Source organism: Mobula birostris, chromosome 11, assembly GCF_030028105.1.
Source record: "Mobula birostris isolate sMobBir1 chromosome 11, sMobBir1.hap1, whole genome shotgun sequence".
Lineage (NCBI taxonomy): Eukaryota > Metazoa > Chordata > Chondrichthyes > Myliobatiformes > Myliobatidae > Mobula > Mobula birostris.
This window is the reverse complement of record NC_092380.1, coordinates 49370983-49443071: the sequence shown is the minus strand read 5'-3', so window position 1 is coordinate 49443071 and position 72089 is coordinate 49370983. Positions and strand designations below refer to the sequence as shown.

General features: G+C 41.6%; 1 protein-coding gene across 1 annotated transcript; it reads left to right on the top strand.

Moving 5' to 3' along the window:
• The first annotated feature begins 23494 nt into the window (after positions 1-23494).
• cat (catalase) lies at positions 23495-62234 on the top strand. The gene is made up of 13 exons (XM_072272211.1): positions 23495-23629; positions 28105-28276; positions 31792-31902; positions 46760-46890; positions 47806-47910; positions 49689-49814; positions 51453-51644; positions 52335-52487; positions 53232-53370; positions 55520-55650; positions 56375-56482; positions 58057-58143; positions 61325-62234. Exons 1-13 carry the CDS (start codon positions 23564-23566, stop codon positions 61391-61393), a joined length of 1590 nt encoding a protein of 529 aa, XP_072128312.1. The 5' UTR covers positions 23495-23563; the 3' UTR covers positions 61394-62234.
• Positions 62235-72089: the final 9855 nt, after the last annotated feature.

Below are 72089 nucleotides of genomic sequence, written 5' to 3'. Positions count from 1 at the left end.
CTAGTCTTCTGGAACCATTCCAGAATCTAGTGATTCTTGAAAGATCATTACTAATGCCTCAACAATCTCTTCAGCCACTTCTTTCAGATCTCTGGGGTGTACACCATCTGGTCCAGGTGACTTACCTACCTTCAGACCTTTCAGTTTCCCAAGCACCTTCTCTCTAGTTATGGTAACTTTTCACACTTCATGCCCTGATACCTGGAACTTTCACCATACTGCTAGTGTCTTCCACAATGAAGACTGAAGCAAAATACTTACTCAGTTCATCCGCCAGTTCGTTGTCTCCCATTACTAACTCTTGAGCATTGATATCCACTCTCGCCTCACTTTTACACGTCATGTGTCTGAACAAACTTTTGGTATCCTCATTAATATTATTGGCTAGCTTACGTTCGTATTCCATCTTTTCCTTTTTAATGACTTTTTCAGTTGCCTTCTGTTGGTTTTTAAAAGCTTCCCAATCCTCTAACGTTCCACTAATTTTTGCTCTATTATATACCCTCTCTTGACTTTTATGTAGGCTTTTACTACCCTTGTTAACCACAGTTGTGTCATCATTCCGTTAGAATACTTCTTCCGTTTAGGGATGTATATATATTGTGCCTTCCGAATTGCTTCCAGAAATTCCAGCCATTGCTGCTCTGCCTTCATCCCTGCCAGTGTTCTTTTCCAATTAGTCCTGGCCAGCTCCTCTCTCATGACTCTGTAATTCCCTTTACTCCAGTTTAATACTGACACATCTGATTTTAGCTTCTCCTTCTTGAATTTCAGGGTGAATTCGACCATATTATGATCACTTGCCCCTAAGGGTTCTTTTACTTTCAGCTCTCTAATCAATTCTGGGTTCATTGCACAACACCCAATCCAGAATAGTTGACCCCTAGTCGGGTCAACCACAAGCTGCTCTTAAAAAGCCCTAAGACCATAAGACATAGGAGCAGAATTAGGCCATTAGATTGTTTTGTTTGTGAAATCTTACAAGAAGGTATTCAAAAGTGGTTCCTTACTGAAGCATAACTCACATTTAAAAGAGTAGTTGAAATCACTTTATCAATGGAAACAACAGCCAAAGACGCAGTTGAGTTATAGTCAGGAATGAAAGTGAGTGTGAACAAAATTGCAGCGTCTAAACAGAAGCTGGCCTGGCCCAACAAATTGTGTCACCATGTGGCATGGGCTCACATACACCTGACCAATGCAGACCTAAAAGCAAAACTTGCAGAAAATCCAACAAAGTAGTACACATAAAAAGAGTATGTCAGGCAGACAAAAATAATTAGATTGCACAGGGAAGAGAAAAAGATAAAAAGTCAAGTTGCAGTTTCAAGAAGAGCACTAATCTGCATGCTGTTGATGAAAAAATCTGATAATGATGAGAGTGACTCAGGACTGGTAGCTTTGAGATTTACAGTGAGGAAACTAACATGAGACAACTAATATGGCTTACAGCAGAAGTGAACGGCAAATTAATTAAAATGGAATTGCACAATAGCTCGGCTAATTCAGTCATTCCATTAAATGAATTTGAATGGTATTTCAAAGATACTGAACTGCAGCCTGCAAATATCCAACTAGAAACTTAAACTGGAGAGAAGGTAATTCCTGTGGGAATAACATTCGTAACAGTGAAATACAACAACCAACAAGCCACATTGGGCTTGTATGTGGTAAAAACAGGAGGGCCAGCATTGTGGGGCTGTGATTAGCTGAGACAACTACAATTTGACTGGAGATCCATTCACAATTTGCATGCCACATCCCTTGCTATAGAGTCAACTGAAAGTGAACTAAGAAAGGTACTGGATAATGCCACAGCAGTGTTCAAGGATGGCATTAGAAAACTCAAACATATTAAGGATAAAACAGTGTTAAATGAAAATGCCACAACCATGCCTTACACAGCACATAGCCAAGAAGGATGGGTCTGTCAGGATATGTAGTGATTTTAATGTCACCATCTACTTATTACTGAAAGTAGATCAATAACCTCTGCCCAGGATAGAAGATACCTTTGCAAATCTTTATGGAGAGACGCACTTCAGCAAAGTAGATTTAGCTGAGGCTTACCTATGGATGGAGATGGAGGAAGAATCCAAAGTGTTTCTCACCATAAACAATCATAAAAGATTTCATTGCTATTAAAGGCTTATTTTTGCAGGATCATCTGCACCTGCACTCTGTCAGAAAGCTATGGACCAGGTGCTGCAAGGGTGCCCGGGCACTCAGTGTTACGCGGATGGCATCATTGTTACTGGTGACAATGACAAGGAATATCTCCAAAGTCTCAAGACAGTGTTAAAAAGATTAGACGATAATGGGCTCAGACCATAATGCCAGTGTGAATTCTTTAACCAAGCATCACTTATTGTGGTCACATTTATTGACGCATAAGAATGACACAAGTGTGCTGAGATAATTCAAACAGTGATGGATGCCCCAAGGCCAAAGGACGTGTCACAGATGTGGTCCTTTTTAGGATTTGACAATTACTAAAACAAGTTTCTGCCAAACCTGGCTCCTGTACTCCACCCCTTGAACTCATTACTATAGATCAGGAAGAAATGGCAATGGACAAAGCAGTATGAGGTGGCGTTCCTAAAGGTAAAGGAAATGGTGACATCAAACACTGTACTCACACATTATGATCCACATCATCCAGTGAGGCTTGCTTGTGATGCCTCACCTTATCGTAGAGTTGCAGTCACATCACGTTATGAGTGATGGAAATGAACACCCCATGGCCTTTCCAGGTAACACTGAGTGCCTGGGCACCCTTACAGCACCTGGTCCATAGCTTTCTGACAGAGTGCAGGTGCAGACGATCCTGCAAAAATAAGCCTTTAATAGCAATAAAACTCTTTATGGTTGTTTATGGTGAGAAACACTTTGGTGTCATAAGGTGGGTGTTGATGGCTGACCCAAATGCAAGACACAGACACTGAAGTACTAGGAACAGGACTCGGAGTGTCAAGAAAGCAAGGGAAATGGGGAAGAAAGGACGCTGGACATTGACTAGGAGCTAGGACAGGAACACAGACCTGGGCTAGGACTTTGGCTGGGAAAGCGGGGCCAGGACAAGGAACTGGGAACTAGGAACCTAGGTTTGGACTCCGAGCCAGAGACTGGACAAGGACCCAGAACCTGGTTCTTGACTCGGGCTCAGACCCCGGAACCAGGCGAGGACATGACGTGGCTACAGGACTGGACATGGCTTGGATTCTCTGAGGTTTGGCTACAGAACTAGATGTGAGACTCCTGGACAGGACGAGGAAACTCCAGCACCAGACGAGGGATCTCCAGCGCAGGGCTGGGCGAGGTACTCCTGGGCTGGGTGAGGCATACGGACAGGACAAGACACATGGACAGGACGAGAACACTAAGCCATGACTTGGACTTGGAACTCATGAACCTCGGAGCCTTGGGTATGGAACTCAGGAACCTCAGAGCCTTGGACTTGAGCATGGGAAACACGGAGCCTTGGACTTGAGCACGGGAAACATGGAGCCTTTGACCTGAGCACGGGAAACACGGATCCTTGGTCTTGAGCACAGGAACATGGAACACAGAGCCGGGACCCCTCCTTGGGAGCAGGACGTAGGGCTGGGACTCGTACACAGTACACAGATCCAGGACCCCCTCCTTGAGAACAGGACTGAGGGCCAGGGCTCTTTCTATACACAGTACACTGAACACAAAGAGACAGTTCTCCACTCAGGGTAGCAGTAAACGGCCGGACCTACCCAGCGGAGGCAAGAACACAAAGAGATGGTTCAGAACACAAGGTAGCGGCAAACGGCCGGACCTACCTAGCGAAGGTGAGGACACAGAGACAGTTCCTAACTCAAGGTAGCGGCAAACCGCCGGACCTACCTAGCAAAGGCGAGGGCATATAGAGACAATTCCAAACAACGACAGACTGTTCCTTATCTTGACACAGCAAGGTCCTGGTCTTGCTCCAGCGGTTGAACTTGACAGCATTACAGGCAAGGTTGCAAGTGAAGGCTACAGACGAGGCTTCAGGCGAGACTTCAGAAGGAAGTGGAAGAGAAGGGAACAGTCTGGCAAATGAAGCTGAACCCAGAAGCTATTTGTGTAGCCAGCCCAAAATGAGAATGAGGTGCTCCTACAGAACAAGGGAAAACCGGAAAACCTGGAATAAGGATCGATGGGCCGGACCATGAACCAGGATGCGGTCTTCACAGACTGGACCAGGACATTTGGATTCTTCCTCCATCTCCATCCATAGGTAAGCCTCAGGTAAATCCACTTTGCTGAAGTGTGTCTCTCCATAAAGATTTGCAAAGATATCTTCTATCCTCGGCAGAGGTTATTTAATGTTCTCTTATCAGTATAGAGAAAAAAAATTACACACAGATTGACAAAGGGGCCTTGAGTCTGGTTTGAGGTGTAAAATGTTCCAACCAGTATTTGTATGGTTGAGAGTTTGCCTTCACTGCAGATCATCAACCACTAGTGTCCATTTTTAATCCACAGAAGGGTATTCCACTAACAGCAGCAGCACGAATGCAGAGAGCTGTCAGAACCAATTCCCACAGTCCCTAAGTCAACTCCTACAACCACCACAGTGAAGACCACAAGTCTCACCTGCCAAGCAGAGTGACACCCCCCCACCCCACAACCTTGTCATGAAAGATGTTATTCCACTAGAATATCTGTACGTGTGTGTGTGTGTGTGTGTGTGTGTGTGTGAGATGAGATGCATTCTATATTGAGTTAGATAGCTAAGCAGAGAAGAGTGTTGTGTATTCAATTTTTTAAGCAATATTGTAAATATATTGTTTAATTGAGTATTCTTAATTTGTTTAAATAATTCATTACGGGTTATATGTAAAAGTAAGTGATTAGCGTATATCATTACACCACCATGTCATAAGTGTGCATCTCACTAAAGTAAAAACTAAGTAGACACATTTATCCCCAGATCCGTGTTTTTCTTTCAATCAGCTTTATGTTTTTGGAGTTACAAAACTTAACAAATTGGGATTGGCATCTGGTTGAGGATTAAATTCAAAGATAGGGTGGGGGTGGAGGAAATGAAGATTAGGATGGGGCGGGTGTGTTTGAAAAAGCTCATACCACCAGGCTCCATGACAGTTTCTATTCTGCTGTTGGAAAATGATTGAAGAGACCCCCAGTATAATAAGCCTGGGGCTTGACCTCACAATCATCTTTATTAAGGTCTTAAAAGCAGTGGTGGTGTATGCCTCATGATCAACTCCTCTTGGTGCACAAATGTATCAGTGATGTCCCAATTCTGGAATATCTCGCAATTAAGTGCCATCCATTTTATCCGCCATAGGAGATTTTGGTGATCTTTTTGGTAGTGGTGTACATTCCATCTCAGACAAATGTCAAACAGGCTCTGGATGATCTGAACAATGTGATCAACATGCACAAAACAGCACACTCTGACGCCTTCACCATCACTTTGGGGGATTTTAACCAGGTCAGCTTGAAAACGTCACTAAATAATGACCATCACAAATCATTTGTAGAGCCAGAGGAAACAACATACTCAACCACTGCTACACTGAGGTCAAGAGTGCTTACCATGCTATTTCAAGCCCCTAGTTTAGAAAGTCTGATCACCTGGCTGTACTTCTACTCGCTGAATATAGCAGAGATTGAAGACTGCAGCGCCAGTAGTGAGAACCAAGAAGGTATGGACAAGGGAAGCACAGGAATGCTTACAGGACTGCTTTGAATCGGTGGACTGGACCGTATTCAGGGATTCATCTTTGAATCTGGACGAGTATGCTGCGGTTGTTACCGACTTCATTAAAACCTGTGTGGATGAGTACGTGCCTACAAAAACTTGCTGTACATTCCCAAACCAAAGCCATGGATGAACCAGGAGGTTCATTGTCTGCTGACGGCTAGATCTGTAGCATTTATGTCTGGCAACCCAAGCCTGTACAAGAAAACCAGGTATGACTTGTAGATGGCTATTTCAAGGGTGAAGAAACAATTCAAAGTGAGATTGGAGGCGACATTGGATGCACATCGACTTTGGCAGGGTTTGCAGGACATTCCTACAAAATGAAACCAAATAACATGAATGGCAGCGATGCTTCACTACCAGACAAGCTCAATGCCTTTTATGCCCACTTTGAAAGGGAGAATATAACTACAGCTGTGAAGATCCTTGCTGCACCCAGTGACCCTGTGATCTCTGTCTCGGAGACCAATGTCAGGCTGGAGAGAGTAATCAATTTCAAGTTCCTGGGTGTCAAGATCTCTGAGGATCTAACCAGCTCCCAACCTATTGATGCAGCTATAAAGAAGGCAAGAGAGTGGCTATATTTCATTAGGAGTTTGAGGAGATTTGTTTGTCACATAAGATGCTCAAAACCTTCTACAGATGTACCGTGGAGAGCACTCTGACAGGCGACATCACTGTCTGATATGGGGGTGGGGGCTACTGCAGAGGATTGAAAGCTACAGGAAGTTGTAAAATTAGTCTGCCCTATCTTGGGTACTAACCTCCATAGTATCCAAGACATCTTCAAGGAGTGGTGTCTTAGAAAGCTGGCGTCCATCATTAAGGACCCCCATCATCCAGGACATGCTCTCTTCCTATAGTTACCATCAGGAAGAGGGTACAGAAGCCTGAAGGCACACACTCAGTGATTCAGAACAGTTTCTTCCCCTCTGCCATCAGATTCCTAAATGCACATTGAGCCCATGAATACTACCTCACTTTCATTACTTTTGTTTTCGCACTATTTTTAATTTAACTACAGTATTTAATATAAATATACATACTTATTGTAATTGATTTACTTACTTGTTTTTTCCTCTATATTATCATGTATTGCATTGAACTGTTGCCACTAAATTAATAAACTTCACGATATATGCCAGTGATATTAAACCTGATTCTGATTCACATTACTGGCTGTACACACTTTCCCTGTAATTGATGTGATGAAATGATCTGTAGGAATGACATGAAAAACAAAAATTTTCACTGTACATCGGTACATGGGACAATAATAAACAAATTTACCAATGTACTGCTTGTGATAATCTAGTTGTTAAAATGTCCAAGTTCCCATACAATGTCTCAAATGGAGCAATACACAGTGAATGACACCATTTTACAAAAATTGTGTCAGAACTGAAGTGTGACACGCAACAGCAAGTGTCTGGAGTAAGACAACATGACCTGAGCACAATTTTCACTGCAGAAAATAAATTGCTTTTTGATTGCACAAAGCTGCAAGAAAGAGTCAGGTGATTGAGTTTCTAGGCAAAAGTACTGTAGAGAATACAAAATCAGATACAGAAAGAAATACTGGATTGTAAGTTATAGAAGGAACATAAAAACTGTAAAATTTTTGAAATGAATAACAATCTCTTTGAAGAGCTCAGCACGTCAAACAACTACCTGTGAAAAGAAAGGAATCGTCGATGTCTTCGGCTGAAACCCTGAACCATGGTACCTTGGTTCCTCCAGCATATTGATCTTGCTCCAGATTCCAGTATTTGTAGTCCCTTGAGTAAAAGTTCGAAGAAAATTTATTATCAAAGTACCTATACATCATAATACACTACTGTGAGATTCATTTTCTTGCAGGCATTCACAGTAGCACAAAGAAATAGAGTGGAGTCAATGAGAAGATCACACAAAGACTGATAATCAACCAATGTGCAAAAGAAGACTGTGCAAATACAAAAAAAAACAAAAAAACCCCAAACAAATAAATGAGAAAAAATACTGAGCATATGTGTTGTAGAGTCCTTGAAAGTGAGTTCATAGTTGTCGAATCAGTTCAGTGTTGAGGTGAGTGAAGTTGATATAGTGGAATGGTAATAACTATTCCTGAACCTGCCCCTGAATTAAGATTCCTGACCTAAGACTCTTGTACCTCCTTTCCAATGGCAGCATTGAGAAGAGAGCATGGCCACATCTCCAAAATATTTAGATTATTTGATTTATCAAAATGTCTAACTATAACTAAAATCTAAAGGAATGAGATTCCATGTTCATCAATTTTCAATAGGACTGAGTTTCTTTTTCTGTAATTAAGGCTTTCGTCCTGTTGAAGTGTAGTTTTGTGCAAACCTTTCATGTTTTACAACAGCCTCTCACTATTCTGTATTCCTTAGCCAAAACAAAAACATTTATTGAGCTGTTTTTAAAAGATCAGAGGATGTTGGACACAATCACATTTTCTTTCTCTGGGGTGATGCAATTCATCCCAAAATCTGATCTCTAATTGGCTGAAAACCAATTGCAAAAGATAAAAATTAACCTCTCCTGCTACAAACATTGATTCTTGACCTGAAGGCCAGAAGGACAAATCCTTGATGATCATAAGGCATTTTGCCAAATGACACTGGGCAAATAGATATTTTATGAAGTACGCATCAGCAAAGGTATATGAGAGAGAGAGAAAAAATGTAAAGTAAATAGGGTGAATTAAATTAGAAATAGCAGCAAAAGTAGACTATCTGGTCTATTATGTCTGCTCACCATTCAATAAGATCATGAGGTCTTTTATCTCAACACTGCTCTCCAGGCAATGTTTCAGGCGGGCATCATTAGGCAGGAGGCACAGCAGCCTCAAAACCCACACATCAGTGTTCAACAACAGCCTATTTCCCACTGGCATCAGCTCCTCGAACTGACCCATGAAACCTTAATACAACCTCAGACTATACACTTACTCTCTCTCTCACTCTTGCACTAGGTGTCATTCCTGCTGCAAAAAGATCATTTTTGTAGCCTTTACATACCATTGGTATATATACCTATGACAAAAATAAACGTGAATGGGACGTGGAATTAAAATGTGTGGCCTTCCTCAGAGATTGCTCCCTACGCGACTCCCTTGTCCATTCGTACCCCCCAATCCCTTCCCACCGATCTCCCTCCCAGCACTTATCCTTTTAAGCGGAACAAGTGCTACACATGCCCTTACACTTCCTCCCTCACCACCATTCAGGGCCCCAGACAGTCCTTCCAGGTGAGGCGACGCTTCACCTGTGAGTCGGCTGGGGTGATATACTGCGTCCGGTGCTCCCGGTGCAGCCTTCTATATATTGGCGAGACCCGAGGCAGACTGGGATACCGTTTCACTGAACACCTACGCTCTGGCTGCCAAAGAAAGCAGGATCTCCCAGTGGCCACACATTTTAATTCCACGTCCCATTCCCATTCTGATATGCCCATCCATAGCCTCCTCTACTGTCAAGATGAAGCCACACTCAGGTTGGAGGAACAACACCTTATATTCCGTCTGGGGAGCCTCCAACCTGATGGCATGAACATTGACTTCTCTAACTTCCGTTAATACCCCTCCTCCCCTTCTTGCCCCATTCTTTCTTTCTTTCTTTATTATTTTTTCCCCTTTCTTTCTCTCTCTTTTTTCTCCCTCTGTCCCTCTCACTATATCTTCCTCTGGTGCTCCACTTCCCCTTTCTTTCTCCCTAGGCCTCCTGTCCCATGATCCTCTGCCTTCTCCAGCCTTCTATCCCTTTTGCCAATCAACTTTCCAGCTCTTAGCTCCATCCCTCCCCCTCCTGTCCCCTCCTATCATTTTGGATCTCCCCCCCCTCCCACTTTCTAATCTCTTACTATCTCTTCTTTCAGTTAGTCCTGATGAAAGGTCTTGGCCCAAAACGTCGACTGTACGTCTTCCTATAGATGCTGCCTGGCCTGCTGCGTTCCACCAGCATTTTGTGTGTGTTGCTTGAATTTACAGCATCTGCAGATTTCCTCGTGAAGTGCTACAGAGAAAGTGCAGTGCAGATAAGGTGTAAGATCATAATGATGTAGGCAGTGAGGTCAAGAGCCAATCTTATCGTACTATGGAAACAATTAACAGTCTGGATATAAACTGTCCTTGAGCTTGGTGTAACATGCTTTCAGGCATGTGTACCTTCTGCCTGATGGGGTGGTGGGGGGGGGGAAAGACAAGTGAAAATATCGGAGTGGGTGGCATTTTTATGGTGGCCGCTTTACCAGGACAGCGAGAAGTGTAGACAGTCCATGGATGGCAGGCTTGTTTCCTGCGTCCACAACTCTCTGCCGTTTCTTGCAGTGATAGGAAGAGCAGTTGCCGTACAAAGTTGTGATGTATCCAGATAGGACACTTTCCACGGTGCACTGATAAAAATTGGTGAGGGTCGAGGAGGACACTCCAGATTTATTTAGCCTCCTGAGGAAGTAGAGGCACTGGTGAGCTTTCTTGGGTATGTCATCAATATGGCCGGGCCAGAACAGCCTACTGTAGGACAATGTAAGGGGTGGAAACATGTGCATAATTCACAACCACCAACACTGAGTTGGGGTTCATTTTAAGACGCTGCTCTGACATGATGACATAATGACGTGAAGTTTTTTTACCGTTCTTGTCAGGTGACTGGCAACAATGAATATAGAAATGAGTCAGGTTTTATAAACAAATAAACATTTATTAAACTCTGCTCAATACTAGTAAAAAGATAAACAAACAAAAACCTTAACCGGAAGTAAACTGCTATGCGGCCATTTAACAAACTGCCAAACTTAGTACTAGTTCCTAAAGCGGTAAATGCGAACACAGTCTTAAAGTGGCAAATTAGAACACAGTTCTTAGAATGGTAAATTTGAAAGTCCAAGAGATTTATACAGTCAATTAGGAGAGACTTTCCTGAAGTAAAGAATTCCTAGAAGACTTGACGTTACTGTTGATCCCAGCTGGAACCTGCCTTGTCTGCAGGATTCACGACGACGGAAATAAAACGGTTTAAAGGAACTGACCTTTTCCTCTGTAGAATACATAACTGCACAACCTTTTCTGCTTTAGCAGAGGTTAAATCATGCAGATCACTCTTTCTTGAACGAAGATTCAATAATGGTCGATCCTCCCCAATACCGCCGAACGATATCAGCGTTTCTCGACTCCTTCAGGTTCCGTACCTTAGTAATGTCTTCACTCTCCAATACTACTGAAAAGGTACACCAACAAAGCTGGCAGCTATTGGTGAAACTGCTGGCCCAACACTTCTGTACCTTACAATAGAAAGTAAAACTCCGTTCTAAAACTAAACTGCGTCATGGGATGAATACGCAGCACAGCAGAGTATCTGACTGATGATCTAACTGAAAGCTAACTGCGTCACCAGGGGTCTACCCTTATATACCTGGTCATCACGTGACCTCACATCGGCGGGAAAATTACATCATGTGACCTCCACAGGACCATTACATCATCCTCATAAGACAGTCACAAGATATCCATGAAGTATGTAACAGTGCTTTATGTTCTGTGTTTGGCTGACAATAAAGGAGTTGTTACGGTTTCCCTTAAACGTAAAATGCCTCTGCTATTTTATTTACAAAAATCTACACTAAAGGTGATGTTCACTCCTAGGAACTTGAAAAATATCAGTGCTCTCAACCTCAGCACTACTGATGTAAACAGTAGAATGTGTACCACCGCGCCCCCCCCCCCATCCCCACTGAAGTCAATAACCAGCTCTTTTGTTTTGCTGACATTGAGAGAAAGGTTGTAATCAGAACACCACACCACACGAGGCTCTTTCTCATTCCTGTACTTTGACTCATCGCTATTTGAGATACAGCCCACTACTGTCATCTGCAAACTTGTAGATGGAGTTAGACCAGAACCTGGCCATGTAGTTGTAAGTGTACAGTACAGGAAGTAGAGTAGAGACCTGTGGGACACTAGTGTTGAGAGTAATCATGGCAGAGGTGTATCCTTACTGAGGTCTGCTGGCCAGGAAGTCAAGAATTCAGTTGCAAAGGGAAGCATTGAGTCCCAGCTTTAGGAATTTGGATATGAGTTTGCTTGGAGTTACAGTACTGAAGCTGAAGCTGTAGCCATGAAGGAATAATGAGGTAGTTTTCATGGGTTCATGGACTGTTCATTCTTTTTTTGTTCTTTACATTATTATTTGCTCTTTGTATAGTAGAGGTTGATAGTGAAAATATCGCTCCTATCAATATTTAATTAAAACCTGACGAAGGGTCTCGGCATTGAAACATCCTATAGATGCTGCCTGGCCTGCTGCGTTCACCAGCAATTTTTATGTGTGTTGCTTTAATTAAAACATTCTAATTCTGGATGAACAAACCTAAGTAACTAACAACTGCAAACGTGCTTCAAAGCAACTTAGAAACATTGAGCCATATCGTGGTGAGGAACCTTTAAGTTTGAAAAATTATAAGCTGGTGGAGTTCTTGAGAAATCTTAAATCAGTTCAAAAAGTATCATTCAGTCATTTTGAAAATAATAAAGGTGTATCTAAAATGAAGATTAAAATATTAAACCACTACACACTTATAAAACAGGTAGTATGGAATGAGGTGACTGGGTACTTACAGTGCAGAGTGGCAGTGCGAGTTGTGATGATACAGAGAGCATCAGGTAGGTAGTCAGGCAATGTGAGTGGGTGAGTTCATGGCACATATACTATAATTGCCTATGAATATCCATGTAGTATGACTATAACGTGAGACCACCACTTCTGATAATAAAAAATGAAAAATTTGTGGAAGATTGAAAGGCATTATATTCAGAGGGAGCTGAGTGTCCTAACACACAAATAATAGTACGTTAATATGTAGTACAGCTAGATGCATTGGCCTTCACTGAAGAAATATTTCAGCACCAGAGTAAAGAATCTTACTGTAATTACAGAGGGTGCTGGTGGGTCAGCATCTGAAATTATGTATAGAGGTCTGATCGCCATGCGAAAGGTAGAATACATTTACAATGATGTGATGTTAACCAGGTTGATTTTTGGAATGGGAGGATTGGACGTTGCATTAAAGGAAGAAATTAAGCCAAGGTGTCTTCAGTCCCAGCAGACCAACAGAGGGCAGGAGCCAGCAGCATTTAAAAACTATTTTCATCAGACTCTGAGTTACACAGCATAGAAGAAAGCCTTTTGGCCCAGTTCCTCTTTGCTGACCAAGCTGCCTGCCTGAGCTAGCCTCATCTGCCTATGTTTGGCCGACTGTATAGAGGGAAGCAGGATCTAGTAGAGTGAGTTTTTTTTTAAGTGGCTGTGTTTAAGTTGATAGTGCTGAGGCTTTGAGGCTGAGCAGCAGAAGCAGGCAGATGCAGGTAAGGTTTTCCTCTGAAACCTATATATTACAATAGTCAATATTGTACATAGCTATTAGAGTAGCTAGGATGGAGGTTAGGGCATTAGCACACTCCTGCAGGATGTGGGAGATCGGAGACATTGCCAGTAGAGTTGCCAGCTTTCTCACTCCCAAATAAGGGACAAAAGTGGCAGTCAAATATGGACAACATACATCAAAGTTGCTGGTGAACACAGCAGGCCAGGCAGCATCTCTAGGAAGAGGTACAGTCGACATTTCAGGCCGAGACCCTTCGTCAGGACTAACTGAAGGAAAAGCTAGTAAGAGATTTGAAAGTGGGAGGGGGAGGGGGAGATCCAAAATGATAGGAGAAGACAGGAGGGGGAGGGATGGAGCCAAGAGCTGGACAGTTGATTGGCAAAAGGGATATGAGAGGATCATGGGACAGGAGGCCCGGGGAGAAAGACAAGGGGGGGCGGGGGAAACCCAGAGGATGGGCAAGGGGTATAGCCAGAGGGACAGAGGGAGAAAAAGGAGAGAGGGAGAAAGAATGTGTGTATAAAAATAAATAACGGATGGGGTACGAAGGGGAGGTGGGGCATTAGCGGAAGTTAGAGAAGTCAATGTTCATGCCATCAGGTTGGAGGCTACCCAGACGGAATACAAGGTGTTGTTCCTCCAACCTGAGTGTGGCTTCATCTTTACAGTAGAGGAGGCTGTGGATAGGCATGTCAGAATGGGAATGGGATGTGGAATTAAAATGTGTGGCCACTGGGAGATCCTGCTTTCTCTGGCGGACAGAGCGTAGGTGTTCAGCAAAACGATCTTCCAGTCTGCGTCGGGTCTCGCCAATATATAGAAGGCCACATCGGGAGCACCGGACGCAGTATATCACCCCAGCCGACTCACAGGTGAAGTGTCACCTCACCTGGAAGGACTGTCTGGGGCCCTGAATGGTGGTAAGGGAGGAAATGTAAGGGCATGTGTAGCACTTGTTCCGCTTACAAGTATAAGTGCCAGGAGGGAGATCAGTGGGGACGGATGGGGGGGGGGAACGAATGGACAAGGGAGTTGTGTAGGGAGCGATCCCTGCGGAAAGCGGGGGGGGGAGGGAAAGCTGTTCTTAGTGGTGGGATCCCGTTGGAGGTGGCAGAAGTTACGGAGAATAATATGTTGGACCTGGAGGCTGGTGGGGTGGTAGGTGAGGACCAGGGGAACCCTATTCCTAGTGGGGTGACGGGAGGATGGAGTGAGAGTACCCCATCTGTTATTTATTTATATACACACATTCTTTCTCTCTCTCTCCTTTTTCTCCCTCTGTCCCTCTGACTATACCCCTTGCCCATCCTCTGGGTTTTCCCCTGCTTCCCCTTTTCCTTCTCCCTGGACCTCCTGTCCCATGATCCTCTCATATCCCTTTTGCCAATCACTGTCCAGCTCTTGGCTCCATCCCTCCCCCTCCTGTCTTCTCCCATCATTTTGGATCTCCCCCTCCCCCTCCCCCTCCCCCTCCCATTTTCAAATCTCTTACTGTCTCTTCCTTCAGTCAGTCCTGATGAAGGATCTTGGCCCGAAACGTCGACTGTACCTCTTCCTAGAGATGCTGCCTGGCCTGCTGCGTTCACCAGCAACCTTGATGTGTGTTGCTTGAATTTCCAGCATCTGCAGAAGTCCTCGTGTTTACATCAAATACAGACACTTGTGTTTACCCCGCGAAAGACTACCATGACCATGAAGCCTTGCATGGGCACCTGTGTGCACATGTGTGATGTGTGCATGCGTGTACGTGCCGATTTTTTTCTACAAATCTGTTTTGGCTTAATTTTCCCGATTCTGCTTTTATTATATATTTGTGCTATTTTAGGTTCTATGTGTTATTTGGTATGATTTGGTAGGTTATTTTTTGGGTCTGGGAACACTGAAAATTTTTTCCCATATAAATTAATGGTAATTGCTTCTTCGCTTCACGCCATTTTGGCTTACGAACGGTTTCATAGGAACGCTCTATTTTAGCAGGGGAAATACGGGACAAGGGTGGTCCCATATGGGACAAACCAATTTAGCCTAATATACGGGATGTCCCAGCTAATACGGGACAGTTGGCAACCCTAATTGCCAGTGACCCTGATGACTTCACTTGTAGGAAGTATACCCAGCTGCAACTTCTGGCAGACAGCATTAAGGAGCTGGAGTTAGATGTACTTAGGATTGCCTGGGATGCTGACAGCATCATAGACCAGAGTTTTAGTGAAGTGGTTACAGTAATGGTGCAGGCAGAATATATTGTTGAGTTACTACCAGATTTCAGGGGAGATTTTCCTGTGGCCATTCCTTTCAGCAACAAGTATAGCCCTTTGGATAATACTGGGAAGAGATGACATCTCAAGGCAAAGCAGCAGCAGCCAAGTTCGTGGTACTGTGAGTAGCTCAGAGACTCAGTAGAAGATGGTAAAGTCAGGCCTAGCAAAAGTGATGGGGGATTTGATAGTCAGGCTTGCAGGCTTGGCTGGGGGGGAAGGAACAGACAGGAGATTCTGTGGCTACAAAAGAGATGCTAGGATGGCACACCATTTCCTCAGTGCCAAAGTTGAGGCCATCTTGAAGCAGCTGCAGAACATTCTTGGGGGGAGGGAGGGTGAGTAGCTGGAGATCATGGTGCACATTGGCACCAACGACATAGGTGGAAACAGGTAGGAGGTCTTGCTCAGTGAGTCTTGGGAGTTAGGAAACAGGCTGAAAATCAGGACTTCGAAAAGTAGCAATTTTTGTGTTACTCCCAGTGTCATGTGCTAATTAGGGCAGAAATAGAATGATAGTGCAGACGAATGGGTGGACCTGTGGGAGAGTATTATATTGGAGAAGGGCAAATTCCCAGAACGTTCAGCAGGAATTAGGGAGTTAATTGGGAACAGCTGTTTTTTGGCAAGTTCACATCTGACATGGAGGGTGTTTAAAGATCCAGAGTACAAGGCAGGTATACTCCAGTAAGAAGGAAGCGCAAGGATGAAAGAGAGGTGGTGACTTTAGTCAAGAAGATAAAGGAAGCATAGAAAGGTTTAGGAAGCTAAAATCAAAGAAAGCCCTTGAGGATTATCTACAAGCAAGAAAAGAACATTCATTAATTCATTAAGAGCAAGAGGATTCAGAATTTGGCTTGCCCACGGAAGACAGAGGGTAGTGCTCAATGGTACTTATTCTACCTAGAGGTCTGTAACTAGGGAATCTGTACTGGGACCTCTACTCTTTGAAATGTATATAATTGACCTACATGAAAATGTGGAAAGGTGGGTTAGTAAACTCACAGATCAAACAAAGATTGATGGTGCTCTGGATGGTGTAGCAAAAGAATACAGTGGCATATATAGTACTGTACAAAAGTCTTAGGCACATATACATGGCTAGGGCACCTAAGACTTTTGCGTATTTCTGGAGTAATTTCATGTATTGCATGGTACTGCTGCCACAAAGAAAAACAAATTTCATGATATACAGTATGCGATTGATAATCAACCTGATTCTGGTCTGGGTCTCTATTGTGGGCTGAGAGTGGGAAGAGGGCAGAATGAGGAGATTCATGGTTGGGAAAAGGGGAAGGGAGAGGGGAGGGAGCAGGAAGCACCAGCAACATTCTGTAATGATGAAATGACCTTGCCTGGTGTCTCAGAGCTGTGTGTGTCTGCATCCGGGCCATCCGCCTCCCCTCCCCTGGCACTCCTTCTCCCCCAACACCCCTCCCGCAATGCTCCACCCTCACCATTCCGACATTGTTTGCTCCTGCCAGATTTACTAACTTGCTCTCCATTCCACGTTGACAAATACAGTACTCTGCAAAAGTCTTAGCCGCCCTAGCTGTATACATTCTGTATGCGCCTAAGACTTTTGCATGATCAAACTACAAAGTAAATTTACTATCAAAGTATATGTCACTACATACAATCCTGAGATTCATTTTCTTGTGGGCATTCACAGTAACTACAAAGAACATAACAGAATCGATGAAAGATCACACACAAGATGGACAAACAACCAATGTGCAAAAGACAACAAACTGTGAAAATACAAAAAGTAACACACAAGTAAGCGATAAATATCGAGAACATGAGATGAAGAGTCCTTGAAAGTGAGTCCATTGGTTGTGGGAACAGTTCAGTGTTGGGGTGACTGAAATTATCCCCTCTGGTTCAGAAGCCTGATAGCTGAGGGGTAATAACTGTTCCTGAACCTGGTGGTGTGAGTCCTGAGGCTCCTGTACCCCCTTCCTGATGGCAGCAACAAGAAAAGAGCATGGCCTGGATGGTGGGGGTTCTTGAAGGTGGATGCTGCTTTCCTGTGACACTGCTCCATGTAGATGTGCTCAGTGGTGGGGAGAGCTTTACCCGTGATGGACTGTGTTGTATCCACTACTTTTTGTAGGTTTTTCTGTTCAAGAGCACTGGTGTATCTATAGCAGACCGTGATACTTTCCACAACACATCTACAGAAAAGTTTTGGATGACATGCCGAATCTACACAAACTTCTAGAGTAGAGGTACTGCAGTGTTTTGTTTGTAATGGCAGTTACATGCTGCACAGATCCTCTGAAATGATAACACCAATTAATTTAATGTTGCTGACCTTCTCCACCTCTGATCCCCTGATGAGGACTGGCTCATGGACCTCTGGTTTCCTCCTCCTGAAATCAATAGTAAGCTCCTTGGACTTGCTGACATTGAGTGAGAGGTTGTTGTTGTGGCATCACTCAGTCAGATTTTCAGTTTCCCTCCTCTATGCTGCTCTCACCAACTTTGATTCAACCTACGACAGTGTTGTTGTCAGCAAACTTAAATATGGCATTGGAGTTGTGCTCAGCCACATAGTTATAAGTACAAAGTGAGTCGAGCAGAGGGGGCTAAGCCCAAAGCCCTGTGGTGCACCTGCATTGATGGTGATTGTGGAGGAGATTTTACCAATCTGAACTGACCAAGTCTACAGTGAGCAAATCGATGATTCAATTACACAAGGAGGTTCTGAGATCTAGTCCTTGGAGTTTATTGATTAGTTTTGAGGGAGTGATAATATTGAATGCTGATCTGTAATCGATAAACAGCATCCTGATATATGCATCTTTGCTGTCCAGATATTCAAGCATTGAATGGAGAGCCAATGAGATAGCATCTACTGCGGATCTGTTGAACCAGTGGGCAAATTGGAGCAGATCCAAGTCACTTCTCAGGAAGGAATTGATATGTTTCATCACAAACCTCTCAAAACACCATCACTGTGGATGTAAGCACTGCTGGATGATAGACATTGAGCCAGGTACCACCTTCTTCTTCGGCACTGGTATAATTGAAGCCTGCTTGAAGCAGGGGGGTACCTCAGACAGCTGAAGCGTGGGGTTGAAGATCTTAGTGAACACTCCAGCCAGTTGATCAACACAGATCTTTAGTACTTGACCAGGTACCCTATCTGGCCCGGATGCTGTTTGTGGGTTCACCCTTCTGAAGGCTGGTCACGCATCAGCCTCAGAGACTGAAATCACAGAACCATCTGGGGCTGTGGGAGTTTGTGATGTTTCTTCCATGGTTTGGCAGTCAAAGAGAGCATCGAAAGCATCCAGCACATCTGGAAGCCAACCCCTGTTGTTGTCTATATCACTTAATTTAATTTTATAAGAGGTGATAGCATTCAAGCCTTGCCACAGTTGTCAAGCATCCTTCCAGTTTGGTTCAAAATCGTAACTTCACATGTGAGATTGCTTCCTGGAAGTTATACTTTGACCTTATGTATTTTACTTGGTTTCCAGACCTGAATGCTACTGATCTGGCTCTCATCAGATTGCGATCTCATGGTTCATCCAGGGCTTCTCTTTGGGGAAGACTCTGAATGATTTTATGGGGGGACACTCACCTACAACTGTTTTTATAAAGTCTGTGGTAACCATGGCTGTGGTATTCATTCAGATCCTCTGATTAGTCCTTGAGTACGCTCCACACCACCGACTGGAAATAATCCCATAGTTGATTAGTCCTTGAGTATGCTTCACACCACTGACTGGAAATAATCCCATAACTGATTAGTCCTTGAGTATGCTTCACACCACTGACTGGAAATGATCCCATAGATGCTCCTGTGCCTTCTGAGATCATCTTACTCTTCAGCCTCTACCAGGTAGGAGGAAGACAGCCAGATGATCAGATTTCCCAAAATGTGGTCAAGGGATGGAAATGTAGGCATTCCTTATTGTAGTGTTGGCACTCTTTGTGTTGCAGGTGATATGTTGATAATAATTGGACTGATTTCTTCAAGTAAACCTGACTGAAGTCCCCAACAATGATTTAATAGGTTGAAGCAACACACATAAAAATTGCTGGTGAACGCAGCAGACCAGGCAACACCTATAGGAAGAGGTACAGTCGACGATTTGGGCCGAGACCTTTGTTTGCTGATTCAATAACTCCAGTGCCTGCTTAACATTGGCCTTTGGTGGTATGTAAACTACAGTCAGGATTATGGAAGAGAACTCTGTTGGTAAGTAAGATCGCTGGCACTTAAACATTGGATGTTCCATGTCAGAGGAGCAGTTGAAGATGTGGGTGGAGTAAAAGCAGATGGAGTTTATATAAGATGTTACATTTTGGGAGGTCAAATGTAAAGGTAAAGTACACTGTTGGGCAAGACCCTTAACAGCATTAATGTACAGAGAGATCTGAGGTTGCAAGTCCATAGCTCCCTGAAAGTGGCTGTATAGATTGTTCGGGGGGGGAGGGGTAAAGAAGGTGCATACCATGCTTTGTCTTTATTACTCAAGGCATTGAGTTCAAGAGTTGCAAAGTTATGTTACAGCTGTATGAAACTCATCAGGCTGTATCTGGAGTATTGCATTCAATTCTGGTCATCTCATTGTAGGAAGGCTGTGGAGGCTTTGGAGAGGGTGCAGAAGAGACTTACCAGGATGCTCCCTGGTGTCATGGTCCCTTCTGGCAATCCCCCACCTTGCTATTTACCACAGGAATTGGGCCTCAATCACCTCATTTAATTTCCAGTCATTCCCAGGTTCCACTAACTACACACACCTGCTTCCCATTAGAAACTGCAGGATAAAGACCCTGTGACCACAACAAGGAGCTGCCAGTTCATTGGTTGACTCATGTATGAGTAACATTGTTCCATGGTTCTTAGGACTGTCAGTTCTAAGTCTAGCATTGTTCCTGAATTTGCTACTAAAACCAAGACTCCTGGTAAAGACTCTCTTGGACACCAATTCCACGCTTGCTATGACCGTAGTGCCTCCTGACTTGGCCTCCGCGCCGGTGTTCAGCACTTGCGTTCGTTCTACTGCCATGCCCTTGTAACACTTGGTTTAGAGGGCATATGCAATGAGGAGAGGTTTGACAAATTTGGGTTATTTTCTCTGGAGTAGTGTGGAGCCTATGGGGAGACCTGCTCAAAGTTTATAAATTACGAGAAGAATATATAGAGGAGACGGTGAGTATCTTTGCCCCAGGATCAAAATGTCTCATGTTAGAGGTTGGGGGAAGGAGTTGTTGGTTCAAAGGAGATATGCAGGGCAAGATTTTTTAGAGTGGTGTGTGGTAGGAATGCACTGCTAGGGATGGTAGTGGGAGTGAATATGATAGAGGTATTTAAGAGACTATTAGATAGATACATGAATATGCAGAGAATGGACAGATATGGATATTTGTGCAGCAGAAGGGATTAGTCTAGTTAGGGGTTTACTGAAGTCTGTTTCTGTGCTGTACAGGACACAGAAAGAATGTAAGGAATGAAGGTACGTGTGGACCAGTCAACCTTTCAAGCATGCTCTGCCAGTCAAATTCATAGTTTATCTTCTAGCTCGAGGGGATGAAGATAAGGGAATATGACCCTATTCCCAGTCACCTTCCTCTCCTATCCAGACATGTCTGAAGCTCAGCTTTGAATGAAATCAATAATTCTGCCTCCAAAGATCTCCAAGGTAGAGAGTTTTGACGATTCATATATTGTTGAAAGAAGATATTTTTTTCCAGTCCAGAATGGCATACTCTTTATTTTGAGAATTTGAATCTCAACCACCTTCCCCACCCCAGATACTACACTTTTCAGATAGGGAAACATCCTCCCATACCTACCCTGTTGAGTTCTATAATGGTGTATTTCAAACAAAAAAAAACCTTTCATAGATTGCCGAGTCTCAAGCATGTGAGTACATCACTTTCAGTTCCTTGTGCTCTAACATTGCTCGGGAATCTCCTGTGTAGAACAATATTGAAATCATTATGAAAATCCAAATACTCATTTTTATTCAACTAGTTGCACCCTGAAAGAAATCGATGCAAAAGGTAAAACTTGATTTCCTTTTCATAACTTAACACCAGGTCTACACTTACAAATTCAGCAGGTGGTCTGATTGGAATGTACAAAAAGTTTATGGGGTTTTGAAAAGCCACGTTAGAAACATTTTCTTTGGCCAAAGAGTGATGAATCTGTGGAATTTGTTGCCACAGGCGGCTGTCGAGGCCAGATCACTGGGTAGATTTAAAGCAGAGGCTGACAGATTCTTGATTAGTCATGGTGTGAAAGGATATGGGGAGAGGGGCAGAGACTGGGTCTGAGAAGGAAAAAAGATTAGTCATGATGATTAGACTTGATGGCCAAATGGCCTAATTCTGCTCCTATATCTTATGGTCTTATGAGAAATAGCTATCACTCTTCTTCATTTACTGTATTTTGATTCCCTTAATATCCACAAATCTCCTGTCTTTAGTAGGTAGTGCATGGTTAGAAAGTGCAGGGGTAAGTGCTCATGCTCCAGCGGTTCACAATATAAATGAGGGGTGCAACATCCCTAAGTTTGCACATTACATAACGTGTTGAAGAATGGGGTGGAGATGATGGAGTGTGAAGAGGACATGAGGATTTAGATGAATTGGCTGAGTGCTGCTGCTGAAAGCAAGTGCTCAGGTGCAACAAACAGTCGAGCAGAGATGTATTGCATTGTGTTGTGATACAATGCAGAATAGGCCCTTCGAGCTATGCCCCGACTTAATCCTAGCCTAATCACGGGACAATATATAGTGAACAATTAACCCACCCAGCCTGTTCGTCTTTGGAATGCGGGAGAAAATTGCTGGAACATACAAAGTACAGGAGCAAGGATGTCTCAGAGCAGATGTACAGGGTTTTGGGCCCCATCTGGAGTTTTCTGTAAAAGTTTGGTCTTATCTTAGAAACATAGAAAACCTACAGCACAATTCAGGCCCTTCGGCCCACAAAGCTGTGCCGAACATGTCCTTGCCTCAGAAATTACCTAGAGTTACCCATAGCCCTCTATTTTTCTAAGTTCCATGTACCTATCCAGGAGTCTCTTAAAAGACCCTATCGTTTTCACTTCCACCACTGCCGCCAGAAGCCCATTCCACGCACTCACCACTCTCTGCGTAAAAAAACTTACCCCTGACATCTCCTCTGTACCTACTTCCAAGCACCTTAAAACTGTGCCCTCTCGTGTTAGCCATTTCAGCCCTGGGAAAAAGCCTCTGACTATCCACACGATCAATGCCTCTCATCATCTTATACACCTCTATCAGGTCACCTCTCATCCTCCGTCTTAACTTGGGAAGTACGTTCTTGCTATGGAAGGTTTGCAATGAAGCTTTACTGGATTTATTCCTGACTTGAGGGGACTGATTTATGAGGAAAGATTAGGTTGGATAAACTGTTGTTCGCTGTCATAGAAAAAGCTGAGAATGTCTTTCACAGGAATTTAACAAATACTTATAAGACTAATCTGGCCAGACTAGATACAGGGAGGATGCTCCAGATGATTGTAAAGTCCAGAATCAGGGATTTCAAGTTTCTTCAATTAAAGGATAGTGATTTCTTTCCCAAATAACCATTAAATATTTTTAAAAAGGAGGGAGATGTGTTTCATAATGTCAAAGGGATCAAGGATTTGGAGAGAAAACAGGACTTGGATTTTGAAGTGAAATAAACACAGAAATTGCTGGAAATGCTTTGCTAGTCAGGCTACATTAGTGCAAAGAGAATTAGTTAACTTTTCAGATCTTAGACTCTTGGTCAGAACTTTCTCAGACCAGGGACAGTTTCTCTCTCCACCGATGCTGCCTGACGGGCTGAGTGCTTCCAAATTTTCTATTTTTATTGTAGATTTCCTTTGCAGTTTTTTAAAAATCACTTGTGTACTGAAGTGGCCGATAAGACATGACCTTCGTGCTGCTCCAGTCGGTCCTAAACTCCAAAGCACTTTGCAAAAGTGCTAAACTCCAGCAAATCGCTCTGCTTTGGCATCCAGTCTGGGAAGGAAGCAGTTCCAACCGATGGGCGGGACGGGTTTGAGTGCCACTTGTGTCCTCCAATAGGGTACGCGCCAGTTCGGCCGGGGGGGGGCGGGCTTGTGTGTGCTGCTGGCGCCTTATATTAGGGGGCGAAGGGGGCGACGCGCCTTCGACAGTTGGAGGGTGCTGAACCGGCAAGATGGAGGGTTCTCGGGACGAAGCTAGTGAGCAGCTGCGATGCTGGAAGAGCTCGAAGGTTGACATGGTGAGTGTGGCGGTGTAGCCTCCGAAGATGGGGCCCCGCGAGATTCGGGCGATTGAAATCACTTTGAGCTCTTGGGTTATTTACCTGGAGGCAAAGGTTTTTGCTCGGGATGGGAATCATTTCTCCACTACAGCCGAGGCGGCGTGTAATCGGAGGCCAGGTTTAAGAACAAAATCTCAGGAGGACACGATACTCAAGGGGCGGCAGTCTGTTGTTCTGACTTTGAGGCATGAACTGTAGTTAATATTCTGCCTCCGTTATTTTTCCGGCCTGTTCTCTTTAGCCCCTGATTCCTTTTTAATTTTCCAAAATAAGTCACTATGAGAGAGAATTCCAACAAGTCTGTAAAACGCTCTATTCCACTTTGGTCTTAAATGGTCTTTGAGACTGTGACCTTTTGGTATAGGCAGCATGTACCTCGACAAGCCCTCTAATTACCTTGTATATTTTAACGTAGTCACCTCTAGCTTATCTCAACTCTGAATAACAGTTTTGGTGTTTTCAGTTTATTCTCATCTGACGACAAGTATGGTGAATCTTTGCAGCACCTCCTGTAGCGAATCTGTACTTGATAAGAAGGTGCATAACTATACATCGTGAAAGCGTAAGTAGAAATGGGAAATTCAGCTCCTCAAGCCTGCTCTGCTATTTAATAAGATCATGCCTGACTTGATATTTTTCAAGCCTGTCTTCGTGCTCTTTCTCTGAAACTTTTGATAGTCTTGCTGATTGGGGATTTATCTTGGGTATCAATGTACTCTCCCCTTATAGCTCTCTCTGTGTCAGTTTCAAAGACATTGATCTGGAGCTAAGAAACTCTTCTTCATTTCATTCTTAAATGGGGTGTCCCTGTATTCTAAAACCGTGTACCAGGCGTGGGCTCACCAGCTCCATTTGTAAAAACAATAATTCCTTTATCAAATTGAAAAACATTTTGTTTAGCTACTCCCAACTCAGCTGGAATGGGTCAAAATGTGTCATTTGCAAATACTCAAAACTTTCAGACAAATAAACACAATTTTATTACATTGGAATCTTAATGTACTAGGAGTGAATAAATAAACTCTATTAACTTTAAAATCTTGCATTTGTTTACAGTCTTTTTTCTTTTATAATGAATGAGCCTTATTGGAATGTTGATTTAAGCAGGAAGGAATTGCAATGCAAGTGATGGGAACATCTATGGAATCTTAATGGCAGATTATTAATATTGACATTTGTTTCCACAAATGGGCAATCAGCTGAACAGAAGGTCAGGACCTTCGGTTTTTGCTCAGGAGTCTTGAACTTCTGCCCAGTTGTATTCAGAAGGTAAAAGATTGCAAAACAGAATTTGATGTAGGAAATTTGCATTATCTCTCTGCCTTCTCAAATTCAAATTGTTCTTTAGCCATATCATACAGTATTATTAGTCTATGGATGATTTGCTATTTAACTATAGACTTTAAAAGGGAAATGTTAATGTTACAGGATCTAGTGTTTTCCCGGTGTATATGATGAATAAACTCTTCTTGGGCTTTCAGCCAGGTACAGGTAGCGATAATAACCGATGTTTCAATGACAAACTCCACCATCTTTATCAGGGATGATGCCCAGGCTTGTCTAGTCCGGTTTATACCCCAGTAGTCCGTCCCTTCTGATTGGTTAGTCCTCATCGAGTAAGGTTTCCCTCTCCTACCTTGTTTACAATTGAATTCCAGTTCTACTTAGAGCAAGATCTTTGTCTTTGTTAAAATTACTTTCCCCTCATCTTATTTCAATGTTTTTGTTTGCTTTTGTCCCAAAAGCCATTGGCATGCCACAGTAGTTTTGTGTCATCAGAGTCAATCCTATGGCCACTGTGAATGCAATGTTCTGCTACCACCGATTTTTCCAGGTTCCCCAAACAGATGGACCTCCTGTGCTAAATGTGGATTTCCACTGTGCACCCTGTCTGGCTGATGTACACTACTCTACCTTTACAGGGAATCTTGTAAACTCCAGCCGACTGGAATCCCAGGTCATCTTTAACCTGCATAAGCTGTAGGCGATAGTCTGTGATATGCAAGCCAGGGCAGTATGATATAAAGAGCAAGTGATTGCCCATTTAGCAGGCTTTCCCTATCCACGTTGATGAATCTAAAGGGACCGCAAAGATGGATACAGTTTGGCATCAGTGGTGTGTCAGCAGTTGCCAGTCGGTGTTGAACTCAGTGTAGGACTGCCTTGGGGACTCCAGCTCTGGATTTTTCCTCAGGGTTTACTCCCAAAGCCTCCCTCGAGAGTGGTAGTAGCTGCAAGGCAATGACGGTTTGTGATCAGTTTTCCTTCCCCTAGATAAACTGCCAACCACGACTGACGAACCCCATCTGCCCAAAGTGACTGGTTTTTTATATATAATCTCTCCCCCCCCCCACCCCATTTTTGCCTGTTTAGTTTTCTTTCAATTAGTGGTGTATAGTTAGAGCTGGAATCTTGTTTGTTTTCCTCGTTTAGCATCTTAATGCGATAGAGCAAGCTCTTTGACCCACTGAGTTCTTGCCAATTATCAAGTATCCATTTACACTAATCTTGACATGAATCACATTTATGTATTATTTACGCATTCTCATCGAGTCTCTTGTATAGAGCTGAGATAATTGTGCGGTGATGCAAGTGGTTGCCTAGAGTCAAAGTTTGAAACATCTGGCTATCAATGTAGTGGCCATTTTGCCACTACTTTGACCATTTTCTTGTTTTTTTTTACTAAAACAGGGTTTCTTAGCCAATATGAAATTAGGTGCATAAAAGAGTATAAATATTCAAAGTTCAATGTAAATTTACTATTAAACTATGTATTAGGTGCATATGAAATTAGGTGCATAAAAGAGTATAAATATTCAAAGTTCAATGTAAATTTACTATTAAACTATGTATTACTCTGAGATTCATTTTCTTGTGGGTATTCAGAGTTGGTACAAAGAAACACAGTAGAATCAATAGGAAAAACTCCACAGATGGACAAACAACCAACATGCTGAAGAAAACTTGCTGTGCAAGCACAAAAAACAATAATATTAAATAATATTGAGAACATGAATAGTAGAGTCTATGAAAGTGAGTCCATAGGTTGTGGAATTGGTCTTTGAACAGCAGATGAAGTGATCAAGATTTAAATACTGATTTTTTTTCCCCAACATGTTAACAAAGTCCAGATCAGGGACATGAGTGAAACCAGATACAAAGTATGAGATAGTGCTAGGTATTAGTGCAAAAATTTAAGTGTAGTTGTGGAGAAAATGTCTCAATTTTAGATTGTAGTGATTAAAAAGAATAAATATGAATGTTCTTGTAAAAATAAGATATATTTTTGGATAAATGGACATTAAATTAAGTATTTTTCTGTGTACAGAACTCCTGACCTGCTTTTCCAGTGCTTTCTATAATTGACACGTTGGAGCCTTTAGAATTCAAAGTAAATTTATTGTCAAGGTACATATATGTCACCATATACAACCCTGAGATGCATTTTTTTGTGCAGATATACTCAATAAATCCATATTAGAATAATAACTATGATAGAATCCATGAAAGACTGCATCAACAGGGTGGAGAACCAGTGTGCAAAAGATAACAAGCTGTGCAATACAAAAAGAAAGAAATAATAAATAAACAATGAATATCAAGGATGTGAGATGAAGAGTCTTTGAAAGTGAATCCATAGGTTATAGGAACTTCTCAATGTCAGGACAAGTGAAGTTGAATGAAGTTATCCCCTTTGGTTTAAGACCCTTTATCAGTGGGAGTTAAGATTGTGTAGAAAGCATAACTGTACCGTCTTTAAGTGGAGTATATTTTGAGTAGAGTTAATCAATGGAAGAAAGGGAGTTCATTTATTTGAAACGGGCACTTTTGGCATTGATTATAAATGGTGAAGACTCAAAGGAATAGAGCCCTGGAATAATAGTTAACATAGAAATGTGTGTGTGGGAAAAACACTGATTGAAATGCACATTTTCCTACCTTGTTCTCTGATGACAAAGATGTGGCCCACAGACACTGGGTGTCTGAGGAAGGTATAATGGTTGCCAGTTGAAAACAGTAGAAGATGGAAGGAGTTTTAGAAAAGGTAATGAATAGGATTACTGGAGCCCTAATATATTCTAGCACTTGAAGATCACTACCTTGGACATAAAAATAAACAAGAAAGATGAAGCTTGAATAGTACAAATGCTGTCTAATCAAAAGATTTTTAAAACCATGTTTACTTTTAGTGGCTGCATGTTCAAAGCACTTGTTGACCACATGTGAATGTGAAATTAGAAAGGTGGAATGGCATAGGCCATATTGAGAGCCTTCCATCTTTATGGCTGAAGTAGGATGTCTGGTAATTTTTTTCCTGAATTTTCTCTGCAGGAAGAGAATTGCATGATTACATGCTTAATTTTTCTATGCAACTTTGGTCATTTAATCTATAGCACACAGTGTTTTGAGATTTACAATGTTCATTCTTCTAGCCTGCAGATGTTTTGACCACCGGAGCAGGCCAGCCTGTTGGAGACAAGTTGAATGTCATTACAGCTGGACCTAGAGGGCCATTGCTTGTACAGGATGTTGTGTTTTTTGATGAAATGGCACACTTTGATCGGGAGAGGATCCCTGAGCGTGTTGTACATGCAAAGGGGGCAGGTGAGTTTATACATTTTTATCCACCTGAAAAAGCAGGGATTAGTAAATTGGTGGATATAATTCAGAGCAACGATTGATCCTAGTCTTCTGTAGAGCATCCTTAAAACATGAAAAAAGATATTTGGGAGTTGCTACTAAGTTGTATAAATTTCTGTTGTGGCTAGCACATATTCATAGTCAAGCCAGTTTAAAGAAAAATCATTCTCACTTTCTTAAAACATGCATTGTGTTGGTTGGGAATTTTTGTAATTATGAATAGTGGCTTTGAATTCAATAAGTTGCTTCAATTTCCTTTTTTCTGAACCTCATTTATCCTTTTGGCAAGCTTCTAACTGAATGATTTTCCTGTGAAAGTAAATTGTTTCCAATCTTGTCCTTCGTAGGATAAACAGAAAATGCACAATATATTAACTGATCATTATCAGTTTGGTTAGACCATGATTCAAAATTTGGCTTGTGTTTTCTAGCTAAAATAATTATCAGTGTAGTAAACACTTAAGAGGTCATATATTGTCTAGATCATAATCACCCTCCCTGCCCACTTGCCTTGTTTTGTTTCTGCATCTGCTCCACCTAGAGTTACTTGAATTGGTGCTTATTGTGACATCACCTTAAATGGTAGATGCAGAATCTTAATACGTTGGTTTAAAAGCTGTATTTTTTTTTTGTATTCTCTCTTCTCCATTATTTTGAGAAAAGTAGCTGATGATGAGGGCCAGCCACATGTATAAGAGCTGGATAACTTGCACTGATTTTTATGGGCATCAGCCACCATGCATCACATTTCTTCAAGAAGCAATTACTGTTCTCATACAGTTGACATCGCCTAAATGAGCTGGAATTGTACTTGTGCAAAATGGTAGTAACTTTGCAAGAAAAGTATTAGAGGCTGGTGGATAATTATTCCCAATGGGGGAAAATCAACAGGTTCTATCTATTATTTATATTAGAAGTTAACTGGATCGTCTCCCAAAAAAATGCGGCAGCACATGATATACTCCAGCAACACACATCAAAGTTGCTGTTGAACGCAGCAGGCCAGGCAGCATCTCTAGGAAGAGGTACAGTCGACGTTTCAGGCCGAGACCCTTCGTCAGGACTAACTGAAGGAAGAGCTAGTAAGAGATTTGAGAGGGGGAGATCCAAAATGATAGGAGAAGACAGGAGGTGGAGGGATGGAGCCAAGAGCTGGACAGGTGATTGGCAAAAGAGATATGAGAGGATCATGGTCCTGTCCCATGATCCTCTCATATCCCTTTTGCCAATCACCTGTCCAGCTCTTGGCTCCATCCCTCCCCCTCCTGTCTTCTCCTATCATTTTGGATCTCCCCCTCCCCCTCCCCCTCTCAAATCTCTTACTAGCTCTTCCTTCAGTTCGTCCTGACAAAGGGTCTCGGCCCGAAACGTCAACTGTACCTCTTCCTAGAGATGCTGCCTGGCCTGCTGCGTTCACCAGCAACTTTGATGTGTGTTGCTTGAATTTCCAGCATCTGCAGAATTCCTCGTGATATACTCCAGGATGGGGTTTAAAACAAACTGCTTCTTACCTTTTTTAATTAGGGAAGTAGATGTATTAAAGATTCGGGTTTTCTAAAGATAACATTTCAAAGTAAAATGGCAAAGTAGTGGTTCATGCCAAGTCTTTTTGTGTACTTGGTAATGTAACTGGCATGATTTCAAATAGATTCCAATTATTAAATAATTGACTTGCTCAATTAGCACAGTGATTGGGTGTGGTAATGGTACTGGCCTTGAGTTCCAAGCTCTCCTTGGTAACTTGTGAAATTTAAAAAGGATTAACTACGAAATGGTTCTAGTAGTGGAACGGCAAAATATTACTAACTGTACAGATCATTGCAAACATTTATCTGTTGAATTTTGAAGGGAGTAAATTCTCTTGAATTTTGAACGAGCAAAACAATTTATATCAAAAGAAGCAGCCATCTTGACATAGTGGTCAGTGATGGCCGATATATATGACCTTGTCAAAGCCGCCAGTATGTTGGGGTGGTTGGTGATGTAAAAGTGTAAAATCAAAGGGAATAATGTATCCAGATTACAAAATCTAGTTTTCATTCTTTTGCTATCATCTAATTAAGGTATTAAGTTCTAAGTGTAACATCATCCTATGGTGATATTTAACTCATCCATGCAAATGAAGGGGAAAACGTTTCTGTATAGAGAATTCCTGGTATCTAGCCTGTTATGACATTAATCCATACATCTACCCATGTGAAATTATCATTCATATTTGCCAGAAGGATTACTGTTCACTGAGGCAGTTTTAAGATTAGAAAGTTTTTGTTACACTTTTGTCTCTGCAATAGACCATGGAACTGAATATTTCTCATTACTAGTGTTTGATTTACAAGAAAAACTACAGTTATCTCTGGCAACACACATCAAAGTTGCTGGTGAACGCAGCAGACCAGGCAGCATCTTTAGGAAGAGGTACAGTCGACGTTTCAGGCCGAGACCCTTCGTCAGGACTAACTGAAGGAAGAGTTAGTAAGAGATTTGGATACAGGTAAACAGTGAAAGACTGCTTCCACTCAAGGGCAAATAAAATGCTGGAAACACAGGTCAGATAGAGTCTGTAGAAAGTGAAAGAGATTTTGTTGTTTACAGTTATCTCTTGTGTCTATCTTGATCCATCATGCAACAGGACATGGTCAAGGTTCAATTCAATCATGGTTGAATTTCAGTTGTTTTTGATTGCAAAGCTCATTATTTGGCCTTATTACACCGTAAAATAATACCTTTTTGGATCTGTCTGCATGTGTAGCTTAATGCAAAGCAATAGCCTACTCCTGTAGCCTGTTAAAGCAGAATTAAAGAACTGACAAGCACTTGAAGTATTTAGAAGGTAGCCTTACTGTGAAATATCCAATGATTTATGGCAAGAACTTGGAATTGTTGATTGAAATTCAACCCTTATAACTGTTGGCAAACCATGAGGGATACAAAAGGGTAGGATCAATATTCCTTTCAGTAAATTATATTGTGAAGTATTTCATCCTTTAGCTTCCTTATCTGCAAGTTGTTGTGGAAGAATCTATATTGACTTTTTCACTTTCTACAGACTCTATCTGACCTGTGTTTCCAGCATTTTATTTGCCCTTGAGTGGAAGCAGTCTTTCACTGTTTACCTGTATCAATATCTGCTACTTTCTGAAGTTAACGCTCTTTTCTGCTATTCTCACTTGCCAATTTTTTTTGCTGCTGATTTCCCCTTTCCTTCACTCTTCAAGGAGCTGTATGGATTCAACCCTTGAACTGTATACAGGTATTCGTACATTTAAAAACACAATAGGGTCCAATAATTCAGCAAAAAATTGTTCAGAAAATGCCATGTTTTGAGTAATTCATTTAAATTTGAATGTCACTCACCATGAGTAGATATAATGAAGAAAAAGTTGATTTGAATGTTAAGGTTATTATTTTAAGAAGGTTCAAACTTTAAAATGAATCCTAAACTCAAGGTTTAGGAATTAACATAGTTTGATTTCTTCCAGGTGCCTTTGGTTTTTTTGAGGTGACCCATGACATCACAAGATACTGTAAGGCCAAAGTATTTCAGAATATTGGAAAAAGAACATCTGTCTCTGTTCGCTTCTCAACTGTTGGTAAGAGTTATCTGAAATTCATGTGATCATTGCACCACCCCATGCAAGCCTTGCTCTATTGTCTATTTGTCTGGGTGTGCTTAGTGTGGAGTGTGTCAATGTTTGTGTGTGATCTTGTCCTCCACTTGTCTCTGACTGCCTTGCTGTTTCACCAGACCTTACTCTATCAAGTTTGTATAGTAGCTAGTATGCAATGTCAACTCCTTGTGAAATAATTAACATGAGTGTGTCTTGCAATCCTCAATGGGAGTGGAAGTGAGTTGCCCTCAGCCTAAGGGCAACCTGGGGCGGGGGTAGAGTTGGAGGAAGAGATCTTTAGATAGAAACCATGGAAAAACTACAGCACAGAAACAGGCCTTTTGGCCCTTCTTGGCTGTGCCGAACCATTTTCTGCCTAGTCCCACTGACCTGCACACGGACCATATCCCTCCATACACCTCCCATCCATGTACCTGTCCAATTTATTCTTAAATGTTAAAAAGAACCTGCATTTACCACCTTGTCTGGTAGCTCATTCCATACTCCCACCACACTGTGTGAAGAAGCCCTCCCTAATGTTCCCTTTAAATTTTTCCCCCCTCACCCTTAACCCATGTCTGTTTTTTTTTCTCCCCTTGCCTCAGTGGAAAAAGCATGCTTGCATTCACTCTATCTGTACCCATCATAATTTTATATACCTCTATCAAATCTCCCCTCATTCTTCTACGCTCCAGGGAATAAAGTCCTAGCCTATTCAACCTCCCTCTGTAACTGTGTTTCTCAAGTCCTGGCAACATCCTTGTAAACCTTCTCTGCACTCTTTCAACCTTATTTATATCCTTCCTGTAATTTGTTGACCAGAACTGAACACAATACTCCAGATTCGGCCTCACCAATGCCTTATACAACCTCATCATAACATTCCAGCTCTTATACTCAATACTTTGATTAATAAAGGCCAATGTACCAAAAGCTCTCTTTACGACCCTGTCTACCTGTGACGCCTTTTTTAGGGAATTTTGTATCTGTACTCCCAGATCCCTCTGTTCTACTGCACTCCTCAGTGCCTTACCATTAACCCTGTATGTTCTACGTTGGTTTGTCCTTCCAACGTGCAATACCTCACACTTGTCTGTATTAAACTCCATCTGCCATTTTTCAGCCCATTTTTCCAGCTGGTCCAAGTCCCTCTGCAGGCTCTGAAAACCTTCCTCACTGTTTACTACTGTCTGTCTTTGTATCATCAGCAAATTTGCTGATCCAATTTACCCCATTATCATCCAGATCATTGATATAGATGACAAATAACAATGGACCCAGCACTGATCCCTGTGGCACACCACTAGTCATAGGCCTCCACTCGGAGAAGCAATTCTCTACTACCACTCTTTGGCTTCTTCCATTGAGCCAATGTCTAATCCAATTTACCACCTCTCCATGTATACCTAGCGACTGAATTTTCCTAACTAACCTCCCATGCGGGACCTTGTCAAAGGCCTTACTGAAGTCCATGTAGACAATATCCATTGCCTTCCCTTCATCCATTTTCCTGGTAACCTCCTCAAAAAACTCCAATAGGTTGGTCAAACATGACCTACCACGCACAAAGCCATGTTGACTCTCCCTAATAAGTCCCTGTCTATCCAAATGCTTGTAGTTTCTGTCTCTTTGTACTCCCTCCAATAACTTACCCACGACTGACGTTAAATTTATTGGCCTATAATTTCCCGGATTACTTTTCGATCCTTTTTTAAACAATGGAACAACATGAGCCACTCTCCAATCCTCCGGCTCCTCACCTGTAGACAGCGACATTTTAAATATTTCTGCCAGGGCCCCTGCAATTTCAACACTAGCCTCCTTCAAGGTCCGAGAGAACACCCTGTCAGGTCCCGGGGATTTATCCACTTTAATTTTCCTCAAGACAGCAAGCACCTCCTCCTTTTCAATCTGTACAGTTTCTATGATCTCACTACTTGTTTCCCTTAATTCCATAGACTTCATGCCAGCTTCTTTAGTAAATACAGATGCAAAAAAAACCTATTTAAGATCTCCCCCATTTCCTTTGGTTTCACACATAGCCAACCACTCTGATCTTCAAGAGGACCAATTTTATCCCTTACAATCCTTTTGCTCTTAATATACCTGTAAAAGCTCTTTGGATTATCCTTCACTTTGACTGCAAAGGCAACCTCATGTCTTCTTTCAGCCCTCCTGATTTCTTTCTTAAGTATTTTCTTGCACTTCTTATACTCCTCAAGCACCTTATTTACTCCTTGTTTCCTATACATGTCATACAACTCCCTCTTCTTTATCAGAGTTGCAATATCCCTTGAGAACCAAGCTTCCTTATTCCTATTCACTCTGCCTTTAATCCTGACAGGAACATACAAACTCTGCACTCTCAAAATTTCTCCTTTGAAGACTTCCCACCTACCGATCACATCTTTGCCAGAGAACAACCTGTCCCAATCCACGCTTTTCAGATCCTTTCTCATTTCTTCAAATTTGGCCGCCTTCCACTTCAGAACCTCAACCCTAGGACCAGATCTATCCTTGTCCATGATCAAGTTGAAACTAATGGTGTTGTTTTGATCACTGGAACCAAAGTGCTCCCCTACACAGACTTCCGTCACTTGTCCTAACTCGTTTCCTAACAGGAGATCCAATATTGCATCCCCTCTAGTTGGTCCCTCTATATATTGATTTAGAAAACTTTCCTGAACACATTTTACAAACTCGAAACCATCTAGACCCCTAACAGTATGGGAGTCCCAATCAATATATGGAAAATTAAAATCCCCTACCACCACAACTTTATGTTTCCTGCAGTTGCCTGCTATCTCTCTGCAGATATGCTCTTCCAATTCTCGTTGACTATTGGGTGGTCTGTAATACAATCCCACTAATGTGGCCATACCTTTCCTGTTTCTCAGCTCCACCCATAAGGACTCAGTAGACAAGTCCTCTAATCTGTCCTGCCTGAGCACTGCTGTAATATTTTCCCTAACAAGCAATGCTACTCCCCCACCTTTCATTCCTCTGCCTCGATCACATCTGAAACATCAGAACCCTGGAATATTAAGCTGCGAGTCCTGCCCATCCTGTAGCCAAGTTTCACTAATTGCTATAACGTCATAATTCCACGTGTCAATCCATGCCCTCAACTCATCCGCCTTCCCCGCAATACTCCTAGCATTGAAATATATACACCTCAGAAGATTTTTACCACCACCAGCAACCTTTCTATTAGCAGATTTGCTTGAACTTTTAACATCATTTATTTTCACCCCAGCCACACTGTCAGCTCTGGCACTCTGGTTCCCATCCCCCTGCAAATCTAGTTTAAAGCCTCCGCAATAGCACTAACAAACCTCCCTGAAAGGATATTGGTCCCCCCTGTAGTTCAAGTGTAACCTGTCTCTCTTGTACAGGTCCCACCTGCCCCAGAAGAGGTCCCAATGATCCTGAAATCTGAAACCCTGTCCCCTACACCAGTTCCTCAGCCACTTGTTCATCCTCTAGAGCATCCTATTCTTACCCTCACTGGCACGTAGCACAGGTAGCAATCCTGAGATTACCACCCTTGAGGTGCTGCTTTTCAACTTCCTACCAAGCTCTCTATACTCACTCTCCAGGACCTCCTTACTCTTCCTTGCTATGTCATTGGTACCGATGTGCACCACGACATCTGGCGGATCACCCTCCCACTTCAGAATGTCATGCAAGCGATCAGAGACATCCTTGACCCTGGCACCCGGGAGGCAACAAACCCCTGGATTCTCTGTCATGACCACAGAACCTCCTATCTGCACCTCTAACTATCGAGTCCCCTATCACTACCGCTCTCCTCTTTTTCCACCCTCCCTTCTGCACTGCAGAGCCAGACTCAGTGCCAGAGATCCGGCTACTGCAGCTTGTCCCAGGTAAGTCATCCCCCCCAACAGTATCCAATGCGGTATACTTGTTGTTGAGGGGAATGGCCACAGGAGAACCCTGCTCTGCCTGCCCTTTTCTCTTCCCTCCCCTGACAGTGACTCAATTTCCTGTGCTCTGCTCCGTTGGCGTAACTACCCCCCTGTAGCTACTATCTATAATCTCCTCATTCTCCCGAATGATCCACAGGTCATCCAGCTCCTGCTCCAGTTCCCTAACGTGGTTTGTTAGGAACTGCAGCTGGATGCACTTCTTGCAGGTGTCGTTGTCAGGGACACCGGAGGGCTCCCTGACTTCCCACATCCTGTAAGAGAAGCATTCCAACATCCTGCCTGGCATTCTCACTGCACTAAACAATCTGAACAAAAAACTTACCGGAACCTACCCTGGCCTCTGCCTGTTCTCGTCGAAGCCTGTTGAGCCAAAGCCGTCCCACTCTGACTCAGTCCACTCCGACGATGGCCGCTGTACATGGCGGTCTGTTTCTAAACCTTGGCGCGCTACGTCACGCGCCTGCGCAGTGTGGACCCTTCTCTCCGAGCAGTGTTTTAAAAAAAAAGACTTTTTCTACCCGATTTCTTCACTCCCTTCTTCTCAGCTGCTTGCTTCGACTGAAACAAGAACCGTTGAAAATATTCTCTTTTTAAACCTTGGTGCGCTACATCATGCGCCTGCACAGTGCAGACCCTTCTCCCTGAGCAGTGATCAAGTACTTGCTATAGAATTTTCAATTATTGTCAGTGTATTTGAAAGACTCCTTTCTCTTCTAGACTTGGTTCAATTTTATTCTAATAATTGAATGAGAGTGTTCCTTCAATATTGGAAAAGTTCAAGAAATTGGGCAATGTGCACTATACTTAGTGGGGTGGAATCTAGAATCAAAACATTAAAATTGTGTCAACACACATCAAAGTTGCTGGTGAACTCAGCAGGCCAGGCAGCATCTCTAGGAAGAGGTACAGTCGACGTTTTGGGCCGAGACCCTTCATCAGGACTAACTGAAGGAAGAGCTAGTAAGAGATTTGAAAGGGGGAGGGGGAGATCCAAAATGATCGGAGAAGACAGGAGGTGGAGGGATGGAGCCAAGAGCTGGACAGGTGATTGGCAAAAGGGATATGAGAGGATCATGGGACAGGAGGCCCAGGGAGAAGGAAAAGGGGGAGGGGGGGAACCCAGAGGATGGGCAAAGGGTATAGTGATGGGTACAGAGGGGGGGGGGGGAAAAGAGAGAGAAAGAATGTGTGTATATGAATAAATAATGGATGGGCTACTAAAATTGTGTTTTAGGGATATAATTTTGTTCAGTGTGGAAAGTTCTAGTCTTTTTTCTCAAGCTGAGAAGTTAAGGAAACAATACTTTTTATAATCAGTTTAGTGTTCTAGGTTGCTATCTCTTTTTTATTAAAGCTTTATTATACGTACAACAAAACAGGCAATGAAATGGATTGCTTGTGTCACATCGAATCAGTGAAGATTGTGCTGGACCACCCACAGAAGTTGCCATGCTTGAGGTGCCAACGTAGCATGCCCACAACTCACTCACCCTAACTATCTGTCTTTGGAATGTGGGAGGAACCTAGAGCAGTCAGAGGAAACCTACGCAGTCAGGAGGATAATGTACAAACTCCTTACAGACAGTGGCAGGAATTCAAGCCTAATTTTATAGCTGGTGTTGTAGAACATTGTGCTAACTGCTAAGCTATCATTATCACTCTGAGTGAAAATCAAATAAATTACAGATGCTAGAAACCTGAAATAAAAGCAGTAAAAAGCAGAAGGCGGATGAGTTGAGGGCGTGGATTGACACGTGGAATTATGATGTTGTAGCAATTAGTGAAACTTGGCTACAGGAGGGGCAGGACTGGCAGCTTAATTTCCAGGGTTCCGATGTTTCAGATGTGATCGAGGCAGAGGAATGAAAGGTGGGGGAGTAGCATTGCTTGTTAGGGAAAATATTACAGCAGTGCTCAGGCAGGACAGATTAGAGGGCTTGTCTACTGAGTCCTTATGGGTGGAGCTGAGAAACAGGAAAAGTATGGCCACATTAGTGGGATTGTATTACAGACCACCCAATAGTCAACGAGACTTGGAAGAGCAAATCTGCAGAGAGATAGCAGGCAACTGCAGGAAACATAAAGTTGTGGTGGTAGGGGATTTTAATTTTCCATACATTGATTGGGACTCCCATACTGTTAGGGGTCTAGATGGTTTAGAGTTTGTAAAATGTGTTCAGGAAAATTTTCTAAATCGGTATATAGAGGGACCAACTAGAGGGGATGCAATATTGGATCTCCTGTTAGGAAACGAATTAGGGCAAGTGACAGAAGTCTGTGTAGGGGAGCACTTTGGTTCTAGTGATCATAACACCATTAGTTTCAATTTGATCATGGACAAGGATAGATCTGGTCCTAGGGTTGAGGTTCTGAACTGGAAGAAGGCCAAATTTGAAGAAATGAGAAAGGATCTAAAAAGCGTGGATTGGGACAGGTTGTTCTCTGGCAAAGATGTGATTGATAGGTGGGAAGCCTTCAAAGGGGAAATTTTGAGAGTGCAGAGTTTGTATGTTCCTGTCAGGATTAAAGGCAAATTGAATAGGAATAAGGAACCTTGGTTCTCAAGGAATATTGCAACTCTGATAAAGAAGAAGAGGGAGTTGTATGAAATGTATAGGAAAAGGGGTAAATCAGGTGCTTGAGGAGTATAAGAAGTGCAAGAAAATACTTAAGAAAGAAATCAGGAGGGCAAAAAGAAGACATGAGGTTGCCTTGGCAGTCAAAGTGAAGGATAATCCAAAGCGCTTTTACAAGTATATTAAGAGCAAAAGGATTGTAAGGGATAAAATTGGTCTTCTTGAAGATCAGAGTGGTCGGCTTTGTGCGGAACCAAAGGAAATGGGGGAGATCTTAAATAGGTTTTTTGCGTCTGTATTTACTAAGGAAGCTGGCATGAAATCTATGGAATTGAGGGAATCAAGTAGTGAGACCATGGAAACTGTACAGATTGAAAAGGAGGAGGTGCTTGCTGTCTTGAGGAAAATTAAAGTGGATAAATCCCCGGGACCTGACAGAGTGTTCCCTTGGACCTTGAAGGAGACTAGTGTTGAAATTGCAGGGGCCCTGGCAGAAATATTTAAAATGTTGCTGTCTACGGGTGAAGTGCCGGAGGATTGGAGAGTGGCTCATGTTGTTCCGTTGTTTAAAAAAGGATCGAAAAGTAATCCGGGAAATTATAGGCCGGTGAGTTTAATGTCAGTAGTAGGTAAGTTATTGGAGGGAGTACTAAGAGACAGAATCTACAAGCATTTGGATAGACAGGGGCTTATTAGGGAGAGTCAACATGGCTTTGTGCGTGGTAGGTCATGTTTGACCAATCTGTTGGGAGTTTTTCAAGGAGGTTACCAGGAAAGTGGATGAAGGGAAGGCAGTGGATATTGTCTACATGGACTTCAGTAAGGCCTTTGACAAGGTCCCGCATGGGAGGTTAGTTCGGAAAATTCAGTCGCTAGGTATACATGGAGAGGTGGTAAATTGGATTAGACATTGGCTCGATGGAAGAAGCCAGAGAGTGGTGGTAGAGAATTGCTTCTCTGAGTGGAGGCCTGTGACTAGTGGTAGGCCACAGGGGTCAGTGCTGAGTCCATTGTTATTTGTCATCTATATCAATGATCTGGATGATAATGTGGTAAATTGGATCAGCAAGTTTGCTGATGATACAAAGATTGGAGGTGTAGTAGACAGTGAAGAAGGTTTTCAGAGCCTGCAGAGGGACTTGGACCAGCTGGAAAAATGGGCTGAAAAATGACAGATGGAGTTTAATACTGACAAGTGTGAGGTATTGCATGTTGGAAGGACAAACCAACTTAGAACATACGGGGTTAATGGTAAGGCACTGAGGAGTGCAGTAGAACAGAGGGATCTGGGAATACAGATACAAAATTCCCTAAAAGTATCGTCACAGGTAGATAGGGTCGTAAAGAGAGCTTTTGGTACATTGGCCTTTATCAATCAAAGTATTGAGTATAAGAGCTGGAATGTTATGATGAGGTTGTATAAGACATTGGTGAGGCCGAATCTGGAGTATTGTGTTCAGTTTTGGTCACCAAATTACAGGAAGGATATAAATAAGGTTGAAAGAGTGCAGAGAAGGTTTACAAGGATGTTGCCGGGACTTGAGAAACTCAGTTACAGAGAAAGGTTGAATAGGTTAGGACTTTATTCCCTGGAGCGTAGAAGACTGAGGGGAGATTTGATAAAGGTATATAAAATTATGATGGGTATAGATAGAGTGAATGCAAGCAGGCTTTTTCCACTGAGGCAAGGGGAGAAAAAAAACCAGAGGACATGGGTTAAGGGTGAGGGGGGAAAAGTTTAAAGGGAACATTAAGGGGGGCTTCTTCACACAGAGAGTGGTGGGAGTATGGAATGAGCTGCCAGACGAGGTGGTAAATGCGGGTTCTTTTTTAACATTTAAGAATAAATTGGACAGATACATGGATGGGAGGTGTATGGAGGGATATGGTCCGTGTGCAGGTCAGTGGAACTAGGCAGCAAGTGGTTCGGCACAGCCAAGAAGGGCCAAAGGGCCTGTTTCTGTGCTGTAGTTTCTATTTCTATGGTTCTAAATGTCAGACGGTGTCTTTGAAATGAAATGAGAAATTATCTCATGTCTACATCAGAATCCTTGTAAAGTTAACCCAAACCCCAAAGAAAGTACTCCTCATGGCAGTTCCCTGCAAAACTGATCTACATTAGAGCAATGGTGTTTAGCCCAGCATAATGTGTTGTATAGTCATACAGTACCAAGCAGGCCTTTCAGCCCAATTTGTCCATAGTGACCAAGATGCCTATCCAAGCTAGCCCCATTTACATACATGTGGACTTAGGAATGATGTTAAATTGGAAAGACTGCAGAAAAGATCTATGAAGATTTACTGATGCTGTTTGCTTTATAATTGATTTAACCAAAATAAAGATTCCATTTTGCAGATAATACTTGAGACCTCAAGATTTGGCACAATTTCCCGGATTCGTGTGAAGGTTGTCACTCATTTGTTTGCTTTAATCACTAAGACAAAGATCAACAAAAGATTGTCAGTAGATGAAATTCATTTGGATCTTCTGAAGGTCTTTAACAAGGTGCTACACGTGAGGCTGTTAAACTAGAGCAGGAAAGATTAGCATGAAGACAATGGGAATAAAGAGAACCTTTTTGGGTAGCTGTCAATGTTGGGTCTGCTACTATCATGTTGTATGTTAATGATCTGGATGACAAAATTAATGACTTTGTGGCCAAGTTTCTCGGCAATACTAAGATAGGTGGAGGGGCAGGTAGTATTGAGGAAGGAGAGAGTCTGTAGAAGGACTTGTGTAGATTAGGAGAATGGGCAAAGAAGTGACAGATGGAATACATTGTAGGGAAGTGCGTGTAATGACTATGTACTTTGGTTGAAGGAATAAAGGGGTAGACTATTTTAAACGGAGAAAATTCAAAAATCAGAGGTGCAAAGGGACTTGGAAGTCCTAGTGCAGGACTCCTTTAAAGTTAACTTGCATTTCAGTTGGTAATAAGGAAGGCAAATATAATGTTAGCATTCATTTTGAAATGACTAGAATATAAAAGCAAAGTTGTAATGGAAATTTTATAATAAATTTGTCTTAGGAGTTCTGTGAACAGGTTTGGGTAAGATGGGATGTGTTGGCATTGGAGAGGGTCCAGAAGAGGTTTAAGAAAGATCCCAGGGATGAATGGGTTAATATGAGGAGCATTTGAAGGCTCTAGCTCTGGGCTTAAATTGCTGGAGTTTAGAAGAATGCCGGGCGGGGGTGTGGGGGAGGTGGTGTGGAGTGGAGGTGGTTCTCATTGAAACCTACTAAACATTGAAAGACTGAGATATAGTGGACATGGAGATGATGTTTCGGATAATGGCATAGTCTAGGACTAGTCTGCACAGCACTAGAATGCAAGAATGTTCCTTTAGAGTAGAAGAGGATTTTTTTTAAAAAAGCCAGAGGGTGAATTTGTGGAATTCATTGCTGCAGACAGCTGTGGAGACTAAGTGATTAGGAATATTTAAAGTGGGGGTTGATAGGTCCTTGATTGATGAGGGTGTCAAAGGTTATAGGAAAAAGGCTGGCAAATAGAGCTGAGGGGGAAAAATAAATCAGCCGTGATTTAAATTGTGGAGCAGACTCCATGGACTAAATGGTGTAATTCTGCTCCTTTGTCTTATGGCATTCGTTGTAGGGATTTCTTTGAAGGATGTTAGTCAACTGATTTGGTATAATTTTTTGTCCACCTTTACTATTAAGAAAATTTTGCTTTGTAATTAGTCTATCCTTTTCCAATGTTAAAAGAACTTGCTGGGAAAACTTGCACAGAAAATTTTGTATTTTTTACATGATCACCTACTGGTTGTTTTATCTCATCTAGAAGACCATTTTTTTTAAACTTGAAAGTTAGATAACTATTCTAATTTGAGTCAAGAAAAAATGGACATGTTCCTTGCACTTTGAATATTTTGCACAGTTCAGGCCACTTGGCCCACAGTGTTGTGCCGTCATATGTTGCCATGGTACCATAGTGTAAGTTTGAGTATTAACTTCAAACTTTCTGCATAATCACTGAGCGTTGAACTGCACGTGCATGTAACGAGAGCTGTATAGCTCATCTCCTTCTACCTTAGGCCACAAACTTATCAATCACCCCTGCTGTGGACCACTTTCTGGAGGTCCAAGACGCCGACTTCTACAAAGAAGGGATCCGTATGCTCCACAACCGCTGGACTAAGTGTGTAAATGTAGGAGGGGACTATGTTGAAAAATAAATGTGCTAGGTTTTCTAAAATTGACTCCTTCTACTTTAGGCCGTGAACCTATCAATCACCCCTGGTATGTAAATCTACTTCACAATTAATATAACCCTTCCCGCCTTCGTAGCCTGTAACTCTCCATTTTTCTTACTGCTATGTGCCTATCAAAGAGCCTCTTAAATGTCTCTCTTGTATCAGCCTCTATCACCACCCTTGATAGTGCACTCTAGGCACGTAACACTGTAATTAAAGAAGTGAAAAACTACCTCTGACATCTTTACTAAATGCTAAGCATTGAATGAAGTGTATTGAGATGTCAATGATGAAACATACCAACTCCTGCCTGAGAAGTGATTTGGATCCACTTTTAATTTGCCTACTGGCACAATAGGTCCACAGCAGGTGCTATTTCATTGGCTCTTCACTCAACCCTGGAATATTTCCACAGCAAAGGCGTGGACATCAGGATGCTCTTTGTTGGCTGCAGCTCAGCGTTCAATACTATCATCTCCTCAAAACTAATTAATAGGCTTCAAGACTTTGGCCTCAATACTTCCTTGTGCATTTTCCACAGTCATTTTGGATTGGCAATGACATCTCCTCCATAATCTCCATCAGCACAAGTGCACCACTAGGCTATGTGCTTAGCCCCCTGCTCTACCCATTTTACACTTGACTGTGTGGCTAAGCACAGTTCCACTACCACTGATGACTCCCCTGTTGTAGGCTGAATCAAAGGTGGTGACGAATCAGCATGTAGGAGGGAGATTGAAAATCTGGCTGAGTGGTACCACAGAAGCCACTTAATGTCTGCAAGACTGATTATTGACTTCAGGAAGAGGAAACCAGTGGTCCAATGCCCTTGAATGGGAAGTCCTACAAAAGTAGAGGGTATGGCCCAGTCTATCTCAGTTAAAGCCCACCCTACGATTGAGCACGTCCACTCGAAGCGTTGACGCAGAAAAGCAATACCTTCATCAGGAACCCTGAATACCCAGGATTTGCTGTTATCAGGAACCCCAAATACCCAGGATATGCTGTCATCAGGAAGGTGGTACAGGAGCCAAAGGAGTTTGGTAGAAACATAGAAAATCTTCAGCATGATACAGGCACGTCGGCCCACAAAGCTGTGCCTAACATGTACTTACTTTAGAAATTACCTGGGATTATCCATAGCCCTCTATTTTTCGAAGCTGCATGTACCTATCCAGGAGTCTCTTAAAAGACCCCATCATATCTGCCACCTCCACTGTTGCCGGCAGCCCATTCCATGCACTCACCACTCTCTGCCTTTTTTAAAAAAAAACAACTTACCCCTGACATCTCCTTGTACCTACTTCCAAGCACCTTAAAACTGCCCTCTTGTGTTGGCCTTTTCAGCCCTGAGGAAAACGCCTCTGACTATCCACATGATCAATGCCTCTCATCATTTTATACACATCTACCAGGTCACCTCTCATCTTCCGCCTCTCCACGGAGAAAAGGCTGAATTCACTCAACCTATTCTCATAAGGCATCCTCCCCAATTCAGGCAACTTCCTTGTAAATCTCCTCTGCACCCTTTCTATAGTTTCCACATCCTTCCTGTAGTGAGGTGACCAGAACTGAGCACAGTACTCCAAGTGGGGTCTGATCAGGGTCCTATAGCTGTAACTTCAGGAAATCAAAGCACGCCGAGCACTCTGCTCTGCACACATACGGGAAAGAGGTGGAGAGAGTAGAGAGTTTCAAGTTCCTCGGCGTCCACATCTCGGCTGACCTCACCTGGACTGCCCATATCTCTTATCAGGTGGGGAAGGCCCAACAGAGGCTCTACTTCCTAAGGAAGCTAAAGCACGCTTTCCTCCCTCATCACCTGCTGATCAACTTCTATCGGACAACTATAGAGAGCCTCCTGACGTATTCCTGTGCAGTGTGGTTTGCCAGCTGCACAGAACAGCACAGGAAGGACTTGCAGTGGGTGGTGAGGGTAGCAGAGCGTGTTATTGGCACAACATTACCCTCCCTCAGAGACTTTTATACTGGCAGACTTCAAAAGAAGGCTACTTGTATTTCAAAGGATCCTACTCATCCTGGACATCACCTGTTTCCCCCTCTACCTTCTGGGAAGAGGTACAGAGCATTAAGGATGAAAACAAAGAGACTCCTTAACAGCTTCTACCCACAAGCAGTGAAATGTATAACACCCACTTCCCTTCTCCTGCCCCCCTCCTAAGACGGCGGCAGCTAAATGCATCACACTTCCAGGAATGACAGGTGTGCAATAGTCCTACCCCGCCATCCATATATTATTAATTTTGGACTGCACTCCTGAGGTTTTAGAGTTTATTTTATGTATATATTCTTTGTCATGCTGCAAAACGTTGAGCTGCTAAACTGTGTTTCATTGCTCCACAACAATGACAATAAAGATATTCTATTCTATTCTAACATTACCTCTCGGCTCTTAAACTCAGTACCATGTTTGGTGAAAGCCAATACACCGTATGTCGTCTTAACCACAGAGTCAACCTGCACAGCAGCTTTAAGTTTCCTGTGGACACGAACCCCAAGATCCCTCTGACCCTCCACACTGCCAAGAGTCTTACCATTAATACTATGTTCTGCCATCATATTGCACCACAAGGTTCAGGAAAACTATCCCTTAACCATCAGGCTCTTGAACTAAAAGGGGTAACTTCACTCAACTTCACTTGTCCCATTACTGAACTGTTCGCACAACCTATAGACTCACTTTCAAGGATTCTTCATCTCTTGTTTTTGATATATTTATTTATTTTCTTTCTTTTTGTATTTGCACAATGTTGTCTTTTGCCCACTGGTTGTCTGCCACGTTTGGGGTGGTCTTTCATTGATTCTATTATAGTTATTGGATTTATTGAGTACGCCCACAAGAAAATGAATCTCGGGGTTGTGGATGGTGATATATTGTATATATACTTTGGTAATAAATACACTTTGAGATTCTTAACCATCACCTATCCCTACTCCTTTAACATTTACTGCCTTTTTGTCACATCTTCAAATATTTTACCCTTTTCACTGAATGTCTTTGGTCTTTGACATGAGTTTCCTTGTGAAAGCTGGTTTTGAAATTTTAAAAAATCTAATGAAATAATGATATCACTGTTTTATAAACTTGGTTCTGCCACTTCAGCTTGGATTTCTTTGGTTCAAAAGATAAAATTGGAAATTAAAATACAATTTTGTTCTTCTTGACAACATATTGCATTTGCCTTTTGCGCATTGATAACATCAACAGTTGATGCTTCAATTTAGTATAAGTGTGCTGAGATGCAGAATTGTAGATGTAATGTAGAACTGTAACGTAGAGTGTGTTAAATGCCAGTCACTATCACTCTTCAAAGAATGTTCAGTATCAGTCCTGAAGGAGTAGACAACTGTTTGTCTTAACTTTTACAAGATAGAGGTAGTTTTCTTTAATGTATTCCCTTTTAGTTGAGGGTATGCACAGGATGCAGTAATATATGCAGCAAGAATTTGGATAATTGGGTATCTCTCCTTGGGCAAAAGCTGACATATTGGGGGACGACAGTTGCAATGTAATTTTTTTAAACTAATTCTTTAAATTGATTTTTTTCTATCTATAGAATCAGTCGTGCACCTTTTTTAGAACAGTTTTAGTGTCAGTATAAGATACACCAGTACTGTCTACAACTGTTCTTTTTCCTCCTCCCTCTTCTGCCCCATTCGCAGGTATTTCATGCCAAATGAACTAAATTAACCTTGGGTATTTGACAAACAGTAACTAGATCCCACAATGTTTCATTAACTGCTGCTGGCTTCAAAATGTCATTGGCAGAGACCTTAATTGGTATCCATTGTATGGAGCTACTCATCTGCAGGAAGTAGAGATTGTTATCTTCAATGTGTATGTTAATGCTACAAATAACTATAAATGATCATTGACCTGTTCAGTTAATTTAGTCACTGCATAGATGCAGCCTGACCTGAGAGTATCTTCAGCACTGTTTTTATTTCCTGTGTTCAGCATCTACATTTTGTTTTGTTTTTCTAGTTCTATCTACCATATAAAGCTGTGTACTTTGAGTCATAGTGACTTTCCTTCCCCCACCTTGGTTATCTAGTGTCACTGCTTTGATTGAATTCTAGGGGGTGAATCTGGTTCTGCAGACACAGTTCGTGACCCTCGAGGATTTGCTTGCAAGTTTTACACTGAAGATGGAATTTGGGATTTGACTGGTAACAATACACCTATATTCTTCATCCGGGACCCATTTTTGGTTAGTAACAGCTGCTGATAAAATATTTTTTAAAATAAAGATTAATGACAATTTGAAAAGTAAACTCACTAAACTTGTAAAGGGAGGAAGTAGATGGGCTGAGTAGGAGCAAGTATGGATAGACGTTTGTGAGGCTGACAGTGGACTGTTCCCCCAGGTCCCTCAAATATCTTGTACGGAAAAGCAGTAAATTTCTAGATGTCTCCACTTTTATATAAAGGTTCCTTGCAAAATTATGAATTGAACACTTTTAATTTTGCACAGATTTTAAAATGTAATCCACAAGACTATACATATTTGTGGAACATAATTGTGTATGGTTGTCACTTGCACTTCATTAATAAGCAAGTGCTACAAGCTTACCTGGATAAGTTTTTCATCTTTCTAGATACTTCATCTTTTTTCTGACTGTGACATGTACACACAAATGCTTCAATAGATGTGTGATTAGAGCACCTTTTAGACCCACACAATCACTGAAATTATCCTAAAGCTTTCAGTATGAGCTATGTAATATTTGCATAGAAATTACAGAAAATTAATTCTGGGGACCTGAACCTTTCTGAGACTCGCTGGAAAATTAATTCAAATTCAGCTAGTTATGTGGCTCTCAAAAAATATTGATTGCATCTGTAGATCTTTTAATCATTAAAGATTACAGAATACTGTAAAATCCATGGTTCTATTTATCCTTGTTGCAGGCAAATTACTTGGGTTAACACTCGAATTTTAGAAATGCCATGTTATGGTGAGGAGGGGAATAGAGATGAACTTAAAAGTATTTTGACAATTGGCTAACCAATTTGGATTAGCATGCTGAATCTATGTATGGACATAACCCTGTGTTGGAAAAAGTTAGTGATAGAATTTGTGTAAGTATGCGTTTTATTATATTATGTATTTCCATCTTGTCAGTTTCCATCATTCATTCATACCCAGAAGAGGAACCCCCAGACTCACCTCAAAGATGCTGATATGGTCTGGGACTTTTTCTCACTTCGCCCAGAAAGTCTTCATCAGGTGAATAAGAGAATCTATTATTAGATTTGAAGTATATCTTGAGTTGGCTGAGACATTGTTATGTTTAAATTACCATGTAGGCATGGAACATAGAACAGTACAGCACAGTATAGGTCCTTCAGCCCACAGTTGTGCCAATGTTGTAACCTACTGCAAAATCAATCTACTCCTTCCCTCCCACAGAACCCTCTATTTTTCTTTCATCTGTGTGCCTATAAGAGTCCCTTAAATATCTGCCTCTACTACCACCTTGGCAGTGTTCTATGCACTAATGTCTGTTTACATAATTTAAAAACCTACTTCTGACAATCCCCCCCACTATCCTCCTTCACCTTAAAGTTATGCCCTCTCATAGCCATTGCTGTCCTGGATAAATGGTGCTGACTGTCCACTCAATGTATACCTCTTATCAACTTGTACATCTCTATGAAGTCACTTCTTCCTTGGGATAAGAACTGATACTGAGCCAATTTTTTTGGTCTAGAAAATTATTTCCAAATGAGTTTATTTTTCTTGTTTAATGATCTTGATGGCTGTAATTTGAAAAATCGCTCTTAAAACTACATTCATCAAGGTGGGCCTGCTGCTAATCCTTGTTGGTATTACACTGGCTTGTAAGTAATACACAGGTGTCATTTACTTTTTAAAGTGAATTCAGTTTATAAATGCTTTGAACATAAAATGGGAAACTTAAAGGAGCAAAGTGTTATTGAGAAGTAACAATGATGTGGGAGACACTATATCACAAATCTGGCATCAACATCAATTTCTCCTAACTTCTGGTAACTGCTCCCCTGTTTTTTTTCCTCCCTCTTATTTTTCCTCATTACTGTGCTGACTCTCCTCTTACCCTCCATGTATTTCCTGACCTGCCCATCACCTCCCTTTGGTTCTCCACTCCTTTTTATACTGTGTTCTATTCTCTTCCTATCAGATTTCCTCCTTCAGCTCTTTGTCTCTTCGACCTGTCATCCCTTAGTTTCTCACACCATGCCCTTTCATGTACCCGTCCCCCATCCACCTCCTCCTTCCCTTTCAATGGGACTTCTTTCACTTGCCAGCTTGTGATGCTCCCTTTCCCCTTTTTATTCGGGCTTTTGCCTTTCTTGCCAGTTTTGATGAAGGGTCTCGATCCAAAATGTTGACTTTACATTTCCCTCCATAGATGCTGCCTGACCTGAGTTTGTCTATCAATTTGTGTGTTGCTCTGTTACAAATTATCCTTAATACTTAAAGGGATTGGAGAACTGTAAAAGATTCTGAGACAGCGAGAATCTGCAAAGCTATATGTGATGAACACTGGCTCCTTTAAAGCTGGCAAAAAAATGAATTGAAATCAAGAATCTTGGCAAGAAACAAAGGACAAAACTCACTTGAGTTGGATTGGCATGTACAGTTAAGTGTTTCATTGGGGAATGCATTGAGGCAGTAGTGAACAAAACCAATGTTGTTTATTTTAACCCAGATTTCAGTTTGCATTAACATCTTTCAGATGAAAGTGGAATTTAATCCCCAGAAACAATTATTGAGTAGTGGTTGTCTTGAATGAGATCTTAATATACTTCAATTTTGTCAAGCCTTTAATCAGAGTGATTTTTAGTAGTACGGTAATATGTTTATTTTTTAAACATTTCCTGTATGATATTGATCCTTGGACCATGGTCTGCACTGTGTACAGAATCATTTGGATTAATGTCAGCTTGGACTTGAGCTACCTGCACAGTATACTGTGGCATGCACTGTATATCTTTTTTAGCTGTAGAACTTCTTTATCCTAGGTCAGTATTCTGTATAGTGACCGCGGAATTCCTGATGGATTTCGTCATATGAATGGGTATGGGTCGCACACATTTAAGCTGGTCAATGACAAGCAAGAGGCTGTTTATTGCAAATTCCATTTCAAGGTATAGTAAAGTTTGTTAATTAACTTGTGACTGTAATTTTAGATGGACAGTCAAGACTCAACATAAATTATTTTGGAAGTCGTCAAATTTAAATCTTTAAGTATGTTTGCAAACTAGAGTTGCCTTTTAAATGAACTCCTCGATATGGGGCTGTATCAGTAATGTTCACATCCAGCTGCCAAGAACAGGAAATAGTTGCAATGCAGAAAATTTACAGAAACGATTAAAAGAATCATAGCTTGTATTTTACTGATATGTACCTGTCACTATTACATTATAAAACTTCGGTGATTTTATGCCTGGTAGTTCAACATGCATCCCTGCAGCTGCTGTTGGTGGCTTAGTGCTCCTCCAACATGATTTGACTAATTTCAGAATTGTTCTCCTTTTTTAAAATTTCAGACCATGTAACTGTCTTTATAAGAATGCCAATTTGCACCTTTATAATATCATCTGACTCTGCCACTCTTGTCTGCTGCTAAGTCCCTTTTGCCTGTGCACTAAGTGTACTTTAGAATAAACACTGCAAAGCTCTTTACATTTAGTTTCATTTGGTCAATACATTCTAGGGACAAATAGAACCGCAATGCGTAGCAACTATTGACACCCTCCATACTTTGTTTCCATGCACAGCTTGAAACAGTCACCACATAGTGGTTATGAGGATGAGGGCAATGTTAGAAACTTATGTCCTGTGACTAGTGCATCATGACCCTTCAGACTTGTTTACTTAGAGATACAGTGTGAAACAGGCCCTTATGGTCCAACTAGCAACACCACCCAGCAACCCACCCATTTAACACTCTCCTAATCATACAGGACAAGTTACAATGACCAGTTAACCTAGTAACCAGTATGTCTTTGGACTGTGGGAGGAAGCTAGAACAGCCACTGGAAACCCATTCACTCACAGGGAGAATATACAAGCTCCTTACAGATGCCACTGGAATTGAATTCCGGATTGCCCCATGTTGCGTTACACTGCACTACTGTGGTGCCTTTAATCCTCTACTTGGATCCCCATATATGAACTGTAAGACAACTGGAGTGATTTTCAAGTATGTGGACTTCTACACCTATACCAAGTACAGCAGCCACAAGAGCACCTATAACCAATTTCTTCCCATTATTGCAAAGAAATGTTAGATTCAGTCCCAGGTTTTTGACCACTTATCCACATCAACTAATTCTCATCTTCCCCATAAACAGCTATCTTTTTTCAGCACTTGTAAAGGGTTTCAACATATGAGGTGAGTTTTCTGACCAACTGCTCTAACGGATCAACACAGCAAATATTACGGTGACAAGGAGACAAGTTAGTAGTGGAACCCTGAACTCCATTGAGTTTTTGGCATTCTAGCACAGGACATGATTTGCATCCACAAAATCAGAAGCTTGGCATGTGGGTATTATATAGTGTTGAGTTCCTAAATATTTAAACTAGTAGGAGTGAATGTGCCAGCACAGTTTGAGAACTGTTCCATGGAGTCGCCTTTGGATGATGACAGCTGCAGCTCCTAAATGGGAAAATGCACTTTAACTGGTTTGTTTTGGGGTAGCCAATTGTAGCTGAGAAATAAAGGTATATGATTTAAGGTTCCAAATCTCATTTGAATTAATTCACTTTGTTTTTCACAGACAAACCAAGCCATCCGAAATCTTTCTGTGGAGGCAGCTAAATGTCTGGCTTCTGAGGACCCTGACTATTCTCTTCGCGATCTCTACAATGCTATAGCTTCTGGAAATTACCCATCCTGGACTCTGTATATCCAAGTCATGAGCTTTCAAGAGGCAAGAGTACATCGATGGAATCCCTTTGATGTAACTAAGGTCAGTCCTCGAATTTGCAGATAGTAAGAACTTGGTTTTTTTTAAAGAATTTTTTCTTTGCAAGATGTCTTTCTTTTAAAAAGAGCACTTAATCTTACTGGGCAAGTACCCCATTCTAAGGACACTGCATTCAGCCTCAGGACACATTGAACAACCTTAACTACTATAATTATAAATTTTGTCTAAACTTTGAAGTTTGTCTGTTATTTGTGGGCAAGGATGAGAGGGAAGGGAGGTGAGATTCCATAATCAATGGAACTTCATTGTTAGGTACTTGTATAAAGTAGAGCTGAAGTGGACTCTTTTATAAAGCAAAACTTTAAATAGTAGTTGTGGTTAATAATTTGCATTCCAGTTCAAAGTTTGAAAATGGATGTAGCTCTGGACTAAGACTGGGGAGAGATGGTTCTTATGCCAGCTAATGTTGACTTATGATTGAATTCTGCTGAATGTTACTAACCTGTACCATTGAGTAAATCAAAAACTCTTTCAAACAGTTTCTTGCTCTTTGAGAAAGAAACTGGATATTTATGCTTTAAATGGCCAGTAGATGTTTATACAAGTAGGGGTTTGATGCTTTTGCTCACACAGGATCCTGATGGAAGATCTTGGAGAAGAGGAGGATACACCAGTGATCTTCTAATTGATTTTGCTGTTTTATGATTATAAATAACACCTAGTTTGTTCCAGGTTTGGCCTCACAAGGAATTCCCACTGATCCCTGTGGGACAGCTTGTCCTCAACAAGAACCCCGTCAACTATTTTGCAGATGTGGAACAAATAGCCTTTGACCCTAGTAACATGCCCCCAGGCATTGAACCTAGTCCTGACAAGATGCTTCAGGTATGTTGGAAAAACATTGGCTTCGTATTAAGAGGGTGAAACTTACTTCCCCATTCCCCAGTCTCTCCTGGCATGGAGGAAATGTGACTACAAGTCTTATGGGGAAATTACCTGAACTGAAAAGGAGTGATTTATATTTAAAGAGTTCATAAAGAGAACCTTGTGAATTAGTGTGTTTAAATAATTTAACAGTGCTATTTATCAAATCAAAATTTTGTATTTTTGTGAAATGTGAGTGGGGTTTAGATCTTCCCTAATGATTGGGCAAGCTGTATCATTAGCATGTCATCAATTTAAGTTCAAAACATCCAGTCATTACTTGTCATTTTTCCGCATTCCACTGGATCCTGAATTGCATTGTTAGAGAGGGATTTAGAATCCAAAAGGGCACAAGTAATTCAAGGTTGTATTTGTTTCTTTTACATAATCTCAACTGTAGTTTATTGGGAAGAAAGGGCTTTGGGAGAAATGGGGGGGAAAAAAGGGAAGAATTGTTGGTGCTTGTTGGTCTCCTAAGTTTAGAGTTTTGGTACTTCCTTTCAGGCTGACGGAACTGTTAATGTGGGTGAATGCTTATGCTGAGATAGCTTGACCATAATGTTCAAAATTCATTCCTTACAGGGAATTTCCCCTTTTATCAACAAACTTTAAATTGGTTTAGTTGTAAAATTAGCTTTATTAATTCACTGTTAGCCTAAATGGCCATGTAGCACCTTTCTGTAATCTTCTCCTAATCTTGTTTAGGGCCGCTTGTTTTCTTACCCTGATACTCATAGGCACCGCCTGGGTGCTAACTATCTTCAGCTGCCTGTCAACTGCCCATTTAAGTGCCGTGTGACAAACTATCAGAGGGATGGACCAATGTGCTCCACTGATAACCAGGGTAAGTATTTGAATTATCCTCTTGTTGGATCAATGTTCATAGTGCTTTGATTCTGGTTTTGTGATTGATCTCAAGGGCAGCAGCATTAATCATAAATCATGCCTTATGCAGCCATGTTGAATGTAGTAGTACTCAACATGAGAGCAAAGTTCCTTCTCTGTAGTTCAGATAATCTTACCTTATTTTTTTGGATATTCCTATCATAATTTAAAAAAAAACAAAGGAGCTAGTTTCCAGAAACAGTAGTTACAGCAGATTGGTTGTGGAATGAGTAATCCAGAGAGCTGGACTTGAGTTCATGTCCAGGCAGTGACCAGATTTCATATTCCATCAGGGTAGCTGTGGAATACAATTTGCTTTAAATTTAGAATTAAAAATTTCCATAATTACTGTGACACAGTTTATTGTTTTAAAAAAAAGCGCACATGTCCATTATCACAGTTTGGATGCAAAAGTGTTCTGGTCTGCAACCAGGCTTTCAATCATATGTGGTTGATCCTTGCAGACACTCTGTTTATTGCCTATCACTAATTGCCCATGAACTTAACAAACAAATTCTGTTTACCAAAAATGAAGCATTGCTGCAGGTATTTGCAAGTATCATAAAATAGAAAAATACAACTTTGAAGATAATTATAATAGAAATCAGTAGTAAATTTTGTTCAAGACCCTAACAACCATAACACAAACTGCATGTTTGTAATGTTCAAGTTGAGGTTCAGTCTATTATCATATGTTAATTAACCTGAAGCTTGTGTTATGTAGCAGGTACAGGAGGGAGGTGAAGAAGTCATAGACTTCATTACTTACATAAACCACATTCTTGAAAAGGCAGTTTACCTATGTATGTATCTATCCCATATATCTATCTGGGCAGAGAACAAATTCCAAAGAACAATGTTGTAATAAGCATGGTATAAACTTGTAATAACTTGTAGAATAAGAGAACTACTTTTAGGATGGTCCTGTAATTTCAATCATACAATTTAAATTTTCTGCCACTTTTCAATTACAAATCTGTTAACCAATCCCCAACCTCAGTGACCTGATCTTCACTGAATGTAATGTAACTCCCCGGCCACCCTCAGGGTCGCTGGGCTCGCTGTCGTCTAGGGAAACAGCCTCGGCCCCGCCAAACTGGGTAATTCGTTTGTGTGGATGCTGTGTGAGGTACCCCACCCCGCCCAAATAACAGACAATACACCAGATGCAATTAAATGATTTACAGTTTATAGATATTACTGGAACTATATAATTAAAAGAGAATAAAATATAAAAGGAAAATAAAAGGCGCCACACTTATCAAAGTTCAATCTCTTCGTGCACAAAAACCATTGGAGCTCAAGGACCACCTTCTTCACCCTGAGACCCCCTCGGACCACCTCGACCGGCAGCCTGGGACCAACAACGGTGGTCGACCAGACGCTCCACACGAGTCCGTCTCTGTCTCCTCGCCGAACGTCCCGCTCGGGGTCCGACCCCGTTAGCGGATTCACAGCACCTGGTCCATCCTCTGTCTGCCTTCTGCCCCCAAACCCCCTCGCAAACAGTATCTTCAAATACACCAAAACCATAACAACTATCCCAATTGGTTAATAGCACCCTCTTATCACCCTCTAAACCACAATAAGCTGCTAGCGCAAACTTTCTCAGCGTTAAAGCACAACAAAGCCGCATTCTCCAGATTAACGTAACAAAAACGCCATTTTAATTAGCCTCCGCAGTAGCATAAAAATCGAAACCCCCTTGCAGTATTTTTAATATATTTTGGAATTGCTAGGAGCATGCAAGTTTCAATTATGAATTGCTTTCTAACCATAAGAAGCAACAAAGCTGGCCCTGATGGTTTCCTATAAAATGCTGTGTTTGCACTTTCCAGCAGAAATCATTGACAGAGATTAGTCCTGTTTTCTTTCTAGCACCCTATCTGCCTGAAATACAGGGGAATGTTTGACTCTCACCGCTGCTGTTTGAGTCAGAGCTAGACTTGCTCCTCAATCATAGGACTAGATTGAGTTTGGCATCTTCTGTTACAGGGTGGGTGTGGTGACAGATACCTGAAAATCTCTTCTGCTTGTTCATAAGCAATGCTGTTTTTTTCCCCTGAAAGTGAATGATGAATGATAAATTGTATTCTGTTCTTTTGCAGGTGGCGCCCCAAATTATTATCCAAATAGTTTTAGTGCCCCTGAAGCTCAGCCTCGTTTCATTGAGCACGCTCTGGCTACAACAAGTGATGTTGCTCGGTACAACAGCTCGGATGATGATAATTTTTCCCAGGTGACTACAATTGAACTTGGACTCCTGTGGTTAGATGTTTTGCTGCTCTTAACTCTTCACACAGCAGAAATGTACCTCTTGCACTAAACTCTCTATCTCTCTCTGTCTCTCTCTTATATATCTATCTATCTTCTGTCAGTGAAGATACCTTTATTTTAAATATTTATGACCATTGACTCCTTTGTAAGCATTTCTGAAATTGCAATGTAGTATAGACTTACATTCTCTTGAGATATTTTAAAATTGAGGTTCATTGTTGGAAACGTGAAGCTTTATTATGCACTTGCAAGTCCATGAGGCTGATAAGCTGGCCTGGTAATCCATTATCATGTAGACAATCACAAAATCAAATTTGTATGTCATTACTGTCAGTAGCCTGAGCATTCTGCAGACTATTTTGGGCAAGGAAGATTACACCTTGGCTGACAAAACTGATTCAAATGATAGTACCCAAGTACATTGCTGGTTAAGTGTGAAATTTGTTGTTTTGCACTCTTAACCTAGTACTGAGCATATGCGTACCTTGATGACTGCACTTTAAGTACATCTTAGTTTGAAATGCTTGGTGGCAAACTAGTTATCAAAGTCAGTGGCACCAGACACTGTTCAGTACCAGTGCTGAGATGTCTTTCCCGATTAAACCAGGGACTGCGGAACTGGAAATGGTGATTTAATGTGTTTTTATGAGCACTTTTTTGATCTTAAGTTTTTCTTTCCGCATTAGGTAACTACATTTTATGTGAATGTTCTAAATACGGAGGAGCGCCGCAGACTATGTGAGAACATTGCAGACCATCTCAAGGATGCTCAGCTTTTCATTCAGAAGAGAATGGTGAGTTGAAGGTTGGACAAAATGCTTTCTCGTAGTTTTCCTTGGCTTGTGTCAATTTTAGAGGAAATGCATATGTTTAATTAGTAATTAAATGAAATCAGAAGTCCTGCAGTCTATAGAGATTTTTTTCCCCAAGGGGACCAATGTTAAATCAAAAGTTTAAATCCAAAATTTGTTCTCAATTTCTTGCCTCTTCAGGTAACATTTTTTACCTTGATTTATCTGTAGTCTATTAGGAAAAGCAGCTATATTCTTAGTGTATTGATAATGGGGTGCCACACAAGTTAAAATATAGATAGACAATGCTGGCACCAATTCAGTTCTGTTACAGTAGAAAAGCTGCAGTTAACACTATGGAATACCACTGTCATTGGGAGAAGATGTGGCACAAAGTAATGATGCACTGTAAGCTCAATTTAGCTATTGCTAATGTAGCATTAACAACCACAGCTGTGTGTTCATGCAGAACGCAATGTCATTTCAGAAGTTGATGAAGAACAAAGTTGTCCTAATTTACATTCCTAATTTTTAGTGGTAGAGCCATTCTTGATCATCTATATGAAACTTTTTTGTTTTAATTCAACTATTCCAATAGTTAGTAATTTGTTGCTTTCTGATGATTAACAGTAGTTCTGTGGGGTGACTGAATGAGTAGCAATATTTACAAAATCAAAACAAATCATCTGCAGTCCTGTGTCTCCAGCTGGAAAAACTCAGCAGGTCAAGCACCATCTGTAGAAAAAGAAATTTAAGTTTGAGATTAATGAGCCTTCAGAAAATTTAAGGTTTCTTAAAAATCTGGTATTTCAGTCTTAAAGTTTGTACTTTTAAAATCCAGTATTTTGATTTGAATGTCGAATGAAATGATGAATGTGAACACTAAAATAATTGCTACAACTTAGCACCTTAATTTCATGGATAGATTAAACATTTTCTCAACCATTTTCACAGTATCCTTCATGACTTTTAATTTGATTGGTAAAGCTGAGAAATGCTATTTGACAGACCAACAGCGTTAGTTTAAATATTGTTTCTAGGTCAATCTCCAGAACTGACATTCTATTGAGTAGAAGAAGTGGCAATCTGTAACCGGTATTCGAACTATATACTGGTTCAGATTAAAGATGATCTTTATCACATGTATATCAAAATATACAGTGAAATGCATGATTGGCATCAAATCAACAAGAATTGGACTAGGCAGCCCACAAGTATCGCTATGCTTCTGACACCAACATAGCATGCCTACAACTCGCTCCTCCTAACCATATGCCTTTGTAATGTGGGAGGAAAGCAGCATCCAAAGGAAATGCATGCATTCAGGAGGAGGACATAGAAGCTCCTTACAGACAGTCAAAGCAGATTCTTCGATAGCACGGTAAAGCATTGTGCTATCCATTGTACCACCATGCTGCCCATAGAAAACTTATGCTGTTTCAGTAGAAATCTGACTTGATCCTGAAGTCTTTAACATGAAAAGATGTGCTGAGAATTTCATGGTGATGTGAGGGGGCGCTAATGTTAATGGAATACTAATGTTGCAGTATTTCTGACAGTAGACATTATCTTTGTAGGTGGATCTGTTGACCAGAGTGCATGCTGACTATGGTGCACAAGTCTCATCATTGTTGGATAAGCACAATGCTGCCTGTCCTAAGAAGGTACTTAACATTTTCCATTCTCTTTACACACCCTGATGTTAACTGGTATACCTGTCTTGAACTTATTCATGGTTGATCACAATCTTCCAGTTTGATTATTATCAAAAGATTGCAGCTTGAGATTATCAGGGAAAATATTAAGGAAATGCTCTTAAATGCTGTTGAAGTGGAATTGATCCTATTTTCAGTATCCTATTAACATTGGTTTAGTTATGATTGTGGATAACTCCACCCCTTCCTCACAATTTTTCCATGTTTAGGTTTGGCAGGGTTTGGTCTTACTGGGGTAGTTATACAGTAGCCAAGTTGAGATGCAGGCAGTGTTATCCATAGAACCATAGAAACTACAGCACAGAAACAGGCCCTTTGGCCCTTCTTGGTTGTGCCGAACCATTTTCTGCCTAGTCCCACTGACCTGCACACGGACCATATCCCTCCATACACCTCCCATCCATGTATCTGTCCAATTTATTCTTAAATGTTAAAAAAAGAACCCACATTTACCACCTCGTCTGGCAGCTCATTCCATACTCCCACCACTCTCTGTGTGAAGAAGCCCCCCCTAATGTTCCCTTTAAACTTTTCCCCCCTCACCCTTAACCCATGTCCTCTGGTTTTTTTTCTCCCCTTGCCTCAGTGGAAAAAGCCTGCTTGCATTCACTCTATCTATACCCATCATAATTTTATATACCTCTATCAAATCTCCCCTCATTCTTCTACGCTCCAGGGAATAAAGTCCTAACCTATTCAACCTTTCTCTGTAACTGAGTTTCTCAAGTCCTGGCAACATCCTTGTAAACCTTCTCTGCACTCTTTCAACCTTATTTATATCCTTCCTGTAATTTGGTGACCAAAACTGAACACAATACTCCAGATTCGGCCTCACCAATACCTTATACAACCTCCTCATAACATTCCAGTTCTTATACTCAATACTTAGATTAATAAAGGCCAATGTACCAAAAGCTCTCTTTACGACCCTATCTACCTGTGACGACACTTTTAGGGAATTTTGTATCTGTATTCCCAGATCCCTCTGTTCCACTGCACTCCTCAGTTCCTTACCATTAACCCTGTATGTTCTACGTTGGTTTGTCCTTCCAACGTGCAATACCTCACACTTGTCAGTATTAAACTTCATCTGCCATTTTTCAGCCCATTTTTCCAGCTGGTCCAAGTCCCTCTGCAGGCTCTGAAAACCTTCCTCACTGTCTACTATACCTCCAATCTTTGTATCATCAGCAAACTTGATGATCCAATTTACCACATTATCATCCAGATCATTGATATAGATGACAAATAACAATGGACCCAGCACTGATCCCTGTGGCACACCACTAGTCACAGGCCTCCACTCAGAGAAGCAATTCTCTACCACCACTCTCTGGCTTCTTCCATCAAACCAATGTCTAATCCAATTTACCACCTCTCCATGTATACCTAGCGACTAAATTTTCCTAACTAACCTCCCATGCGGGACCTTGTCAAAGGCCTTACTGAAGTCCATGTAGACAATATCCAATGCCTTCCCTTCATCCACTTTCCTGGTAACCTCCTTGAAAAACTCCCAACAGATTGGTCAAACATGACCTACCACGCACAAAGCCATGTTGACTCTCCCTAATAAGCCCCTGTCTATCCAAATGCTTGTAGATTCTGTCTCTTAGTACTCCCTCCAATAACTTACCTACTACTGACGTTAAACTCACCGGCCTATAATTTCCCGAATTACTTTTCGATCCTTTTTTAAACAACGGAACAACATGAGCCACTCTCCAATCCTCCGGCACTTCACCCGTAGACAGCGACATTTTAACTATTTCTGCCAGGGCCCCCGCAATTTCAACACTAGTCTCCTTCAAGGTCCGAGGGAACACTCTGTTAGGTCCCGGGGATTTATCCACTTTAATTTTCCTCAAGACAGCAAGCACCTCCTCCTTTTCAATCTGTACAGTTTCCATGGTCTCACTACTTGATTCCCTCAATTCCATAGACTTCATGCCAGCTTCCTTAGTAAATACAGACGCAAAAAACCTATTTAAGATCTCCCCCATTTCCTTTGGTTCCGCACAAAGCCGACCACTCTGATCTTCAAGAGGACCAATTTTATCCCTTGCAATCCTTTTGCTCTTAATATACTTGTAAAAGCTCTTTGGATTATCCTTCACTTTGACTGCCAAGGCAACCTCATGTCTTCTTTTTGCCCTCCTGATTTCTTTCTTAAGTATTTTCTTGCACTTTTATCAATATGATATTTGTAATTTTGAGATAGAACATTGCCCAAAGCATGTCAAGTAGATACAAGCCAGAAAGTGATACATTTCCCATGATCTTATATTTATTTTTATTTTATGGAGATACAGCGTGGAATAGGCCCTCTGGCCCTACAAGCCACGCCACCCAGCAGTCCCTCACTTAATCCAAGCCTAGAGCTGTTTTAGACAAGTGGAATGATTTGTGCAGTAACTTGGAAAAGATCCAATCTACCCTGAGAGTGGAGTGAGGTGAAATCTGTATAGGCTTGGTTCTTGGGTTTTAACCATTAGTTTTCAAAAAGAACGCGATTGAAGGAGAATGGAAGTTATGGTAAAATGTTTATTGAGCACAGAATGGCTTCAGTCTTCCCTGCATTGACCAATAAATTGATAAACCCAGCATAATTTTGGAGAACACATTAAAATTAGTAAGATATTTGGAATTGCAAGAAAGAGTAACATTGTGACCAAGTTATTGAGTTTACTCGAATCCTGGATTGATCTAGATGTAGATTTGTATCTGGCCATGACAGTAGTTGCACTTAATTTATTGAGACAGATTCTGGGATTTTTAAAAGCTGGTGTTTTAACTGCTAGATTCCCATAAAAACTAATTTGTTGTCCTTCAGGCAAGCAAGTCCATTGTCCTTGCAGTTTGGCCAGCTCTCAATTCTGAAATGTCCTCAGAAGCCACTTAATTGGCATTGACTTGTGCTTTACCAGTGGTGCCCATGTCCTAGAAATTAACAAGGTGAAATTTGTAACCCACTCTAGGCTCTGCAATTCCAGCATTTCAAGTTTTAAAACATTATACTTAAACCATGATGTATAAAATGACTATTGTTATCTTGAATTTGTCTAAATATTTAACATCTTTTCTAACTAATTTGTCTGTATTAAAAATAATGGATATGTTCTTTTTACAGCCGGTGATCAAAACCTACTCTCATTATTCTCCTGATCGTGCCGTTGCTTCTGAGAAGTCTAACCTGTAATAAGTTGAATTGAAAGTGCAAAGCCACTTTTTCTGCATTCTCAATATGATTATACTGATAATTTACTCTTTTCCAAATTTCATAATTGATTTTTCTTGCATAATCTTTTGTTTCAAAAGAAATTGTATGACTGCTTCTATTTGTAACTAAATCTATTGGGTTTCCTCTTGTTTCTTGCTGTCCAATTTACATACCATTAATTACTAGCCCCAGATTAAAGCTGTACGGTTCCAAAGATGAGACTTGTCATAAACTGTACACTTAGTTAAATGCTTCTTGATTTGGGTAAACTTGGATTAAAAGTTCATAACAAGCAGTCATTATTGAGTTGACTCTTCTATTGTTCTGCTAAATTCATGCAGTAATTATTGAAGATTGTGTCCTTGTTGTACATGGTTAAGGGTTCTGCTAAGCATAACTTGAATGCACTAGCTTCTGTGCCTTTATTCTGCTATGCGACACTGCAAGTGACTATGCTGCACAAATGCAGCTCAATCATTGAATTAAGATTTTCTTAATATGGAAAGTGGAATACTGGATGGAAGTTCAAATTAAGTGCTTAATAATCAAGCTTGCAATACTATAAATATTGAAAGCTGAATCTAAGTCTCAAGTGAATAATTTTCTGCTATAGGTGCTGTGTACAACTCTCATTGTAATCACACTAGTTTTTGATGTAAAGTCAGCTTGACATTGGCTTTAATTTTCCTTTTTGGTGTTCACAATTCTCATAAGATCTTTCAGTTTCATTCTTTGTGTTAAAATGTTCCAGACTAAATTGAATTGGATTCCTTTTGACTTTGTGTTTAATTTCTAATTAAATTGATTGATTAATGTTGAATTTTTGTCGTCTTTGTGGTGTGTTGGCCCAGGTTGCTCATGTACTGTAAGAGTATTCTATTTTAATTTGTTTTGACCAGTGCTAGTCAAGTGTTCAGATATTGTAATGGCATGACTAATAGTCATTGTGCTTCCCATGTGTAATCTTAATTTTTATAGCTGATTTCAAAGCACAGTCATCCCTGTGATTTTTTAAAAAAATAATTAAGTGACAGTTAAAGTAGTAAACTGTTGGGATAGCATTGTCCAGCAAAATTTACAATCAGTGCAACACCTTTCATGGATTTGTGACAATCCAAAGCAGCCTCTTCAATGTGAAATTTAAATACAATCTCCTTGGTGCTTTGGGTAAATTAAATTCCGTATGTAGTAATGAGGTACATTGCTAGATTATCTTGTTTTACTTAGAGAAAAATATTGGCCTAGATATCAGTGAAAACTCCCTTGTTCTTAAATATATTAAGAGTAACTTTTAATATCAGAAGGCAAAGACTTTGAAAAGTTAATGATTGTATGAAATTCATTACATGATGAAATGTGGAGCTCCAACTCTTGGGTCCCACAAATACTTCAAAAGCTGATTAAATATCATTGTCGAAGATTCAGAAACTTAGTAAATTTATTTCTTAAATTTAACACAAACTTGACAAGCTTATTTGAAAACAGATTATTATTTTACTGCAGCAGCCATTTCCTTTCCATTGAAACAAATGAATTTATTAACTATGTTTATAGCATTTGCTTAATGTTTACTTATTTCGTGGCTGTACCAATCATTCTAAATTGTAGGGAGAAAAGTTGGCAATTCCACATGGAAATAACATATTTTGCTTGGGAGTGGGTGGAAATGACCTACTACTAACAATGGTAAACTGAAGTGAGGAAGTTACAGTGCAGTTGTGTAAAATGTTGACGAGGCCACACCTGGAGTGTTGTGCACAGTTTTGGTCACACTGTTACTAAACTGGGAAGAGTCAAGAAACAATATACTGAGATGTTGCCAGAATTTGGGGACTGAGTTAAAAGGACAGATTGCATAGACAGTCTTTACTTCCTGTAATTTGGGAGTCTGAGACATGACCTGATAGTTATCTGAGATCAAAAGGGACATGAGATGAAAGCTGTCTTTTATTTATCCTCCAGGGAAGGGGTGCTTAAGAACAAAAGGGCAAAGGTTTAAGGTCAGGTAAGATTTCAAAGAGATGTCGAGGGTAGTTTATTTGAACTGGGCTGCCAGAAGTAGTGGTTGAAGTGGGCACAGTAGCAATGTTTAAACACCATCTAGGTAAGTGCGTAGTCAAGGTCTAGAGGGCACTGGACTAGCTTGCTGTGCAACACAGTCAGCATAGATGAATTGGGCCAAAGGACCTGCTTCCGTGCTGCTTCACTCCATGGAATGTGCCAAATGGAAAGCCCAGAGTGCTATACTTCCAGTTTGCATTGAGCTTCAGTTTAATGCGATAGGAAGACAAAGGCTTGCACTTTCATAGTGCCTTTCATTATCCTGGGATGCATAGTACCCAGAGGTACTTTGGAAATGTTTCTCTTGTAAGCAGGAGTTTACAATTGTGTTCAGCAAGCTTCCATAACTGGCAAAATGCCAACAGTGCAATGAGTAATTGATTTAGTGATGATGATTGAAAGATATTGAACAGAACACCTTGTCCCTCTTCAGGACAGTATACACATTTTTTATTTTCTGGAGAGAGATTATCTGCTAGAAATTTAACAGGCTTGATGTGGGAAGAGACCATTATTAAAAGGGAGTTCAAAATTCAAAGTACATTTATTATCAAAGTACATATGCCACATTTACATCCCTAAGATTCATTTTCTTGCAAGCATACTTAAATAAATCCATAATAGAATCTAACCATAATGGAATTAATTAAAGATCACATCTATTTGGGTTTTCAACCAGTGTGCGAGAGACAACAAACTGCAAATACAAAAAAAAAGTAATAATAATAAGGAATAGATATCGAGAACTTGTGATAAAGAGTCCTTAAAAGTGAGACCATAAATTGTGGAAATATTTCAATAATGGGACAAGTGAAGTTACCCCCGTTGGTTCAAGAGCCTGATGGTTGAGGGGTAACAACTGTTCCTGAACCTGGTGGTGTGATTGCTGAGACCTCCTGTACCACCCTCCTGATGACAGCAGTGAGAAGAGAGCATGTCCTGAATGATGGGAGTTTCTGATGATGCTGCTTTTCTGCGCCAATGCTTTGTGTGTGTGTGTGTATGTGTGTATATATATATATATATATATATATATATATATATATATATATATATATATATATATATATATATATATATATATATATATATATACACACATAGTTTCTATACTAGGCTGTGATGCAGACAGTCAATATACTCTACTAAACATCTGGAGATTTATCAGACTTTTAGATGTTATACCAAATCTTCACAAGCTTCTAAGAAAGCGGAGGTTCTTTGGAATTGCACTTGTGAAATAAGAACACTGAGGAATTTACAGTTGCTGACCCTGTCCATCTCTGAGGACTGGCTCATCGACTTCTGGTTTCCTCCCCCGAAGTCAATAATCAGCTCCTTAGTCTTGCTGACATTGAGTAAGAGGTTGTTATCATGGCACCACTCAGCCAGATTTTCAATCTCCTTCCTATATGCTGATTGGTCATCACCTTTGATTTGGCCTACAACACTGATATCTTAGAGTACTTGGAAGAATATGGTAAAAGAGACCTTTGACAGCATAACTTCCTTAAGCGCAAATCTTGCCTGACAATTCATAGAATCGTAGAAAAGAACATCACAGCAACAGGCCCCTTGCCCCAACTAGTCTGTGCCGAACCATTTAATTTGCCTGCTACAATCAACCTGCACTGGTACCATTGCCCTCAATGCCCCTGCATCTGAAAACCTATCAAAACTTCTCTTAAACATTTGTCGAGCTGGCATGCACCAGTTGCACTGGTAGCTCATTCCATACTCACACGATCCTCGAAGTGAAGAGGTTTCCCCTCAAATTCCCCTTTAAACTTTTCAGCTTTCACCCTTAATGTATGACCTTTTGTTGTAATCTCACCCAACCTCAGTGGAAAAAGCCTGCTTGCAACTATGCCTGTCATAATTTTGTACATCTCTATCAAATCTCTTCTCAGTCTTCTATGTTCCGAGGAATAAAGCCCCAACCTATTCAATCTTTCCTTATGAAACTCCCTGGTTTCCTTGACTGTGTAAGTCTAGGGAAAACTCTGATCCTGTCAAACTCGTGAGCCTGAAACAGCTCTCCCACCCCAAACCCTGGTTTCTGTGGATGCTGTGTAATTTGCTACCCTGTTACAAGTTAATGCCATGAAATAACAGACAGTACACTGCATACAATTAAAGGAATTATATTTATGAACCTTAACTAAAGAGTTAGTAAAGAAAAACAAAAAAGAAAAGGACCCATTTTAATTAAACAGTCAAATGCGCACAAGTTGGAGCTCATCTTGAACTTCTCTGTCACTCACGTGCTGGGCCCTCGGTCAGTGTAAAAGCACACACCACCTTCCAAACGTCGCTTGCAATCCACCTTGGACAAATGGATCTGCCACCAGATCGTATGCTATGACCGGTTCTTCTCAGCATCTTCCCTCTTCGTCTCCTGCCAAACCAAAATAACACCCCAAGACCAACCTCGGTGTCCCTCACCAAGAAAACCTTCCCCCAATTAGATGGCACATATTCCACATTATCCCTTAATAACCCAAACAGGCTGAAAGCAGAACAGACAGCTCTTACAGAGCTGCTAAATGAAATACCTAGAGCATAACAGTAAAAATGTGAACCAGGGCATTACACTCATAACTCAGGTCCTTCTGTCCCAACAGCATTATTGTAAAACTTCTCTGTACTCTTAACTTTATTTATATCTTTCCTGCAGATGCATGGCCAAGAGTGTGCACAATGCTCCAAATTAGGTCTCACCAATGTCTTATACAATTTCAACATGACAGCCCATTTCCTCTACTCAATACTTTGATTTATGAAGGCCAATGTGCCAAAAGTTTTCTTCACAACTCTATCTAACTGTGATACCTCTGCAAGCTCTGATAGTCTTCTTCTCTGTCTGCTACACACTAATCTTGGTGTCATCTGCAAATTTGCTGATCCAGTTAACTACATTACCATCCAGAACACTGAAATTGATGACAAATGACAATGGACACAGCATTGATCCCTGCAGTACTCCACTAGTCTCAGGCTTCCAGTCAGAGAGGCAACCATCTACTGCCACTCTTTGGCTTTTCCCAAAAGCCAATGTCTAATCCAATTTACTACCTTATCTTGAATGCCGAGCGACTGAACCTTCTTGCCTAACCTCCCATGTGGGACCTTGTCAAATGCATTACTAAAGTCCATGTAGACAACATCCACTGCCGCCTTCAACTTTTCTGGTAACTTTCCCAAATGTGAAAGCCATAGAAAGGGTGCAGAGGAGATTTACAAGGATGTTGCCTGGATTGGGGAGCATGCCTTATGAAGACAGGCTGAGTTAACTCGGCCTTTTCTTCCTTGGAGCGACGGAGGATGAGAGGTGACCTGATAGAGGCGTATAAGATGATGAAAGGCATTGATCGTGTGAGTAGTCAGAGGCTTTTTCCCAGGGCTGAAATGGCTGCCACAAGAGGGCACAGGTTTAAGGTGCTTGGGAGTAGATACAGAGGAGATGTCAGGGGTAAGTTTTTTACTCAGAGAGTGGTGAGTGCATGGAATGGGCTGCCGGCAACGGTGGTGGAGGCGGAAACAGTAGGGTCTTTTAAGAGACTGATAGATAGGTACATGGAGCTTAGAAAAATAGAGGGCTATGGGTAACCCTAGTAATTTCTAAGGTAGGGACATGTTCAGCGCAACTTTGTGGGCCAAAGGGCCTGTATTGTGCTGTAGGTTTTCTATGTTTCTAACTCTATAGGATTGGTTAGACATGACCTACCATGCACGAAGCCATGTTGACTATCCCTAATCAGTCCATGTCTATCCAAATACTTATAATCTGGTCCCCTAGAATACCTTACAATAATTTTCCCACTACTGATGTCAGGCTCAGCAGCCAATAACTTCCTGCTTTATTTTTAGAGCCTTTTTTAAACAGCAAAACAACATTCGCTATCCTCCAATCCTCTGGTACCTCACATATCACTAAGGATGATTTAAATATCTCTGCTAGAGCTCCTACAATTTCTGAACTTACCTTCCACAGGGTCCGAGGGAACACCTTGTCAGGCCCAGAGAATTTATCTATCCTAATTTGCCTCAACACAGCAAGCACCTCCTCCTCTGTAACCTGTATAGGGTCTATGAAGTCTCACTTCTATAGACTCAATCCTTCTGAGTAAATATAGATGTGAAAAATTAATTTAAGATCTACCCCATCTCTTTTGGCTCCACACATAGGTTACCATTCTGATCTTCCAGAGAACCAGTTTTTCCGCTTGTGATCCTTTTGCTCTTAACAAATCTGTAGAATCCCGTAGAATTCTCCTTCAAATTGTCTGCTGGGGCAAACTCATGCCTTCTTTTAGCCCTCCTGCTTTCTTCGGTGTTCTCTTACAACATCACCCATTGTAGCAACCTTGCAACAGTCTGCGATCTCTCTCCAAATTTGTTCTTCTAAATCTGTGGACTGTTGATTGCCTGTAATATAGCCCCCTTTACATGGTTGTACCTTTCTCATTCTTCAGTTCCACCTATAACGAGTTCTCCAATCTGTCCTGTCTGAGCACTGCTGTGACATTTTGCCTGATTAGTAATGCCACCCTTCCTTTAATCCCTCCCAGTCTTTTGTGTCTAAAACAACAGAACCATGGAATCTTGAGCTGCCAGTCCTGCTCCTCCTGCAACTTTGCCTCACTAATGGCGACAATATCATAATTCTATGTGTTGATCCAAGCCCTGAGCTCATCTGCCTTTCCTACGATAATTCTTGTATTGAGACGTATGCAGCTCAGGATGTTAATCCCACCATGGTCAAACTTTTGATTCCTGACTTTGAGGCCTCAACAACATCTGTGTATACAAAATCTATCTCCACAACCTTTCCACTGTCTGTTCTGAGACTCTGGTTTCCATCTCCCTGTGACTCTAGTTTGAAACCCCTCTGCTAGGATATTGGTCCCCTTCCAGTTTAGGTGCAAACTGCCTCATCAGTACAGGTCTCAGCTTCCCTGGAACAGAGCCAGAAGATCCAAACGTCTAGAACATAGAAGAGTAAAGCACAGGAACAGGCCCTTCAGCCCCCAATGTTATGCCAAACCAACTAAAAAGTAAATCAATAACCCCCAAAAATGAATCCCTCTAATCTACACAATGTCCATATCATTCCGTCTTCCTGACATTCATCTGCCTATCTAAATATCTCTTAAAAGCCTATAATGTGTTTGCCTCTACCACCACACCAGACAAAACATTCCAGGCTCCATCACTCTGAGTAAAAAAAAAACTTCCCCCTCACATCTCCTTTGAACCTACCCCCTGTCACCTTCAATGGATGCTCTCTGGTATTAATCATTTCTACCCCTTGGAAAAAGATACTCACTGTCTACTCTATTTATGCCTCTTATAATCTTATAAGCCTCTACGACAGCGGTCCCCAGCCACCGGGCCGCAAAGCATGTGCTACTGGGCCGTGAGGAAACGAGATGAGTCAGCTGCACCTTTTCTTATTCCCTGTCATGCACTGTTGAAATTGAACATAGGATTGCCAACTGTCCTGTATTTGCCGGGACATCCCGTATATTGGGCTAAATTGGTCTGTCCCATACAGGACCGCCCTTGTCCCATATTTCCCCCGCTAAGGTGGAGCGTTCCCATGAAACCTTTTGTGCCGAAATGGCGTGAAGCGAAGAAGCAATTACCATTAATTTATATGGGAAAAATTTTTGAGCGTTCCCAGACCCAAAAAATAACCTACCAAATAACACATAAAACCCAAAATAACACTAGCATATAGTAAAAGCAGGAATTATATGATAAATACACAGCCTATATAAAGTAGAAATAATGTATGTACAGTGTAGTTGGAAAGATTAAACGAAAACCGATTTGTGGGAAAAAAATCGGCACGTCACATGGGCACACAGGTGCCCGCGCAAGGCTTCATGGTCATGGTAGTCTTTCTCGGGGTAAATACAAGTGTCTCGTCAACACACACAAAAAACTGCTGGTGAATGCAGCAAGCCAGGCAGCATCTATAGGAAGAGGTACAGTCGACGTTTCGGGCTGGGACCCTTCGTCAGGATTTGACTGCTACTTTTGTCCCTTATTTGGGAGTGAGAAAGTTGGCAACCCTAACTGTAAAAGACATGTTGAGGTGAGTTTAACCCTACTTGAACACCCTCCCCCCAATCGGCCGGTCCGCAAGAATATTGTCAATATTAAACCGGTCCGCGGTGCAAAAAAGGTTGGGGACCCCTGCTCTATCAGATCTCCCCTCAGCCTCCAGCACTCCAGAGAAAACAACCCAAGTTTATCCAGTCTCTCATGATAGCTGATGCCCTCTAAACCAGGCAGTATCCTGTATCCTCTTCTGCACCCTCTCCAAAGCCTCAACATCCTTCCTATAGTGCGGTGACCAGAACTGTATGTAATACTCCAGATGTGGCTTAACCAGGGTTTTATAAAGTTGCAACATAACGTCTTGGCATTTGAACTCAGTGCATCCACTAATAAAAGCAAACATTCCATAAGACTACTTAAGCACCCAATCGACCCGTGTAACCACTTCCATGGAGCTATAACTTTGGATCCCACAATCTCTTTGCTCAGCAACATTGTGAAGGGTCTTGCTCTTAACAGTGAACCGTCTCCTTCCATTTGCCCTACCAAGATGCAACATCTCACATTTATCTGGGTTAAACTCCATCTGTCATTTATCTGCCCATATCTGCAACTGATCTATATCACGCTGTATTCTTTTCCAGTCTTGTACACTATCCACAACTCCACCAATCTTGCTATCATCTGCAAACTTACTAACCCTCCCATCTACACTTTCATCCAGGTCACTTATATACAGCAGGGGTCCCAGCATAGATCCCTGCGGAATACCACTAATTACAGTTCTCCAGCTTGGTTGACCACTACCTTCTGTCTTCTAGGCACCAGTTCTGAACCTAAACAGCCAACTTGTCAGAAACCCCATGCATCTTAATCTTCTAGATTAACCTCCCATGACAGACCTTGTCATAAGCCTTACTAAAGTCCAAGTAGACAACATCCACTGCCCTACCTTCATGAATCCCTCTCATCATCTTGTCAAAAACTGATGCCCTCCCTTCTACACCAACTCCTTAACCACGCGTTAAACTGGATCATCTTCCTACTTCTGGTCTCACTAGCACGTGGCATGAGGGGCAATCCTGAGATCGCAGCCCTGGAGGTCCTGCCCTTTAACGTAGCACCTGACTACCTGAACTCACTTTGCAGAACCTCGTCACTCTTCCTACCTATGTCATTGGTACCTACGTGGACCACGACCTCTGGATATCCACCCTCCAACTTTAGAATGCCAAGGGCTCTAGAAACATAGAAACATAGAAAACCTACAGCACAAAACAGGCCCTTCGGCCCTCAAAGTTGTGCCAAACATGTCCCTACCTTAGAACTACCTAGGCTTTATTCATAGTCCTCTATTATTCTAAGCTCCACGTACCCATCCAGGAGTCTCTTAAAAGACCCTATCGTTTCAACTCTGGGGAAAAGCCCCTGACTATCCACATGATCAATGCCTCTCATAATCTTATACACCTCTATCAGGTCACCTTTCGTCCTCCGTCGCTCCAAGGAGAAAAGGCCGAGTTCACTCAACCTATTCTCATAAGGCACGCTCCCCAATCCAGGCAACATCCTTGTAAATCTCCTTTTCACCCTTTCTATGGTTTCCACGTCCTTCCTGTAGTGAGGCGAACAGAACTGAGCACAGTGCTCCAAGTAGGGTCTGACCAGGGTCCTATATAGCTACATTACCTCTCGGCTCTTAAACTCAATCCTACGATTGATGAAGGCCAATGCACCGTATGCCTTCTTAACCACAGAGTCAACCTGCGTCGCAGCTTCGAGTGTCTATCTGAGATATTCTGAACCCTGGCTCCCGGTAGGCAACATACCATCTGGTAATCTTGTTCTCATCTACTGAACCTCTTTTCTGTTTCCCTAACTAGCGAATCACCTATCACCACAGCTCGCCTTTTCTCCCCCCATCCCTTCTGAGCCACAGAGCCAGACTCAGTGCCAGTGACTTTCCTCTGTTAGGTCATCCCCCCCCAAACATATCCAAAGTGTTGTTGGGGGGGATGGCCACAGGGGCTACTCTGCACTGGCTCCTTAACCCCTTTTCCCTTTCCTGACTGTCACCCAGTTTCCTGTGTCCTGCACCCTGGGTATAACTACCTCTCTATATGTACTATCACCCCCCCCGAGCCTCCTGAATGATCTGAAGTTCATCCAGTTCCAGCACCAACTCCTTGATGCGGAGTGTTAGAAGCTGCAGCTGGATGCACTTCTTACAGGTGTTGTTGTCAGGGACACTGGACATCTCTTCACCTTCCCGCAAGAGCAACATTCCACTATTCTGCCTGGCATCCCTTCTGTTCTAACTGAGCAAGTATACAGAAGGGAAAACAATAAATAAACTCTGGGGAAAAATCTACCTACAGCTTTTTATTTTCTCTAACTGAAGCATTGCCTCTCTGAAGCCTCGAAGAGCTAAAGCCTTAAAATCCCCACTCTAACTCTGTCCTCTCCAACACTGGCCACTGTACTTGCTCCTGCCTTATTTTAATTCATTCTTGCCTATCAATTCTAATCACTGATTGGCCAGTGT

Coding starts and splice junctions, on each gene's coding strand:
- cat (XM_072272211.1), top strand. CDS start 23,564: ATGGAGGGTTCTCGGGACGAAGCTAGTGAGCAGCTGCGATGCTGGAAG. Junction 31,903..46,759: donor TGTTCGCTTCTCAACTGTTG/GTAAGAGTTATC, acceptor ATTGAATTCTAG/GGGGTGAATCTGGTTCTGCA. Junction 47,911..49,688: donor GCCCAGAAAGTCTTCATCAG/GTGAATAAGAGA, acceptor TCTTTATCCTAG/GTCAGTATTCTGTATAGTGA.